Raw genomic sequence first — 72,089 nt, forward strand, 5'->3', positions numbered from 1 at the left:
TATTTGTTGTTCATTTATTGGCCAAGGAGAAATAAAGGTATAATTGTCATTTGACTGGGTTAACTACTTTTTGAGAGCCACAAAAGGAAGCTTCTTTATTTTATTTTTCCATTAGTTATTGGGGTACAGGTGGCATTTGGTTACATGAGTAAGTTCTTTAGTGGTGATTTGTGAGACCATGGTGTACCCATCACCTGAGCAGTATACACTGCACCGTATGTGTAGCTTTTTATCCCTTACCCCATTGTATCATTCTTATGCCTTTGTATCCTTATAGCTTAGCTCCCATGTATCAGTGAGAACATATGGTGTTTAGTTTTCCATTCCTGAGTTACTTCACTTAGAATAATAGTCTCTAATCTCATCCAGGTCACTGGAAGTGCTGTTAATTCATTCCTTTTATGGCTGAGTAGTATTCCATTTTATATATACATATCTATCGATCGATCGATCGATCTATGTGTATATATATGTCACAGTTTCTTTATCCTCTTATTGATTGATGGGCATTTGGGTTGGTTCCATGATTGTGCAATTGCGAATTGTGCTGCTATAAACAGCATGTGCAAGTATCTTTTTCGAATAATGACCTCTTTTCCTCTGGGTAGACACCCAGTAGTGGGATTGCTGGATTAAATGGTAGTTCTATTTTTAGTTCTTTAAGGAATCTCCACACTGTTTTCGATAGTGGCTGTAGTAGTTTACATTCCCACCAGCAGTGTAGAAGTGTGCCCTGATCGCTGCATCCACGGCAACATCTACGGTCATTTGATTCTTTGATTGTGGCCATTCTTGCAGGAGTAAGGTGGTATTGCATTGTGGTTAAAAGGAAGCTTTTAAAACCTTATATCCACCTGCACCATTTCCTCTTTATTCTGAGGAAGGTGATAACAACATATGTGTTCCACAAAGTCTTTAAGCTGTACAACTAGATCTTTAAGGAATACCTCATAGAGTAGGTTGCTTTAGAATCTGAGAGGCTTGCATCTGAATTCTTCTAAGCTGTGTGACTTGGGCCAAATGTAAACCTCTCTGGGTCTGAACCCTAAGCTGAAAGTGAGGATAAGCACATTGACTATATAACATTGGTTCAGACCAGGCATAGTGGCTCATGCCTGTAATCCCAGCACTTTGGGAGACCGAGGTGGGCAGATCATGAGGTCAAGAGATGGAGAGCATCCTGACCAATATGGTGAAACCTCATCTCTACTAAAAATACAAAAATTAGCTGGGCATGATGGCACGTGCCCGTAGTCCCATCTACTTGGGAGGCTGAGGCAAGAGAATCACTTGAACCTGGGAGGCGGAGGTTGCAGTGAGCCGAGATTGCGCCACTGCACTCCAACCTGGTGACAGAGCGAGACTCTGTCTCAAAAAAACAAAAAACGACAACAACAACAAAATTGGTTCAAAGCCATCAATAAATGGGAGCCCTTAGGAAGATTCTTGGAGAAGCACCAGGAACAATGGAAATAGATGACTAACTGGATGGACTACATGAAGGGTGAAAGCAAGGATGTGGAAACTGTCACCATTGGCTCTACAAAGAAATGTGATGAAAGTCTGGTCGTCTTTTAGAAAGCACCATGAGAACAGGTTCTGCACCTTGTTTTGCTTACCACATTTCCAGTGCCTGGAACATTGGGGTGCGTAGGGTGTGACTATTTGGTGAATGAGTGAATGAATGAATGAACACTAAGTCCAAGTTCACGTCCCCATTTGTATTAGTTCGTTCTCACGCTGCTAATAAGGACATACCCAAGACTGAGTAGTTTATAAAAGAAAGAGGTTTGACTGACTCACAGTTTAGCATGGCTGGGGAGGCCTCAGGAAACTTACAATCATGGTGAAAGGGCGAAGCCATCACGTCCTTCTTCTCATGGCTGCAGCAAGAAGTGCAGAGCGAAGTTGGGGAAAAGCCCTTTATAAAACCATCAGATCTTTTGAGAACTCACTCACGATCACAAGAAAAGCATGGAGGTAACTGCCCTCATGATTCAGTTACCTCCCACTAGGTCTCTCCCATGACACGTGGGGATTATGGGAACTACAATTCACATGAGATTTGGGTGGGGACACAGCCAAACCATATCACCATTCTCCATGGAGATTTCTCTAATCCATTCTGATTCCTCTCTTTGTGTGTGTATGTGAAGTGTGTGTGTGTTGGGGGTGTGTGGGTGTGGGTGTGTGCAGTTTACTATCTGTAGATAGTGAACTCTGGGAGGCAGGAGTTATGGCTTACACCTCTCTGGAGTCTTTCCCTGGCCTCCCCTCACCACTTCTGACACTTCAAACAAACACCATCCGTAGACACACATTAGTGACTAAACACATACACATTGAATTGGAATTGAAAACACTGCAGTGCCTTCATGGAGCGGAGTAAGCAAATGGAGTTATAGATTTGTGGAAATTCACCCTGTCCACAGTTCGGCTGAATTTTCTATGCTCCCCTAATCATTTCAGGAGTCTCAGGGCTTGGCAGAGGCTGGCTTGTCCTCTTCTGTAGAATGTCTGCACCAACCTAAGCAGGGTTGTCACGTGGTTAAATTTCCCTTATTGCCTTCCATGAGACATATATTCTCAGAAAGTCCCCAGTTTAACTTTGGTTGAACGAGTTTACAAATCTGTGCCAAGAGAGAAAATCCTTGGGCTTTCTCCATTTTTTGAATGGGCAACCTGAGGATAAATTCAGTTGTTTCTCCAGACTTTGTTTTCAAAGTTGAACAGGTATCAGAAATATGACTCCAGCCTGATCATATTTCATGGCCACCACAAGTGGCTGCTAAGAGATTTTGCTTAAGGCTGCAGCTGGGGCTAGTTGGGTGCTTGCCAAGAGCAAGGGCATGATATATATGTGTGGCGTATATGAAAGTCTGTTTTTATAGGTATAATATTCATATATATTGCTTTGGGATTAAGGGAAGGGTGTAAATACCTTGTGGATTTATTCTCCTTTCTGTCTGCTTGGCCTCCAGCTGGGTCCTAGAGATGACATATCCTCAGAAAAAGCCAGAACTTGATAGCGATGCCTTCAAAGAGGGAAATTCTGATGCCATTCATAAGGCTAGATTAGGTATTAGGCATAGTGATATTAAGATTTGTCGATGCACAGTTAAGTCACTAATAACCATCAATGTTCCTACATCTTTGTTGGGAGCTTCAGGTACTATTTTCACTCCTGTCCTCACTCATCATATGGCCTAATGTCTTAGTCTGGGTATCTCCCCTAAGGGAATGGCTCATGGAAGATTTCCAGCAGCACTCCCTCCCCTTCTTATTTAGCAAACTTTCTCTAAAGAAGATAGAATTTCAGGAACTGTTTGAAAAAGAAAGAGAGGCCTTTGTGACTTAAGTTTTCTATCTACCTCCATTTCCCAATTCTTTGACACAATTTTGCAGCCACCTTTAAAGCGCCTGACATGGTGTCTAGCTCAGCACGTTGCATATAGAGAGCACTCATTAAATATTTTTGAGCCTTCCTAGGTTTTAGGAATAAAAAATATCTTATATTGCTAGAATTTGTACTGTGTGTGTGTGTGTGTGTGTGTGTGTGTGTGCGCGTGCGCACGCGATGGAGTCTCACTTTGTTGCCCAGGCTGGAGTGCAGTGGCGTGAACTTAGCTCACTGCAACCTCCGCCTCCTGGGTTTAAGCAATTCTTCTGGCTCAGCATTTGGAGTAGCTGGGACTACAGACAGCTGCCACCATTCCTGGCTAACTTTTGTATTTTTGTAGAGACTGATTTTTCCCTGTTGGTCAGGTTGGTCTCAAACTCCTGACCTTAGGTGATCCACCTGCTTCGGCCTCCCAAAGTGCTGGGACTACACATGTAAGCCACCATGCTTGGCCAGAATTTCTACTTTTCGGAGAACTAGAGGTTAGAGGACAGTGGAAGGAGACTGAGTATGTGTATGTGTGTGTGTTTCTGTGTGTGACTTAGATGCTGAGAAAACTGTGTGGCTGAAGGGGACAATAATAACCATGGTGCCCTGAGCTCTTACTCTGTGACAGGCACTGTCCCATGCATGGGCTTTGCCAGCATTATCTAATCTATTGCTCAAAAGTTTACAATGACCACAAGGTAGGCACTATTTTGCAGATGAGGAATTGATGTTTTAAAAGGTGAGGTAACTTGTTCAAGGTCAAACAGCTAGTAAGTTGGGATCAGAACTCAGGTTTTTCCTGCCTCTGGAGCTGGAGTTCTTTGTAACATTACTCTTCTTGGAGTCTCTGAGAGGTTAAACACACAAACAACAACACCTCTGAGGACTCGGGACTTTTCTCAGCTGTGGAAATGTTCAGTGAACACCAGCTCCTTGAAAGCCTGAGTGAAACATGACTGTGGGCTGGACTCAGAGGTTCAGGCTTTGTCAGTGGAGTGAACTTGTGAACCTCATCAGAGCTGGCCAGCGTGCTGCTCCTCAGGAGGCTGGGAATGACTTACGAAGAGGTCTGTGAGCCCAAAAGATGTGGTTTTTCTGGTGCTGCTCTCCTGACACATCTGCAGGAACCAGTCCCATATCAGATTCTTGGACCCGGCCTGGGGGGCTCCCCGCTGTGAGCTTGGGCTTTCAGGACATCCCCTTGTCTATGGATCTGCCTCCTCCTGAAGCTGCTCTAATTCCTTGTTGATGGAGTGGCTGTTAGATATTGAACACCCTGTTGGCAGGATGTCGCCTGAGTGTTTTGGAAAGAGGTATCTCATCTATTGTGGATGAAGGGCTATTTGTCATTTGCCCAACAATGTCTGTTCTCTTTCTCATCCTCTTTCACTTTCCCCTCCCAGTGTCTACAGAGCATCTTGATCTGTTTTTGAGGATTAGGTCTGTAGCCCTTGGACTACTAACTCAACTACCCCTGGCCCTAATCATCTTAGAAACGAACCTGGGATCTGGATATTCAGCCCAGGGGCAGGAAGCCAGTTTAAATACCTCAAAGAACAGCCAATCAAGTGATTAAAGAAACATTTTGCAAACTGAGATCGATATCCTAAGCTCAGCCCTCACTTAAAGTCGCAACACCAATATAATCAATTTCAGGAGGCATTCGCTTGCTCCATCAAGGAGAATCAAGCCATGTTATCTTCATGTGGGCTGCATACATGATGCGTAATAGGAATTTAAGTGAGTGAAATCTCAAAGAGGAGAGGAATTCCATGAATAGCTCATCAGTCAAAGATGACAATAAAATATCTACCGGCTTAATGGAAAGGGTCACCTGCTGCTTCCAGGAAGCCGGTTAATTCAATTTGTCAGGCCAGGCAGACGCTAGGGACCCAGGCTCCTTTCTAGAACTCATAAGGAACTATATTGAATTCTGATGCCTTTAGATTCTCACTTCCTTTCAGCAGCATATACAACAGGATCCATTGGCCCCAAAAGCGGTATTAAGAGGAGGCTGCTCTGAACTGGCAAAGAATAAACTTAGTGCTGAAGAAATTTGGCTAAACTATGACCTCACATGTAATCACCCTCCTACCATCCTGGAACACCTTGCTTGCTTCTAGGAGACCTTTGAGATATCCTCGTATGATGAAGCCACCAAGGAGCGATATCTGACTCTGACTCTGATGGTTACTTTCTTTTTTTTCTTCTTTTTGTCTTTGTTTTTTCTTTTTTCTTTTTCTTTTTGAAATGGAGTCTCGCTCTGTCACCAGGCTGGAGTGCAGTGGCGTGATCTCGGCTCACTGCAAGATGATTACTTTCTTATATAGAATTAAGATTCATTTTGCCTCAAATTGAAACACATTTTCTTCTGTGTGCACATAAATTCCTTACTAAGTCTTCCTTGATTGTGGAAGAAAAGGTAGTAAATTTCCCGTAAACCTACCCATTCTCAACAAAAAAAGACTCCGCTCGCTCTTCATGAATACTTTATCCCACGATAATATTTACTTAGATATTTGCCTCTGCAGGATGTTGAGGTTGAGTGGATATTGCTCAGAGACATTTAGAAGATGCAGATATAAAAAATCAGGCAATATCACTTGGTTTGGCATGTAGACATAAGAAATGTAGTATAATCATGGTGCTTTTTAGGGGGCAGACATATGCAGGCATAGCCTGAGTTTCTGACCAAAAAAAGTAAAAGTTCAGGACAGCAGGATGACTTTTGGGAATGCTCAGATCATTTGAGAGCATCTGTGTTTTGTGAATGACCTAGTTAGTATTCTTGGGGCTGCACAGCTACAGGCAATGGTCTCCAAAAGGTAGCTTTGAGTGCTTACAACAAGCAGGGTTATTTAAGAACTTTCCTGGGGCCCTGGGGCACTATTGAATATCAATAGCCGGTTCCAGGTTGGGAGTGAGAGCAGTGTACAGTTACCGGAGTGAGTGCCGACGTTTTTCATGCCTGGGCTGCCATCCTAGCAAGCTGCTTGGGTAAACAACATCTAAATTTTACAGGCTTTGAACATATGGCACTCCACTTATATGGCAGGACATTTGAATTGACTGGTAATTTTGAATAAGCAAGATTTCTTGTTGAGTTCACTAGAATTTCTTTGTCATATGTTTTAGATTTTCAAAGCAGTGAACCAGGAGGTTTAGAGCTTCCAGTATTAGGGGAACCAAATCTGAACAATGCCAAAGACCAATATATTAGAAAATTAAATAATCTTTGTAACATGGGTAATGCTTATCACTTCAGAAGACGGAAGTCTTGCTGGGGGACTTTTGTGCAAAGTTAATTGAATCCAGCTGCTGACCTCCTCTGTCTGGATTGGACATGATCTTGCTAGTGGTTTCATTTCTTACCATTTTGCTGCAAGTTTTTTTTTTTTTTTTTTGTAATTAAAAAAATTTTTTTTATTATTTTAGAAAATCCTGTGTTGCTGTTGTCTTGTTCCTATCCTCATGCTCTCCATTTGCAAGTGGAAGGAAGGAAGGAAGGAAGGAAGGAAGGAAGGAAGGAAGGAAGAAAGATAGGAAAGAAAGAATCTCCAGTCCCTTCTAGATTAGCGATAATGGGACCCCTGTAGGTTTGACTTTATTTAGAGTTGGCGTTACTCCAAACTAGAAGGCAAATCCCAAGGTCTGGAGATGAGGTCAATGGAAATGTGGAGAATTTAGAATTTTCCCATAGTAAATGAAATGAGCAATCAGCTTAGACAACTCCCAAAGGCACTATAGAATATGTGCTGTACCAGTGAATCTACACATCTTTGTACACAAAACACATCCTAGGATGCCTGTTGAGTGCTGTTCACAACCTCCCCTTTCCTTACACAAACTTATTTTACCCAGCGATTCCAGTCCCCTCCTCTGGATTCAAGTCATGCTTCTGTAATCCATGCAGTTTAGAACTCATGCCATCCCTGCATTGTCTTACGCATGTCTCTCTTCTTCATCACCATCAGAAGCTCATCTCTGGGGCTAATTGTCTAGAATGAGACGGGCACCATATTTTAGCCTACTTTTCTAAACCCCATGAATCAAACACTGCTGGGCACATAATCGTGTACGATAAATACTTATGATTAATTTAATTTCTATAGTACATAGTGGAAAGGGACTAGAACCAAAAGAGCCAAGAGTTCTGGTCCTCATGCTTCAGTTTTCTCACCAATAGGCTGAGGGAGATGGATAAGATTCAGTGGTTTTCAAACTTTTTTTTTAACCATGGAATTTTTTTTCAAGTGAAGTCTTATTTTATCTAAAGCACCAGTAGGCAAGAATTTATTTTAAATGTTCTCTTTTGAAAGTTTACATTTATCCTGGTTACCGATTAGTCAATCAGTGTGTGTAAAGAGGTTTTCTTTATAAACAAAACATTGGAAATCAGGGGTTATGGTGGCAGCTGGTGTCTTACATCAGCCTCAGCACCTGATGTGTTTGGTTTAGGTTATACAATCCTAAGAAAACCCTGATTCACACAGAGGCTATTTGCAAATAAAGTTTTTCTTTTTTAAACAGGTCATCCTGTTATTTCAAGAAACCCACCAGTTAATCCTTTCAAGACATTACAAGAAGGAGAGGAGGACATTTTCAATTAATGTTTTAATTGCTATTGACTTCTAACACCAGACAATATTTATTATCTCATGAACATTAGATGAAAAAGTACCTGTTTTATTATGTGAAAATGATAAGATGTTTTTAACACATCGCGCTGTGCTATCTGCTTATTTCTTGTTACACAGCTGACAAAAACACTGCGGCAAGACACACACTTAGGACATGCCAAATCATTAATGTGAGTTTTATTAAAATATAAATATAAGCCTAAGGTGATTGGAAACTCATAGAATGGTACATTTAAGATTTGCACATTTTATTCAGTGTAAATTTAACCTAAAAAAGGAACAATATTGAACTCTAGTTTAAAATGTTCATTTCAATGTGTTTAGGGGTGAAGTATACTGATGTTTGCAACTTTGAATATATCAAAGAAATTAAATGGACTGAAGGGTGGATAGAGCTGGGTAGTTGGACAGATATATGGTAAAGCAATATAGCAAAATGTTCTTGTTCACTGTACAATTCTTTCAACTTTTCTGTATTTGACAATTTTTATAATAAACTATTGAGGAAAATGTAACTCAAAAGGCAAATCTTTATCTGAAGTGTATTTCAAACATATGTCATCTTGCATGATTTTAATTTTGCATCCAACATGGAAGTCTTCCTAGTAAATGGAATTTCTCAAAACCGGGATGATTTTAAGCCATTCTTTGAGAGTGACAACCAACCAGCTGGTTCTAATGATGGCAGTGGGAGAGATTTCATATCACTGATGTGATATCAGCCAAGAGAAAAAGCTGTAAGTTATGTTTTGTGATGCCTGGCACTTCAGGCTGTGTGACCGCCAGCACAAAAACCACAACCTGTGAGCAGGCAGAGAATTCTGCACTATTGCAGTTATTTCTGGTCCAGCTTGGGAAACAGCACTCACAGCAGGCAGGATCTCCCCGACCATGAACCTGATTCCTCCTCTCTTTATTTCCTAGAGAATGACTTACCTCATCCTCATCACCATAAGGGAATCGGTGGGGCTTTGCATTGCTGGAAACTAACACTCCAGTGAAGAGACACTGGGTGGAAGCTCAGGCACCTGGGAGAGTGGAGGTTGAAGCAGCTTTTCTGAGTCCCACTTCTAAGCAGGATTAGGCCCAGTGTCTACTTGATGAAGCTTCCTATTCCTCAGCATCACAGAGAATATTTCAGATGCTGAGGAAGGACACCAGAATGTATGTGCAGTCTCCAAATTGGTCTCCCTGCACCTTCCTTCTCCTTTCCCCTCAATCTACCCAATTTACACATCCAGTTTAATCATCTAAAATATCATCTAAAATATCACTTTTGCTCTTTTCCCCCTTAAAACTGTTCTCTTTCAAATGCTTTAGTGGCTTGCCATTACTTACAGGATAATGCATTATTAATATATTTAACCTCTCACTTAAGGTCCTAATGAATATAGCTCTAATTTGTGTTTTTAGATGTGGTTTTCTGAACTATTTAGAAACTTCTTCTGCTGCCACTAGATTGGCATCCCACTGCCCCCCTCCATCCCTCCCACTTCCTACATATACTGTAAAAATTCTATTCTATATGAGAGGTTTGCATGCTTTGCTCCCTTCCACCTCATCCATCCAAATCCTGTCAGCTGAGGTCATTCTTTTTCCCTCCGGGTTTCTGCATCAGTTAGGATGCTTTGGACTGCAAGGAACAGAAAACAAGGAGCCAAGTATTTTCAATCAGTGGTTTTTAAGCTGTAGCATGCATTAAAATACCAGGAGGACTTGTGAAACCACAAATTGCTGCTCCCAACCCCCAAATTTTCTGATTAGGCAGGGCAGGGGAAAAGCCCAAAAATTTGCATTTCAAACGAGTTCCCAGGTAAGGCTAATGCTGTTGGTCAGGGGGAACACACTTTGTGAACCACTGGCTTACAAATGGGAAATTGTCTCACTCAACAAGACATCTAGAGCGGTGGTTCTCAAACTTGGCTGCACAACATAACCACCTGGGGGTATTTTTAAAATCCTGATGATAACACTTCACCACTTACCAATGAAATGAGATCCTCTAGGGGTGAGGCCCATGCATCCATATTTTAAAAAACACATCAGGTGTTTACAGAATGCAACCAAGTTTTAGGTCCACTGGTCTAGAGGCAGGGAGGTTGCAGTTCTAGTTACTTCATTGGTCCAGCAGTGTCATCATGGACCCATTTCCTTCCATCTTTCTCTTCTGCCTTCCTCTGGATATTAGCCCTTGTTGACTTTTCCTTTCACCATCACAATTGCTTGCACCTGTTCAAACCTTCCTTCTTTAGAAACGCTGTCCAAAGCTTGGAAAACGGGAAAGCACATACAGCTTCCTTTTGTCTTTTTAAACCATAGAAAATATTCCTGGAATCCTCCCGACACGTCCACATATCTTTGACCTGAACTGAATCACATGAGAAGCCAATCACTGAGAAGGGAATGAAATGTTGATTTAGACCATTGATCCCCAGCATTGGCAGTACATTACAATCACCCAGAGAAGTTTGAAAACGATTGGATTTTGGATTTTATGTCCAACCCATTAAATCAGAGTCTAGAGGTGGGGCCCAGTTATGGAAGTTTTAAACTACTCTCTTGGTGACTATAATGTGCAGGCAGAATTTAGAACCGGAGGCAGAGCTTGCAGTGAGCCGAGATCGCTCCACTGCACTCCAGCCTGGGCGACAAAGAGAGACTCCATCTCAAATAAAAAAAGAACCATTGGTTTTGACCAATCAAGATTCATCCCTGACTGGGCGTGGTGGCTCATGCCTGGTAATCCCAGCACTTTGGGAGGCCCAGGCAGGCAGATCACTTGAGGTCACAGTTTGAGACCAGCCTGGCCAACATGGCAAAACCCCCTCTTTACTAAAAATACAAAAATTAGCTAGATGTGGTGGCTCATACCTATAATCGCAGCTACTTAGGAGGCTGAGGCACAATAATTGCTTGAACCTGGGAGATGAAGATTGCAGTGAGCTGAGAGGGCACCATTGCACTCCAGCCTAAGTGTCTTAAAAAAATAATAATTAAAAAAAATAAATTCATCCCCTAGACCCGTGAAGCAGCTCAGCCCCTTAGGAAAACACATAGCCACTTGGTGCTTGAACAAAATCAAAGTTCTCTTAGCCAGGGAGAAGGGGTAATGGCTATTGGAGAGACACCTGTCACTCATGGGACATCCACATGCTGTCATGTATGGCTAATCAGCAGTGTCTGGGCTTTCACCCCCATTGAGAGCAGAACTCTGCTCCATTTCTCTATGCTCCTAACAAGTTCTTATCTTAGTACCTTGCACAGAATATGTATTCAGTGCATATTTGTTTATTATTTATCACTTTGTGGATCTGCTGGCAGGTTCACTGGCGGACTGAAGTTACTTTGCTTGGACATTTCATTCCATCGAAACCTGCCAGAAGGACTGCTTCGTCTCCCCCATCTTTGAAGCTAGAGAGGAGACACTGAAAGTTCCTGCTCTGCTCCTTGATTCGTGTATCTGCCTCTTGACCCTGCTGTGGTTTTATGTGACAGGGAAATTCCACACTCTTGGCATGAATATGTGGCCTGACCGGGGCCATGCCAGGAGCTGTCGCGGCATTTATGTGTGCCTGCTTTTGTCCTCAGGGTGGCGAGGGCCAAAGTTTGTCCCTCAAAGCAGTTTGGCAAATCAGCACCGGGGCTCTTTTGTGCAACAAGTACATTTAGATGCATAATTGAAGCACTTCTTCCTCTGCAGCGAACTTGATATTTCCCTATCATGGTTAGAGGAAAAGGAAAAGTATTTGAAACTTGACAAGGTGAAGAGACAAGCCGCCAACTTTAAATTAAAGGGGTTGATGGGGAGAGGGGAAGGCTGGTTGTGACTTTAGAAGCACAAACTCTCTTTTATTCAGCAAAATCCCATGCACAGCTCCTTATTTACAACCCCTACAGCAGGGACTGCTAAGGAGGGCCTGGCCGGTGGAGGTTTAACGGGCGCATTAACCTGCAAAACTGTTTTATGTTGGGCTGAACAGAAAGGAGGCTCTAGGAGCAAGACCTGTGAGATAGACATTTGGAAATTTTTATTTCAAGATCGGGGAGATGTTGTTTGATTATTAGTCATTCCCTTCCCTGTCATAAAGTCTGCAATAAAGACTTTATATTCTGTTACACAAAACCCTACTCGCAAGGAATGTTGCTCCTACTCATTTCTTTCCTTTCCAATCTCATAATTAGTCTGGCCACCCCCTATTAATGACTTGGTTCTAGGTAACCCAAGCCATACGTGAAGAGCTTCCTTGTGTATGCTTATTGTGTGGCTGTCTTTGCCCAATAGGCATTGGTATCATATTCACCTTCTGACACACAGAAAATGACCATTTCTTTCCTATCATTTTGCCCTGATTTGAAAATCCTCGTGTCACTACCATCTTGTAGGTAAGAGATTTTACAAGCCTTTTATTTCAGGGGCAAAACTCTTTTCTTTTGGGAAGCAAGTGAACCCCAGTTGATAAAACTTTAGAGGTCCCTGGCTAGCAGTGGACTGAATGGTATTGATTTCACTTTTGTTTTGAATCTCATTTTTTAGAGAGCTTTACAAAGCCAATAGCATAGCTTTATGGGGCCGGAGCAGGAGCTAACGTTTTCTCTGCCAATGCCGTCTCCTATAAATCTTGCAAAGCCCCTTGCCACACTGTTTACAAAGATGCAGCATCAGAGCGCCAGAGCAAGGCTCAGATTTCTTTCCTGAAACTTCATTAAGTTGTAAGAAAAGCTCAGTGCAATTTTCGTCCTTCTCCCATGAAGAGTTGTTGTAAAAAGTGAAAACTACCACGTGTGGCTAAGGAAAGGAGTGGTGGAGAGTGTGTGTGTTCCTGAGCCCGACACAAATGCCTTTAGTTTGCCAAGTGACAGTCATCCAAGCTCCCAAATAATATTTCAGCCCCCAATTATCATCATTTATTCCCTAAAAAATTCTATTCAAGTGTAAAATGAGTATAAATCTGTCTCAACTATTAAAAAACAACAACAAACAGCTTCAGTTGCTCTTCCCCCAGCAAATGTTCCACTGGCACCTGGGGAGAGGTGGGGACAGTCTCCAGAATGGAGAATTTTCTGGTTCTTGGCCATACCTGCCTGCTGGCTGGGGTGGCAAAGAGGAGAGAGTTGTGTTACTACTCTGTTACTTCTTGGGAGGCAAGAGGAAGAGGAAGCGACCAAGTGACTCTTCCATCCCTGAGCCAAACAGCTTCCCTGCCTACCTGTCCAATTCTTCAGGCTTTAAGGGATGGAGGAGGTGGTTAAAATAGTACCTTGAAAATTTAAGGAACTCTTGGAGGATTTGCAAGCGCTTCAATCCTTGCCATTCTCTTAGAGATGGGAGTAGAAGAGACCTTCCTGGTGAGTCTCCTAGTGTGGGGCAGGAGGAAGCAGGGACAGATGGTGGAGGTGAGTCTACGTCGAGTGAAGCCGGAGTAGTTTCTGGAATCTTGAGCGAGTGTCTAGGAGCCTTGACAGGGAGCAGGCTGGTGGGAGTGGTTGTGGGAGACAACGCTGAGGCCCGATTCCGGCACTCCCTGATACTGCAGGTGATGGTTGGATACCTTCCTTAGTCAACTTCTATCCTCACCTCTTGGTCTGGAAAATAGGGATGACACCATCAAACTACTCAGGATTTCCACCACTAACGACTACCTAGGAACTTGCAATAGGAAACTTTGACTGTTTTGACCATTCATAAGCCTGACTTCCCAGATCTGGGGGCTCGCCCAAATGTCTCCATTTACTAAGCTTTTTGCAGGCCCTTCCAGGGCCTGACAATGTTCTGACAAGACTTTCTGAAGGCTCGGCTAGTTCTTGTGGGACTATGAGCATGCAAAGTGAAGGCCAATTGTACATTTGCAGTTTTGCTCCTTATAGAGAAGCCTGAGGTATTAACTAGGCGAGAAATGGAAGAAATGTCTTAATTTTTAGAAACTTGGCTTTCTCCCTGGTTGTTTCTTCCCTTTGGGTGTCAGTTGCCTTTTGGCTTTGTCAGCCAAAAGAAAAGATTCAATGTGTCAATTTGAAAAAAATCTTTGATAAGAAAAAAAGACAATTTTTATACGTCGTTATTTGCCTGTGAGTCAGATATCGTCTCTTGGCTGACTGCAATATTTACTGTTTCTACAGCAAATGTTCTGCCGCCTTGTGTGATTTAGCTAGCAACCGCCTTCCAATCTATTTGAGCATATTCTTTGCTGTTCTTTAACCATTGTCCTAAGAACCAAGCCCTTTGTTTGTCATTTGCGTTTTTTTTTCTTTTTTGGAGATGGAGTTTCGCTCTTGTTGCCCAGGCTGGAGTGCAATGGGGCTATTTCGGCTCACTGCAACCTCCAGTTCCTGAGTTCAAGTGATTCTCCTGCCTCAGCCTCCCTAGTAGCTGGGATTACAGGCACCCACCACTACGTCTGGCTAATTTTTGTATTTTCAGTAGAGACAGGGTTTCACCATGTTAGCCTGGCTGGTCACGAACTCCTGACCTCAAGTGATCTGCCCGCCTTGGTCTCCCGAAGTGCTTGGATTACAGGCGTGAGCCATGGCGCCTGGCCAGTCATTTGCATTTTGGAGTACATTCTCTGTGAATATGGGCTCCACTCCTCTTTTGCTCTCATAATTTCTGCTGGTCCTGCCTTACTTGACCTGTTGGGCAGAAACCAACCTCATAAAGGAAATCAACAGCAGACATTTAATGCAACCTTTTTATGATGCTTGGAGCAGGATTCACATCTCGCATAGATGGCTGAAGAGTGATTTTGCAAAACTGTGCTTTGTGTAGCTGCTGTTTGAATGTGCATGCCTTCCCATGCAGTGAGGGACACATGCACCAAGATGGGCTCCTGCTGCATTTGTGGATGTGTCCTCTCTTTCTAATGCTCAGTCCACTCCTAGCAGTGTGACCTTTGCTGCCTCTGCCATTCCACCCCCAACTCTGTTGGGGGAGCTAGATGAGGGTTCAGAATAAGAAAATGTCTTATTGTGGCACCTTCCTATCTTGTGTCCCTCCAAATAACAGGGTGCTAAAAATGTGGCAGTTCCCAGAAGTCAGAGTGTGGGAATGATGCTAACGGTGGAAATGCTCGAGACTCCTTTATTTCTCTCATTCTATCCAACCCTGCCTCCCTACTCCCATCCATCCCCGCATCCTGGTATAGCAAGGCTGAATTACAACATGGCAAGACAGGTCCTTCTGGGACTGTTTATAAGGCTGCACTACCAGGAGGATACTCAACATAGATCTAACCCAAGTGAGTACTCATTTTAATGAGTAATTTTACAGAGGAGGGAATGGGCTCTGAAGGGGTTAAATGGCTTGTCCAGGGTAGACACTGTCAGTTGTAGGCAGAACTGGGCCCATTTGACTCCCGGGCTTGTGTTCCTTTTTCACAAAAAGTGTTCTTTTATTCTACCTCCTAACAAGTTAGGCTCTGTGCAACAGTTACCATGAGGCAAATTCAATTCCACTTGAGGGAAGTTCATTTCGTTTGGGTATCAGCAAAACTTGCAATATTAAGAGAAGCCTAGAAATGTAAGTCTGCATTAATTTAAAATGTTAAGCACTTTGGAAGGCCGAGGCAGGCAGATCACTTGAGGTCAGGAGTTGGAGACCAGCCTGGCCAACATGGCGATACCCTGTCTCTACTAAAAATTCAAAAATTAGCTGGGCATGGTGGTGCACACCTGTAATCCCAGCTCTCAGGAGGCTGAGGCAGGAGAATCGCTTGAGCCTGGGAGGCAGAGGTTGCAATGAGCCTAGATGGTGCTACTGCACTCCAGCCTGGGTGGCAGAGTGAGACTGTCTCGAAAATAAATAAATAAATAATAAATAAAATGTTAAGCAACACTAACACTTCTAAGGAGCTCTGTGGTGCTCTTTGTGTTCATTACCATTTCTGCAAGCCTTGTATTTGAGTGGGATGGTTGTTTCATGCCTGAAGGGTGGTGTAACTTTGTGCGTCTATACCTCTAAAAAGAATGTACTGAGAGTTTGAAGCCTTTCTGGAATAAAAATTGAAGCCTTTCTACCCCATACATTATTTTCCTTCAGATACTATGGCCAATGATGCCCATTCACCCTTTGTTTCTCCCTCCCTCCCTCCCTCCTCCCTTCCCTTCCTTCTCTCCTCCCTTCCTTCCTTCTTTCCTACCTTTTTCCTTTCCCTTCTTCCTTTCTATTCTCCTTCCCCCTCCTTCTCCTCTATCTCTTCTACTTCTTATCTTTCCTTTCTTTGATAAAGGAATGGTTGAGAGTGAATTGTCAAGACAAAGCCATAGAGTATGGTTCAATCAATGCTAACCACCCTCAAATAAAACACTATCTACTAATCTCCTAGATTAAACGAATGAACAAACAAACAAACAAACAAACCCAACCTTGGAAAAGGAAGGTATGTAGCAAAGATATAAATAGGCATCTACCTAAGATTATAATGTTCTGAGTTCTTAAAGGCATTCTTGTGAAGAATACATGAGCTTGGATGACATGATGATGAAGTAGACAAGATTTATATCTACCGTATTCCCATATCCCCTCAATTTTGAGTCCAGATCTGAGACTCCCACGGGTATAAAAATGTGCAGGGGAGTGATCTAGCTTCCCAAAATTCAAAAAACACAATAGCCAATCTAGGATGACATCTTTCCTAACTTTCCCTAAAAGTCTAGACATGGTCTCATAGGAGTGACACCAGTTGTTGTAGGCCCGAGGGCAAAACCACATTTGGATTTTATTGCTGAGATGCTTCAGGACAGAATTTGTTCTGGTCAGGCTGAAATAAGAAAAGGAATTAATACTAAGGAGTTGGAAGAGTGTAACTGAGCTTGCGTCTAAGGAAAACAAATACATTCCGGAGAGACTAAAAGATGCTAATTTTCTTGATGAAATGAGGCGTGGGACCTAATCCCCTTTTCAGCCAGGTTTATCACATAGAGGTAGGTGTGTGTGTGTGGCGGGGGGGTGTATGTGTTGTCTTTTCTAGAAACCTCTTTTTTTTTTTTTCTTGAGGTTAATTAAAACCACATTTGATAATATGAAAATAGCTCTAACTATGATGGTTTTCATCAATGTAGGGCCTTTCAAGTATTCTCCTGGCACTCTGAGACTAAAGGTGCCATGATCGCACTAAGCCATTTGGAAATTGTGTGGCAAATTGTGCAGTAAGTACTTCCTTGTGAATTTATGAATCTCATCAGATTTTGGAACACGCTGATCTGAGAGGTGAGGGCAGGGCTCCGAGCCTGACTGCTTCACTGCTCATCCGTGGCTTCCTTTTATCTTCCTTTCCAGTGCAGAGCTCCAAATAGTTTTTCAAACCCCATTAGACTTCCCAATGGCATTCTTAAGAGAAGAAGGAAGAGTGTTTGTTTAGTTGAATTAGGGGAAGTCTCCTGTGGCCAGTGAAGTTTTATTGAGCCATTTCTAGAAGAACTAAAAAAATCAACTGGACTTCTTTGTTTTGTGCTTTATTGTTTATTTACATTTGCTTGAAAAGGTAATCTGCACAGGTTTGATGTCAGCGGAAGTGGGACACCATTCATAAGACAGAGAGAAGGACTCTGGGGGAGAAAATATTTGGATAGACAGACCACTTGGTTGAAATGAAAAGAGGGAGTCAGAGAATTTCATTATGTGAGTTATGGGCTTTGGTGGCACTTTCTGAGTGTATAACGTGTCAGGTAGTGAAGGCTTGCTGGGGGGTCGAAGAAGGGATTGCCAGCAAAAGGAAGATGTGCCAGATGGAAAAAAACCACTGGGAGAAGATTAGTTAGCTTTATCAATAAGAAAAAGTTGGGATAGAACAAAAGCATAATAGTACTGTATCACATAGCCAAAATTATCATAGAGGTATAGATGTGTGTGTGCATGTGAGTGTGTGTGCATGAGTGCATGTATGCATGTGTGCAAATGCGTATTCACTATATATATGTGTGTGCGTGTGTGTGTGTGTGTGTGTGTGTGTTGAACCTAATTTCCTGAATACTTGCCATGCGCTGGGCACTGTTCTGGAGTGGTTCAAATCTCATGACTCTTTGTCCTCCGAGTGGCACTTTGCTTTAGGTAAGCACGTTTGAGCCTCAGGTGCAGGATTTCCCTTGCTTGCCTACAAGGGAATTCAAAGAAACAATAAAGCAGAAAGTCTACAACTCCACCTGGTATGGGATTTAAGGAAACCACTCTTATCAATCTCATTTTATAGAAACACAAATAAGTTAAGTTTGTCCAAAGTCACATGGTTAGTAAGTGGAATCGGCAGGATCTGCCCCAGAAAGTGCAGCGCCAGACAGAACAGGGCTGTTTCGCCGCCGTAGTAGCACTTGCCCTCTCGACAGGCACTCCTTAGTTTTCTCTGTTTGTCAATATGCCAAAAGTGCACATAAAATGATGGTTGTGGGAGTATAATTTATATAGCACATTATTGGAAAATACCTGAATGTTCCACTACAGGGAATTGGTTAAATAAACTTTGGTATGTTCGTGTAAGAGGGCACTATACAGATGTTAAAAATAATATTCTCCAAGAATATATGTGACTACTAGGCTTAGGTTTTGTTACATGAAAAAAGCAGGCAGCAAATCTGTATGTATAATTTGAGGCTAATTTTGTTTTTTAAAACTACCGTGAAGGGAAAAATGGAGACAAGCTAACTATATATGAGAAGAATGAGTAATAAACCATGGCTTAGTCATTCAATGGAATACTACATCTAGTTCAACTGAATGAAAATAATCTCCATGGATCAACATGGGTAAGTCTTAAAACATAATGCTGACTAAAAAAAGCAAGGTACAAAAGGATATACATGGCATTGTATCACTTATGCAAAAATCTAAAATGTACAAAAGTAATATACATTTTATGAATCTAATTGTATAGTAAAGGCCAGGTGCGGTGGCTCATGCCTGTACTCCCAGCACTTTGGGAGGCCGAGGTGGGCAGATCACTTGAGGCCAGGAGTTTGAGACCAGCCTGGCCAACATGGCAAAACCCCGTCTCTACTAAAAATACAAAAAAAGTAGCCAGGCAGGGTGGCCCACGCCTGTAAGCCCAGCTACTCAGGTGACTGAGACAGGAGAATCTCTGCAACCCAGGAGGTGGGGGTTGCAGTGAGCCAAGATTACGCCACTGCACTCCAGCCTGAGCAACAGAGTGAGACTGTCTCTCTCTCTCTCTCCTCTCTCTCTCTCTCTCTCTCTCTCTCTCTCTATATATATATATAGATATAGTAAAAGTACAAAAACATTTCTTTCTCTCTCTATATATCATATTATATATATAATATGATAAACCCATCTAATTCTTCTCATTCCTAAAGGAAATGAAGAAGTGCTATCCTAAAGCTGGTGTGTATAGATCCTGTGAATGTTTCTGTACTTTTACTATATGTATATATATTTCTTCATTTCCTTTAGGAATGAGAAAGAACTAGATGGGTTTCAGCTGGATCCATTTTATTTCTATAGGAGAGAACTAAGCAAATGTGGTAAAATGTTAACATTTGTTAAATCTGAGTGGTGCATCCCTAGGTTTCTTTTATACTGCTTTCTGTATGTTTGCAACATTTTATATTTAAAAATTGTCTGTGTGATATATAATAAGGATACACACGTGGAAGAGGCTAGCGGGCACCAAAATATAAACAGCAACTATATTGGAAAAGTATAGCACAAACTTATTTTCTTAAGCTTTTCTGTATTTTTAAAATTTATATAGTAAGTATGATATAAGAAATAAAAACAGGACATGCCTTTTTAGGAAGCAACAATGTTGTAGGCAAAGAGTGCTGCAGTGGAGTATGGAATCTGCTCCTATGTGACACTGGTTGATTCACGTAGGCACTTTGTGGCAGTTTCCTCACCTGCACGGTGGTTTTATGGGCCACAGGCTCACTAAACCGACTTATTCTTCCTGGTAACCTGCATACAGACCTCCCAGGCCCTGGTGTGAAGGTGGCTCTGTGACTAACTCTTGCTGATGGAATGGGAGGAGACAGTTAGAAGTAAGTGAGCCTGCTCTGAAGTTTCTCTCTGCCTTCTGTCTGCTGTATGGATGCAGTCTGGGGCATCCTGAAACCCTTTGTTGAGATGGTGGAGCCACAGCAGGGGAGGAGCCTGGATCCCCATGTGTCACCACTGGCGTGAGAGAGGCCCAGCCAGAAACATACTCCTTGAATTTTGTGAGAGCAAGAAGTAAACTTTTGGGCTTGTTTGTTACAGCAGTTAGACTACTCTGACTGATACAGGCTCCATCTGTCAGATCCCTTCAAGTTCTGATATTCTATGAATGCCAGAGGCCCTTGGTTTAAAGCTGTCTCTCCATTCATTTATCTCTTGATGAAGTTCACTAGTCTCAGGGACAAACTTATCTAAACCAGCAATTTGGACATGTCCGAAAGAAAGAAACTGGTGTAATAACAAGTGAGTGGAAAAGATAAAGGACAGTGGCCAGAAGACCAGGGGAAAATCCAGAACTTAGTAAGTCTGGGCTGTGCATGTCTTGAGGCTAAGGACAAGAACTTGAACATTTTTGATCTCTTTATAACCCTTCAGTTTTACAGATTGTAATCTCTTAATCAATACCTGTTGGATAAATGAATACATGTGTAGGAAGCTGCGATCAGTGATAGCCACATACCTTGAAAAGCCACTGCTGCTTAATTTCTAGAGTTATTGACCTTTTAGTTTCATGAAGTGAGTAAGAGCACATGATCTGGAGTCGGAGGGGTCAGGCAGGCTGGGTGAGAATCTTGGCTCTGCCTCTTCCTTAGCCTTTCCAAGCCTGTTTTCTTAGACATAAAATAGGGATAAAAATGCTATAAAACCCATAGTCATTTTGAGGATTAAAGGAGCTAGGTAATGCAGGTGAAGCACAGGCCTGCTCCACAGTTGAGTAAGTTGGATTTATGACATGGATTCAAGGTGACCCTAAGTTAAATCAAGATAAGACTCCCGCTGGGCTCAGTGGCTCATACCTGTAAACCCAGCACTTTGGGAGACTGAGACAGGAGGATTGCCTGAAGCCAGGAGTTTGAGACCATTCTGGGCAACATAGCAAGACCCTGTCTGTAAAAAAAAAAAATGTAAAAATTAATCAGGCATTGTGGTGTGCACTGTAATCCCAGCTACTTGGGAGGCTGAGGTGGGAGGATCACTTGAGCTCAGGAGTTTGAGGCTGCAGTGAGCTATGATCGTGCCACTGCCCTCCAGCCTGGGTAACAAAGCAAGACCTCTGTCTCTAAAACAAAACAAAACAAAAACAAAAACAAAAAATATGACAACTGTCTACCTCTCCTTATCTAGTTCTCCCACAGGCACTAGCTAAGTCAGCACAGGTGTTGGCCTTGACAAGATTAGCATTGCATTGGTAGAATGCTCCAAAATGGCCTTCTTAAAGTACCGTTACATCATCCTTGCTGAAGTAATCAATGATTCTCATGGAACAAGAGCACAGGAGGTGAGACAGCACTGTTTCCTAATGCAGATGCCCTTCAGGGTCACTCCCTGGCTGAATGACCTAGAGAAGGGGACTCAAATGCATTTTCTCATCTCTGAAGTCGGGGGAGAACACCTGCCTGCCATGCCGTTTACTGTGAGGGTGAAACCAGTGTTCCTGAAGCTCATGGCCTGGCACAGAAGGGAGCTCCTGGGTGTCAGTTCTCCCTCTTCATGTCACCTCTTTGAAACCCAGCCCTAGTTGAAGTTCACATGATATTTCTCTAGTTTTTATGCAGAACACCGTCATTTTTGGTAAAATTCACCTACATTTTGGGAAGCATTCCCACCACCTCCCCATCCCCAACCTCCATTTACTTGAAGGGAAATGGAATCTATCTGGTTTTGATTCCACTCGTTAGCATTAGTTTGTAAGCATCAACTAACATCCAAGTAACCCTTGGAACCTTGTTCTAAAGGCTGCATTTTCAAGTTTAGAAAGTTTATTTTTCTTTCTTTCTTTCTTCTTTTTTAAAAAAATGCTAAAAGGAAGCTGGACTTCAGTACTAGTTTGAGTTTGGGTTTATTTTCTGTGTATGACTGGCTTCCAACAAATTTGGCTAAAAAAAAAAATACACTTTGCCATTCCAGGTTTTACAATTTCAGCTCAATTGAATTTACTCTCGAAAAGTTTTCCTATTCTAACCCAAGGGAAAGTTTTTGTGTTCTGTTGCTGTTTTGCTGGATCATGGAATTGTTACCTTTTCAAGATCTTTGGTTTGCCACTCAAATGAAAAAAAAAATGAAGACCTTTACTGCATATTTGCATGATATTGGCTTTCTGTTGACCTTATCTTTATTTGATTTGGTAGAGGGTTTTGGTAGAAATTGGTAAGAAGTTTCATTCATGAAGACAGACTTGGGAAATTACATACAATTATCCAAGCCTATAGTCAACAAGAGGAAAAACAGAAAGAAGCTGGATGCTTCCCTTGGAGTGGAGGGTTTCTCAGAGGTTTCTATTGAGCAGGACACTCACTCTCTACCGTATCATTTTACCCACCAGGCCTGTATAATAAACACAACCTTAAGACAGTGCAGTCTACTTTCCGTTGTGTAGTAATAGGCTTCATCTGCTATTTCTAGCTAACAATTGTTCATTGTTCATGCTGCCTCAAGGTTTAGAAACCAGAATTTCTCCCTGGTTCCCAGGAAACTGAAAACAAAGAAGGAGGTAATTTCCACGTGTGTAGCAGGCACTCCATTTGTTAAAGGTCTCAAGTCGTGTATCCGTGTTTTTTAGATGAGTCTGTAACAGATTTGATTTTTGTGTAAATCTCAGACAGGAGATAAAGTCTTCTCCTGGATTTCCATTTAGGTTGTTTGAGGCTCAAACGAGCTTTCTGGACAGACTTGGTAAGTATTGTTAAGTTTGACTAAAGTACTCATTTCCGGATGAAGAAGATGCATTTGTGATTTCATAAGGGGATCAGTACGTCGTAATCTTCTAGTCCTCTACCTTGCTACTGTCCAGAGCCAGTGCATAAAATGTCACAGTGATAATTTTTATCTCCATCTTAATTATGAACATTTTAAGCTAAGGGAGACGACTCATAAGTATCAAATTGGTTTTCTTTGTTCATATACCTAGATTTTCATATGGTCAAAATACCCACGGAATATATGAGTGGCAGCAGTAAACAGTCCTTGAAGTTCTTGGTTGTTTAACTTGACTGTTGGTGATGCCCAGTGAGGCCCTGTCTGCTCCAAGCAAATTACATAAAAAAGATGTGAATAAAAACTCATCAAATACTAACAGAGGTGAGATCTGGGAGGAGTGGAATTACATTTATGATCTGTTTGTTTTCTTTTTCTTACTTTTCTGAATTTTTATGCAGTGAGTGTATGTGTGTATATGTGTGTGTATTTTAAGTTTTTGTTTACAAAAAAGATGAGTACATATTTGTTTTTTTAAAAAATCAAACTATATAGAAGTATATAGAGTAAAATGCATAAGTTCTTTTTATTCATCCTCTAACCACATTTTGCTTTCTAGAGGCCATAATTGGTTTGCATGTAAATTTCCAGACCTTTTCTCTGTTTTATCTGTATAATTGTTAACATTATATTGAAAGACTGAGACTCCATACAGTACAGGTAGAAAACAGTTTCCCTTGCTGTCTCTATAAATATAATATGCAGATTCGTTCTCACTCTCTTGGACAATCATGTAGAATAACAACTCCTCCAGTCCCTTCAAGTCCCACCCATCACCCCAGGCACTCTTACTCTTGGTGCACCTAGTGAGTTCCAGCAGTTCGTGGGCAGCCGCTGACAGATGCAGGTGCTGGCTGGGGAGAGGAAAAGCTGGCCCTCCACCCAGTAGGTGTGTGTGTGTGAATGTGATCAAGAGATAGGAAGGTTGTGGGTGGAGTGTTGTCAACCTCTCTACAGGGGGGGGCCCTTTTAAATTAGACCACCCTGGCTGGCTCCCTTGCATATGGCCTAAGGGCAAGACTGATGCACTCTGGCTACTGCTGCTGGGAGGCATGCAGTCTGCTGCACTGCAGCTCTCTCAGTGCCTGGGCCTCCGCACGCAATTTGCAGCCTCTTGCTAGTAGACGATCTTTGGTCTTGAATTAAGTGCCAGTCTATACTCGGCAGACTCCAGCATTCAGGGATATCTCCTTGAAACTTCTTTTACTTAGAAAGAGGTAAATGTGGAAACAACACCACACCCCGAAAAATCATTCCAAAGAAATTCTCTCAGCATTTCCAGTTTCAGTCCTTTTACAGCCTTGAGGCGAGTGATAGGCTAATGGTTGCAGCTGTCTCCTTTTCAAGTCCTGTCTAGGTGGTCTAGAAACTCATTTTAGAATGCGAGACCACTAATTGCCTCTTGCTTTGTTCTGGGTCTTCTGGGGCCTTAGACAAAGCTGAAAAAGAGTCTCCTTTTCACATTTTGTTATAGACCTAGGTAAGTCCTTGTTTTTCCATAAGTTAGAACATATTAATATTCTGCAAGTTGTTATCTTAATTGTCAATATATCAGTCTTTTCATATCGGAAGATGTTGAATTGTCTCATTCTTTTTAATGGCAGTGTAATAGTCCATTGGGTAGATAAACCAGAGTTTATGTAACCATTTCTCTTTTGATAGGCTAATTCTAATTTTTTGCTTTTACAGGTAATGCTGCTATAAATAATTTTTAAATTCACGTGCGTGTGTGTGTGTGTGTGTGTGTGTGTACATGAAGTGTAGCCAAAGGTAGGTACTAGAAAAATTTTGCAAGATACTACCAAAGTGACTCCAGGAGAGTTGTATGAATTTCTGCTTTCTCCAGCAGTGCTTAAGAGTGAACATTTCCCCACACCTTCACTACATATTTTCATTGTTTTTAGTCTTTGCCATTTTAGAGGCTAACAGTGATCTCATTATTTTATTCCATTATTTTCTTGATTATTAATGAGGCGAGACTTTTTTCTCGCCTTTGTCCATTTGTATCTGTGCTCTGTGAATTGCCTATCACATATCCTTAATCCAGTTTGGGGTTCTGGGTCTTTCTCAGCCCCTTGTAGTTTAAATAAGGAGAAGATGGCAAAATAATGAAACAGAGACAAATTGTAGTGACTTGCTGAGAACCCTGGTCCCACTCCACGGGGACAAGAAATGGCGGAAGTTCTACAGCTCAGACTATATCACTTGTTCCCCTCAAAACTGTTCATAAGTCTGAATCTGAAACATAGGCTAAATCTTCTCTTCCTTCAAACTGACACATATACTTTTATTAATAACATTTTAGCCAATTCCTTGTATTTGACTGAGAGTGTGTGTGCAAACTTATTTTGAATCTGAAGCCTAATAGGTTGCATTTATGCCTCTTTGTCTCTTCTTAATTCTACACATATTAAAAATTACTAAAGGCATATCGTATTTCAAGAAAAAAAACAAAGGAGATTTTTCAGAGCACCTAGCAGCCATGGCAACATGCCTTTACAAGGGGCATGTACTCTGCTAAAAAATATTCCATTTACAGGTAATGACAGACATTTGCCAAACAGCCCCAAGCTAACCCAAGAAAGAATGGGCAGATGGTTTGAGGTGTGTCAGGAATAGGATTTACAAAATAAGATTATGGTTATGCTGGAAAGTAACAGCAATGGTTATAAACAAATGGAACAGACTTACTTTTTGCCACGGGGCAGAGGAAGAAAGGGGTTCTGCATTGCTGCTTGTGAACTAGAGTTGGCTTGCTTAGATACACAGCTCTCTGGGATTTTATGTATGTTGTTAGGCACTTGTATAAGCCACATGACTGGGCCTCCAATTGAGTTTCTTCTAATCTGAAGCAGGGAAACTTCATTCTCGTTCTAGAAGCCCCTGCTGGTGTTGGCCCTGTCTTGGTTGTGTCTGGCAAATGAATCTGCATCCTTCTCCACGTGGATTTAACTATCATACCAGTTACAGACTATCAGTTGAGAAGACACTGGAGAGAACCAGCCTGTTTATTCCTGAATGTATATTTTTGGCTGCGGGAATTAGTCATAACAGAGGAAGGTACAGAACACCTCCCAATATGATAGATCTATTTGCTCATCAGCCCAAATCCTGGACCTTGAAGTGGTAATGAATGAGTCTGCCTCTGCCCTGAATTTAAAAATCTCAGCTCTCTCTTTTCCAATTAAATTAAGATTTAGAAAGATAATGCTTCCTCCCTTGGGAGCATTTGGGCATTTTCCAAGGAAACAGAGAGAGGGTTGTCAAAGGGGATTTGCTGACAATGACATGAGAAGAAGGCGATGACAAAGAAAGACTGAAGGTCTCAGACTTCGGGATGGGGTCGAAGCTGTCTCACCTGGTTAGGAACTGTCACCATGCAAGTGAAGGGTGGAATTTGGCTTTTAGAATACATTTCCATTAGCCCTGGAGTTTGACAGCTAGCTCCTGATGGCAGCAAAGCATGTGAGGCCTCCCAGTCAGCAAGGCTGATCTCTGACTAATGGGGAAAAATTACCCAATAAGAATTAGCAATCTTACATCACTGATCAGAATCCTTACATTGCCCTTCATGTGGGGAAAAGAATGAGACTTTCAAAAGGAGTTGGACTGGTTTTAACGTGGCCTGTTGGTCACTGAGACAGGAAACATTTAACATGAATTAGATGCATTTGGAATTTGTTTGACTTATCTTGAGCCTAAGGTTTCCAGGTATTAGTGGTATTGAGCACTCATTTAGTACTTTTACGTATTTTTTAGAAAGTGCCCTCTCATTATTTCTAGGTAGATACAATTGGCCGTTTGATCTTGTTCTTTATTTGTACCAGATTTTTTCAACTTAACACTTTTGGAGAAGTGGAAGCTCTTGAGTGTTAAACTAAGAAAACCAGTGCTGGATGAGTGTCCCAAAAGAGAACAGTGTTGTTATCATAGGCTGAATTGATCCCAGATGGATTCTGGAATGAAAGGATTAACAATGATGTAAAAATGGCCTGAGCACGTGATAGTATACAATACTGAGTCTTTGAAAGTAAGCTTGGCCACAGCCACATGTGTCTTCAGAGTTGGAGGTTAGATACCATTTACTTTGGACTTTGGATAGCATATAGTGGTCAGAATGATTTAAAAATGTTAAGTTAGGCTGGTGTTGAAAGATGGCATAATTTGAGAACAGATACAGCAAAACAAGGCAATGAACTTGCCTTCCTCATAAATGATGTCAGCAGTGAGAAGCTGAGGGCCATGGGCCAGGACAGAGGAGACTTAGCTTCTTTTTCTTGTCTTCTTAGATTGTGTTGAGAAATCCTGCTCTTGAGCATGTGCTACTGTGTCTTTTGGAAGACAATAATAGCTGGGCAGAGGAAAATGTTGTTGTGGCTTTTTGACCCCTCTCTGACCAGGACAACAAATATAATGACGATAATAAAAATACCCAGAGCACATCCTTATTTATCTCTTCATGGGAAGTCATAAGACTGAAAGGGGCTTTTATTTAGTGGGTTCTACCAGTGGGAAGATATTCAGACAACACTGAACCCACACGTTTGACTCTGGACCAGAGGCTGCATGTCTGACCCCAGGTAGGTATCCTGAGCAGACTGCATGGTTAGATGGAATGATCTCTTCTCTATTGTCTTTTAAGGGGTATGTGATCTGTATACTTACAATGAACTTTTCAAGACACAGGCTACAAAATGCACTGGCTAAGAAATGACTAGGAACCAAGGGCAGAATGGGGATAAAGTGAATTCCAGCAAAATGCTGTCCCTTCAATAAGTCTTACTGGAAGGCCCAAGTGGCCAACTGGAACACCTCCATGGGATACAGCAAGTATGGGGCTTTGGGAAAACACACACACACGCACACACACACACACACACACGGCCTACTTTAGCACAGACCCAGCCATTTGTGAATCAAGATTTCTTGGGGGAGATTTCTGAGTCTGAGACTAGTGGTTCATTATGCTAACCAGGTTGCACACTAGAATAATCTGGGAATATTTTGGCAAAAAAAAAAAAAAAAAAAAAAAAAACCCAAAAAACAAAAAACCATTTTCCCAGACCCTATCCCAGACCAATTCAATCATAATCTCAGGATTTCAGGGCACTGATAATTTTTTTTTTTTTTTTTTTTTTTTTTAATACAGAGTCTCACTCTGTCACCCAGGCTGGAGAGCAGTGGCATGATCTCAACTCACTGCAACCTCCACCACCTGGGCTCAAGTGATTCTCTTGCCTCAGTGTCCCGAGTAGCTGGGATTACAGGTGCATGACACCATGTGTGGCTGATTTTTTTGTATTTTCAGTAGAGATGGGGTTTCACCATGTTAGCCAGCCTCAAGTGATCCCCCTGCCCAGGCCTCCCAAAGTGATGAGATTACAGGCGTGAGCCACTGTTCCAGGCACTGATAATTATTTTTAAAGCTCCCAAAGTGATTTTAATGTGTGACCAGGAGAGAGAACCATTTTCTTGGTTAGCAGTTTGCTAAGATGGTTACAGACAGTCTCTCTTCTCTTCCAGATTCACTAGAAATTGCCATTAGACTCTAGGCTTCCTGAGGGAAGGGTTCACCTTATATAGCATTTGGTTTTCCACAGCATCTAATTTTCAAGGGATAATTGTGAATGCATTTGCATCAGAAAGGGGAATCTATTCATTGCTAGTAGTTTTCCAGGCTGTTGGTCAGGGCATCGGGTTCTGTCATCAGCTTTCCCATTCATTAGGTGGAGGACCTAGGGGTAGGTCCAGATAAAATACAGAATGCCTAGCTAAATTTGAATTTTAGATAAACAATCAATAATTGTTTTGTATGCATATGTCTCATACATGATTTGAATATGTATTTTTATTTGCTCAATCTGGCAACCCTATCCCGGGATATCTTCTTAGTCTCAGATTATTCACTTGTAAACTAAGGAATGAAGTTGTCAGAGATTAAACAATTTCATTTGAAAAGAAAAAAAATTAAAGAAATTAGAATCACTTTTATAAACTTAAATTGAAGTTTGACAAATTCCTTGTTTGCACGCCATTTAGGATTTCCAAAAGCAGGTTTTTCAGTGGAGTGTCTAGGTATTCATAATGGTGACCAGACAGGCATACACTAGAGTTATTATAAAAACACTTATTTTTCTCCATTGAATGCTGTTTGTTTAGATTTCAAGGCAGTCTTTCAGGTTATTTGTTTAACACTGAAATGTGGTCTTTTCAGTTTCTTTAGCAGTTGGAGACATTTGATTTTGAAAAACCCCTCTCTCATCAATTAGTATCTTCATTTCTAAGCATACAAGAGGGTCTCTAGTTAGCTAAAGGTATCTTTTTTTCAGAAGCAAATGGAAATTTTTTGTCTTTCAGACCAAACTTAATGTGTATGTGTGTCTGCACTTGTGTGTGCGAAATTTGTCCCACTTTATTGAATGCCCCCATATGCAGCAGTTCTAGAGTTCTAATATCTTATCACACACTTATGTGTGTCCAGAATTCGTGGGTTCTTGGTCTTGCTGACTCCAAAAATGAAGCCACAGACTGTGGAGGTGAGTGTTACAGCTCTTAAAGGTGGCGCATCTGGAGTTGTTCCTTCTGATGTTTGGATGTGTTCAGAGTTTATTCCTTCTGGTGGGTTCGTGGTCTTGCTGGCTTCAGGAGTGAAGCTGCAGACCTTTGCGGTGAGTGTTACAGCTCATGAAGATGACGTGGACCCAAAGAGTAAGCAGCAGAAAGATTTATTGTAAGGAGCAAAAGAACAAAGCTTCCACAGTGTGGAAGGGGACCTGAGCAAGTTGCCACTGCTGGGTTGGGCAGCCTGCTTTTGTTCCCTTATCTGACCCCACCCACATCCTGCTGATTGGTCCATTTTACAGAGAGCTGATTGGTCCGTTTTGACAGAGTGCTGATTGGTGCGTTTACAATCCCTGAGCTAGACACTGAATTATGATTGGTGTGTTTACAATCCTTTAGCTAGACACAGAGTGCTAGACAGAAAAGTTCTCCAAGTCCCCACTAGATTAGCTAGATACAGAGTACTGATTGGTGTATTTACAAACCTTGAGCTAGACACAGGGTGCTGTTTGGTGTATTTACAATCCCTAGGCTAGACATAAAGGTCTCCAAGTCCCCACTAGACTCAGAAGCCGGGCTGGCTTCACCTAATGGATCCCGCACCAGGGCCGTGGGCAGAGTTGCCTGCCAGTCCGGACACCTGCACTCCTCAGCCCTTGGGCGGTCAATGGGACCGGGCACCACGGAGCAGAGGGCGGCGCCTGTCGGGGAGGCTCGGGTGGGCACGGGAGCCCACAGCCGGGATAAGGGGGCTCGGGCATGGCGGGCTGCAGGTCCTGCCCCGCCAGGAGGTGGCTGAGGCCCAGCGAGAATTCGAGGGCGGTGCGGGCGGGCCAGCAGTCCTGGGGAACCCGGCGCACCCTCCGCAGCTGCTGGTCCGGGTGCTAAGCCCCTCACTGCCCGGGGCCGGCAGCGCCCGCCGGCCCCTCAGAGTGCGGGGCCCGCCGCAGGGCCTACCCGGAACTCGCGCTAGCGCGCGAGCGTCATGCGCAGCCCTGGTTGCTGCCTGCGCCTCTCCCTACACACCTCCCCGCAAGCAGAGGGAGCCGGCTCAGGCCACAGCCAGCCGGGAGAGGTGCTCCCACAGTGCAGCGGCGGGCTGAAGGGGTCCTCAAGCGTGGCCAGAGCGGACGCGGAGGTGGAGGAGGCGCTGAGAGCGAGCGACGGCTGCCAGTACGTTGTCACCTCTCATATGCATATATACAATTGTCCAGTGCTAAGATGAAGGGAATAAGGTCTCTGCAAATTAGAGAATCATTAAAATTGGAATTTCCACGTGAGCTTTACCGTGTCTTAAATTTTGGGGAACGGAATGAGACAGATGTCCAAGGAAGGTAATTAGCAGTTTACCTATTCTTTTAAAAACAATCTCACAACTTTTGTAAGACAAAGACATTCCTAGTTTCACTCAACATTTAATAACCTGGAGTTGGGAAAGCTTTCAAGGACTGATGAGGGTATGTTTTATATGGCGACCAGAGGGAAATCTGGGGAGTTTTTAGATCAAAAAACGCAGTTGCTATGGTTTGAATATGATTTGCTTCTACCAAAAACTGTATTGAGGCTTGGTTCCCAATGTGGCAGTGTTGGGAGGTGGTGCCTTAAAGAGGTGATTAGGTCTTTAAGATACATTAATGTCTTTCTCTGGAGATGGGGGGTTAGTTGTCCTGGGAATGGATTACTTCCCTCAAGAGCACGTTGTTATAAATTGAGGTTGCCACATGTGTCTTGCTCTTTTTTCCGTGCACCTGGTTCCCCTTCCATTTCTCTGCCATGTTTGAGGCAGCATGAGGCCCTCATCAGAAGCCACCAGATGTGGCTGCTAAATCTTGAACTTCTCAGCTTCTAGAACTGTGGGCTAAATAAACCTATTTTTTTAAAAAAATTACCCTATCTCAGATCTTCTTTTAGAACAACACAAAATGAACTAAAACAATGTCAACGTTACAAATGAGAGAAATGTTAAAATATGTTTTAAAAATGACTTCTATAATACCTATGAGAATCTGCCATTTTCTGTTATTTTAAGAGCCAGGCCAAAGGAAGAATAAAGGTCACTGAATCCACTGGATTGGAATGCCTTTACTGTCCTCCAGTCTCTCTTCCCTCCCATATGGAGAAACATTTAGGGATTGTGCACTTTCTGATTACTCTCTTCTTCCCAATTAGGGCGCTCAATGGACAATGTTATCTATCCCAACCTCTTCCTTGCCGTTTCCCCTCCCTGATGTTTCTTGGGACCAGATACCACAATCTGGCATAGCCTACTTTTGTGGCTGGTTAACAAGTCTCTCAAAATATTCTACTCCTTGCTGTTTGTTTCTACTTTAATACCTCCACTTCTAGCAAATTCTACTTCAAAAACGTTATACAATACTATGTGCTAAACCTTATGCCAAACATTTTATATGCATGATCTCATTTAATCTGCACAATAATCCTATGAAGTAGATATAACTCTCTTCAATTAATGGATGGGAATTATGTGGCCTATAGAAGTTAAATACTTTTCTCAAGACCACAGAGGTCCTAAAAGGCACCAGTAGAATTTGAACCCAGGGCTCTGAAGCTTTTGATCACTATGTTATACTAAGATAAGCTAGGGGCAGTGGCTCCTGCCTGTAGTATCAGTAATTTGGGAGACTGAGGCAGGGGGATTACTTGAGGCCAGGAGTTCGAGACCAGCCTGGACAACATAGTAAGACCTTGGTCTCTACAACAGTAACAACAAAATGAGCCAGATATGGTGATGTGTGCCTGTAATACCAGCTACTTGGTAGGCTGAGGTGGGAGGATCGCTCGAGCCCAGGAGTTTGAGGCTGCAGTGAGCTGTAATTGTGCCACTGCACTCCAGCCTGGGCAACAGGTGAAACCCTGTCTACAAAAAATCCAAAACAAAACAAAACAAAACCCAAACTAAGATACTAGTTCTTTAATGAAAGTAACATCAATTTTTAATGACTCGTGATTATTATTTTTATGCAACATTTTTTGAGTACTTACTATGTGTCAGTCATTGTGATGGGTGCTTTATTGATTATCTCATTTGTACCAGGGTTAAGCAGAATTATAATATACTCTAAAGATAAGGGATGAGACTCAACATGTAACTTTTTCAAAGTCATACAGTTGAAAAAAAGCAGACCTAGGAGCCCAGACCATAAGTATTTATCTCAGACTCTCGTGCTGTTCTCTTTCTAACCCTCTTCTTTGAGAGTCTTCAAGTTACTTCCAGTTACAGTGCAGAAGAATTTGAATCCAAGAGGCTGTTCTTCCACCAATGGCTTTCTGTCTGCCTTTCTTCTCTTTCAGGGCTGGAGTAGAATCATTGCAGAGGTATCTGCTCATGCTGTTGAGTGTGGCACTAATGCTGCCTGTCCTGAAATAAACTTGGATTAGCTATCCAAGATGGCATTAACTACCCTTGAAATGAAATGACCTTTCCCTTGGGCTCATTGAGTGAGGCCGTTGTTATCAATGAAGACATGCTTGAGGCTGTGCTAAGGGAAGAATGCTCCACCTTCTTGGAGCCTGATGTGACCAACATGGTTCTACAAAAATATCAAGTCAAATATTTGATCTTGAAGAGAAGGAATCTGATCTTAGCAAAACGAAAATGGTTCAGTAGGTGACATCTAAAGATACTGTGAAACTTGTGAACTTGGTTGTTAAACGGGACATTTAGAAGGTGATATGGTGTATGGTGATCATATGTCCTGTTTGATGCCTGTTTTATTTCAATATAATTAACAGTGGTTATTCACTTTCATCCTCAATAGTGTCCTGGTTTGGATGATAAGCTATATGTTTCCCTGTCTAACAGAAGCAAAAAACTAAATGCTATAGTTTTTTCATCCATTCATTTATTCATTCAACAAATATTTATTGCGTTTCTACCTACTCTGTACTAGACACTGCTATGAAAGTTAAACAGATGAGGTGCCTGTCTTCACTGGAGATTAAAATTCAGTAGTGGAGATTGAAAAGTAACATGTAAACGAAGGAATAAATCGATTATTAGAAGCCGTGATAGGAATTATGATGGAAATATCTGTGAAGGAGAAAAGAGTGGCAGAGGTGGCCCCTCTCGACCTGGGGAACTTGGAGGATGAGGAGGAGCCAGCCATGGGATATGTGGGTGGGGTTAGACTGAACAGCCTGCTTGACAGTCTGGAGTGAGATAGAGCTAGGCATATTCCCAGGATGGAAAGGATTGAGAATCTAGATCCATTTCAGGGAGTAAGGGAAGGCTTCAAGGAGAAGGCAGAAGGAAGCTTATCCACACACTCTTGAAAGATGACCTCAGGGCAGGCATTTCACTGAGCAGGGGCAGCATGAGAGAGGTGCAGGGTGGGTGGTTGAGCAGCAGATGTTCTAGCCAGACTGCTCTGTGTGATCCCGTGGAAAGCAGTGGGAGAACATGCTAGAAGCTGATTGAGCTGGCTTGGGTAGTTGCAATGTATAGTTTCCAGTTAGATGCTTCTAAGAAGATGGCCTGGATTCAAAGTTATACCTATGCTAAATCTTAAATTCTGCTGCTTGGTTTCTATGTCAATGTTCTAGTTGGTTAGTTAACAAAGTAAACAATCTGCTAGTTTTGTGATAGATGAGTCTTCCAGATGAAAGAAATGTCTTTGTTTCATTTTAGACTTAAGGTCAGACTTGGGCATTATGGAGGGACTTAAAAGGCACAGTCTATTTTAATGACCATAATTCTAGTTTGGGCATACTTTAAGATATGCGAAAAATATTACTTGAATTGCAGGTGCTCAATTCTGACACTCCTTCTCCCTCCATCTCCTCCCTTATCCCCCAGCTCTCATACTCAAATTTCATAGGGAATCTCTGAACCAATTCAATAGGCTCTAACAGGGCTTTAGAACTGCATTTCAGATATATCATGACTTCATGTAAAGTTAGGTTAAGGCTCAGAGATCTGCATTAAAATACCAATTTATTCCATGGTTGATATTTAGGAATAATTCACAGTGATTTGCAATTTATCTGAACCGTTATAGAGCTATTGACTATTTCATTCCCTCTCTTGCCATTCAAAGTGGCCCTTGTTCACTAACCCATATGATGCCTTGGTTCAATCTTCAAAAGGCATCTCTGCTTCCAACCCCACATACACTGCACATTGGGCAAGAGGAATGTGGACTGGATCTCAGCCTCCAGTCATCTTCCTGGCTGGGTGCCCTTGTGCAGTGAATAACCTGTACAGCAATATATAGCAGCCCTGACCATCTACTGTTGTAATTCCAAACATTTGGAAGATCTCAGCTTCTAGCAGAGGGTGGCAGTGGGCCTGAATATACTTCCCCAAGGCAATATTTTAAAAAACACACGCTAACTTGAAAAAATATCGAGTAAACTTTGTTCTGCTTATAACAACTCGATTTGTGTTTTATTAGTGTGTATAGAGCCACTGGAGAAAGTTCACTTCTAAGAAACTCTTTAGAAAACCCCAAGTTTCCCATTACTATGTGTAGGGTCCAGCCCTGCGGGTCTTAGTGGGTGTTCTCCCTGTGTGCGGAGTTGAGAGATTGTAATAAATAAAGACACGAGATAAAGAGAAAACAGCTGGGCCTGGCGGACCACTACCATCAAGACGTGGAGACTGATAGTGGCCCCGAAAGGCTGGGTGCACTGATGTTTATTGTATACAAGACAAGGGGGCACAGTAAAGAGGATGAATCTTCTAAGTGATTGACAAGGTGAAGCAAGTCACGTGATCACAGGACAGGGGGCCCTTCCCTTTTAGGTAGCCGAAGCAGAGAGAGAGAAGGCAGCGTACGTCAGCGTTTTCTTCTATGCACTTACAAGAAAGATCAAAGACTTCAAGATTTTCACTATTCCTTCTACTGCTATCTACTACGAACTTCAAAGAGGAACCAGGAGTACAGGAGGAACATGAAAGTGGACAAGGAGCATGACCATTGAAGCACAGCACCACAGGGAGGGGTTTAGGCCTCTGGATGACTGTGGGCAGGCCTGGATAATATCCAGCCTTCCACAAGAAGCTGGTGGAGCAAAGTGTTCCCTGACTCCTCCAAGGAAAGGAGACTCCCTTTCATGGTCTGCTGAGTAACGGGTGTCTTCCTAGACACTGGCATTACCACTTTACCAAGGAGCCCTCAAGTGGCCCTTATGCGGGCGTGACAGAAGGCTCATCTCTTGCCTTCTAGGTCACTTCTCCCAAAGTCCCTTCAGCACCTGACTCTATACCCACCGGTTATTCCTAGGTTGTGTTAGTAATGCAACAAAGAGTAATATTAAAAGCTAATGATTAATAATGTTTACGCTAATGATTGATAATGTCCATGATCATCTCTATATCTAATTTGTATTATAACTATGCTTATTCTAACTATTTTCTTTATTATACTGAAACAGTTTGTGCCTTCAGTCTCTTGCCTTGGCACCTAGGTAATCCTCTGCCCACAACTATGTTTTGGTGGGTAATTCTTGACCAGTCCTCATTCTACGGAACTCACAAAATCAAAGAGCTCTTCAATATGTTCAGTGACAAAATGTTTAACTTGTTCGTAATTCCAGTAGAAACTTTTTCAGTGATCTGTATGATTCAATTCATATCTCCCTTGAAAGACACTTCGTGCATAGCAAAGTACTCAAGCAATGTGCAACTAAAGAGCCACACATCTTATTCCTCCCTGGGCTCTCAGGTGAATGACAGATTCAACTCTAAAAGATGAGGAAAACTGTCCCACCAACGTAGCATTCTGATTGGCTATGCTGTTTGGATCTGTAGAGACTTGCAAAACAAAAGTCAGGGTATTTTCCCTCTTAAACCAGGTTTATAAATAGTTGCCTAACGCCCTGGGCAGGGTTATTGCAGGGAAGGATTATTGCACTTTTTGTAGAGGCTTTTGGTCACTCTAATTTTGGATACATACCTTACTACATACAGGAGGCATGCAGGAATCAGCTCTCAGAAATGCCCCGGTAGACATGTCTCATAGCTTAATTATAGCAAAGTGCATCTACAGCACTAATGGCTTAAATATCAGCAATATCTATAATACATGCTGATGAGCCTTAGGTTTCTAGGCAATTCAGCCCAGAGATATGTACTGATATACTGCACAGTAATTACCACTTGGGTTCAGTTGTCCTACTAGTAGAGTTAGTCAAACTCTTTGGGTTCTCAGTAAAATTATCTAGAAGTCTTATACCTTATCTGTTAACCCAGTGTTTTTCAGAGTATGGGTTGCAACCCACTAGTAGATTATGCAGTCAATTTAACAGGTCATGGCCAGTGTTTGGGGGAGCTATGACATTAAATAGAAGAGAGGCAATAGAATAATGTAGAGTACCAAATATCAAAATGGATTATTCATAATAAAGGTTAGTATTGATGCTTGAAATTTTATTCCATATTTTATCCACTCTAAGGTGTACATTTTTTTAACTACAAATCTCTTATAATTGTATAAGATGTCTTATAATTGTAATAGGTAGTTTTTTTTTCTTTCTCAGTCAGTGATAAAATAATGGTATCTCTTGCGATCAATGTCTACTTAGATTTGGTATATGAACGCATTGGGTTTTGATGTAAAATATATCTCTTTTTGTGGTCACGGCCAAAAGAGCTTGAAGAAGACAGATTTGATTCAGTCTTTCCAGGCTTCCCTCTCCACTGGAAGTTGGATGGTTGGTCTCTTGCTGCCTGGAATCTTTGTGCAGAGTTTCTGATCCTCAATGTCACCCCATCTCCCGATGAGGAATGGCTGGGCTCCCTCAACAGGGAATTACACATTCAAAAACTGTCATCTCTCTGTGGTCTCTCTTGGATGTTGAAGATGATTCAACCAGGATGGCAATAATGTTAGGGGTCTCAGGTAATGGGTTTTTCTTGTGTGACCCTCCAGTTTGTTGTTCATACCAGTGCCTCCTGGAAGAGATTTCTTGGTGATACAGAGCTTGGGAGGTGGCAGAGAGGGCTGCTTTTAGATTTTGGTTTTATGGGCACTATCTCATAAGCCTTCTTGTGGTTTTTCCCATTAGCCAGGGCTTCCTGTGGCTACTATCAACAGTGAGGTTCACCAAAACAGTGGTCTTTTAAGGATCTTGATATTTTTAATGTCTCAGTTGGCTCCTGCTTCTTTTTTAAGGCTGACCACTCAGTGGGACTCCCAGCACCCTCCACCCGCAGAAGGTAAGTCATGGGTCTCTGCTGAACCCTTGCACTTGTATGCCTTTATATAAATATATAAGGGAAACAGGTCTGTATTACGCCAGGGTGTCATACTCCTGCTTTTCTTCTGCTCTGTTCAGAAAAGGAAAGTTATTAACCCAAAGGAATGAGCCACTTATTGGAAATTTTAGATTCTGTGGCAATTGAGAAGAGGAGATATATTTCCCTGCCATTCATTGGGCCCTGTTCCTACCTTAAATCTTCTTTAAACACTCATCTTATTAATTCCCCAAATACTACAAGCTAGCAACTTAAATGCTGCATAAAACCTTAAAAACATCTTGTATCAGACTCAGAATTTAAATGTATTTTGTCTGTAAATCCTGCCTGCTTTCCTTGAGTTAAATGGTTACCCTTCCTAAGAGTAAATTCTATCCTGACTTCCAAGAACATAGATTAATTTTGCATGGTTTTGTACTTTATATAAGTGGAATTGTACAAAATGTACTCTTTTGTGTCTGGCTTCTTCTACACATCATCACGTTTATGAGATTCAGCTACATTTTTCTTGCTTTTATAAATTATTTATTCTCTTTGCTTATGAGTATATCACAATTTATTCCTCATCCCAACTATTGAGAGTACTTGGGTACTTTCTAGTGTTTGGCTATTACAAATAGTGTTATTATGAACATTGTAGTACCTCCTGGGATGTATACCTAGGAGCAGAATTCGTGAGTCAGAGGGAATGTATATTCAGTTTTAGTACACTGTGCAAATGAACTTTTTTATTTCAGCCATTCTGGTAGGTGTGTAGTAGTATTTCACATGGTGTTATCTTGTGTTTCCCTGATGAGTAATAAAGTTGAGAGCCTTTTCATATGCTCATTGGTTATTTGGAAAGCTTATTTTGTGAATTGTCTGTACATCTTTTTGTTGGGTTGTCTGTAATTTTCTTATTGATTTATGAGTTTTTCTGGATATGAGTCCTTTATTAGATGCATGCATTGCAAGTATCATCATTGTATAGAATGCCTTAATGACGTCTGTTGATGAAAAGTTGTTTTTAATTTTAGTATTGTTTAATTTATCAACATTATATAATTAATGTTTTTGTATACTCTTGATAAAATCTTTGTCTGTTCCAAAATCATGAAAATATTCTCCTATATTTTAGCAGTTTTTTTAAAGGATCCATCCTTCTCTTCCTTCTCTTCTTTCTTTACTTGTCTTGCTTTTCATTGACTCCCCTTTTTCTGTTTCTCCCTTCCTTACTTTGTTTTTCCTTTTGGTTCTGTCGAAATAAGCAGCATAAGAAAATCTTTCATTTTTTCATTATGAAAATCACATTACTCCTCTGTTTGAAATACGTCTGTGGACTTCCAAAGTTTTCTGAATAAAACTCAAATTTCTTGACTTGGGAAGCAAGGTCTCTAATGATCCCTCCCCGCCCACCTATCTCTCTAGGCTTCCCTATTTTCAGTTTCCCTTACAAACATGCTATTTATTCCAATCATACGGCAGTACTGAACTTTCTAAAGGTGTCTGCTTTTATATGAATCCATGCCTCCGCACATGCTGTTCTGTCTGCCTGGAATTCCCTTCCTCCTTTTCCATTTAACTAATTCCCATTCATCTTTCAAAACTCAGCTCAATCAACTTTTCTCTGGCAATCTTTCAGCTCCACATATCTGAGTGAGCTGTGTTTTCATTGCTCCCAGGGCACTTTGGGTACATCTAGATTATGGCACTCCTCACACTCAACTGTAATTGTTGATTTACTTGTTTTTCTTCCCCACTAGAGTTGCAAGATGCTTGAGAGCTAGGCATGTGTCTTATTTGACTTTATGTGTCCAGTGTCTACCAGGCGTATAGAAGGTGTTCAACACATTGAATAAGTACATTAAGGAGCAATGCTTCCCCATTTTTATGGATGAGGAAAAAGAGGCTATGAAGTAATAAGCTCACCAAAATATACGAAGACATGCCACTTACTGAGGATACAATGCACTAGCATTTTCTGTTATTAGGACCCCTTAATTGTGAGTTCTGTGTAAAGCTTTCCCATAGCATATTTTTTTTTGCTAGTAAGCTTTGCACTAGTCCTTTTTTTAATCTCTTCTTCCTGGAAGTTTGTGGCTTCTTTTAAAGACAGCTGACAAATGTTTGAATGCCTTGGAAACATTGTTGTGTTGGTTCGCTTTCTGTACTCAATATTTGGAGAGTCTCCTAGCCATTCATCTATATTCAGGAAAGATAAATGAAATAACTCATGCCAGCTTGTGATTTTCATTCTGGTTACACTTTCATATAATATTTTTATGTATTTGATTATGAATATGCAATATATATATATACAATTTAAAATCAAAAGATACAGCAGGATACATAGTGAAAAGATTCTTGCTAAAAGTCTTCCTTTGACAATACCAAATGTTTGCAAAGATGTTGGGCAACTAACTGGAGCTCTCATACACACGAGGGGAGTGTAAATTGGTACAAACACTTGGAAAAACTGCTCGGAAATATCTACTAAAACTAAACATACCTTTACCTTATGATCTAGTAATTTCTCAGAAGTGACTACTTGTAGTTCTATCAAGACTTCTTCTGGGAAACCACCAGAGTACTCCTTGCGCTTTTATTCATGACATCCCCAACCCGAAAACAACTCAATGTCCTTCAACAGTAGGTATGTACACAAACTGTGGTACATTCATACAATGTAATAACACATGGTAATAGAAAAGAACTGCCATTGCAATAACATGGATGAATCTCATAGGGAAAGAAGCCAGATGTGCAAAATTAAACACTGTATGAATCCGTTTATATAAAGTACAGAACAGAAAAAAAAAAATCGATTGCAATCTAGGTTAAAAGGAAGGTTATCTTTGGGATTTGGGTACTTGACTGAGTGAGAGTAGTGGGGAATCTTCCGGGGTTCTGGCAATGTTCTGCATTTTGATCAGAGTGGTGGTTACGTGGGTGAATGTGTACGTAAAAATTCATTGAGCTGCTCACTTAAGACTTGAGTACTTTACCTCAATAGTATACTAAATAATAAGAAAAAAAAACCTACGCAAAATAATTTTTTTTTTTTTGAGACGGAGTCTCGCTCTGTCCCCCAGGCTGGAGTGCAGTGGCACAATTTCGGCTCACGGCAAGATCGGCCTCCCGGGTTTACGCCATTCTCCTGCCTCAGCCTCCCGAGTAGCTGGGACTACAGGCGCCTGCCACCGTGCCCGGCTAATTTTTTGTATTTTTAGTACAGACGGGGTTTCACCATGTTAGCCCGGGTGGTCTCGATCTCCTGACCTCGTGATCCGCCTGCCTCGGCCTCCCAACGTGCTGGGATTACAGGCGTGAGCCACCACGCCCGGCCAGAACATTTTTTAAAGTTTCTCTCCTCTTCTTCTCCTCAGTCTGTAAGTTATTCTTCCTAGAGAAAATCAATGTTACCAGGTTTTTTGGTGAATCCTTCAAGGATATTTTATGCTTATACAGGTAAATACATACATTTATACGTGTGTAAATACAAACACATATGTGTAGCTTTTTCCATTTATTAATACATTACATGGTAACTTTTCATACACATTATTTTGTACCTTTCCTTCCCGCTCCGCCGCACCCCGCCCCCCCACCGCCAATCTTGGAGATTGTTGTCTTAGGTACATAAACATTGTGTATTATCACATAAATCACAGCCCGACTTATTATTTACCCTGACCAAAGGAGAATGTGATAAAAATAAATTGAATGATTATAGAAGTTATAAACCAGTGAAGTCTGCTTTTTGTTCATTTTCTCAGTGTTAATGGCAGTATCACCCTGGAACTAAAATTAGAGAAAGTTTAGACTTAAAATCAATTGACAATTTAAAAAATAACCGTTTCAGAAAGTTGTAATTTTTCAGTGCTAGTTAAATGATTTATACTGTCATTCTTCAAATTGAAGTATGGAGTGATGTCTTTCTTAAGTAACAGGAGTAACAGGAGATTAAAAACAATTTCCACACTTCCTAAGCCCAGAGACCAGAGGTTCGAGTTCACTCTGTAGGTCCAAATGAAAGTCATGAACCCATCAGACAAACAAATTTCTTGAGCACGTGCTATGCTAGGTGCTGCCTCATTATGAAGAGCTTGTTTCAAATTTCCCTATTGGAACTGCTGGAGTTTTAGTGTGGGGAGGCTGTGTGGCTCTACACAGTGGTCTCCCGACCTTTGAAAAATATGCAAATTTCCAGACCCCGTCCACAGAGATTTTGATTTTGAGAGCGTCTGAGGTGTGGTCTGGGAGTCTGTATTTTTAAGGAGCACTTCCAGGTAATTATGATAGAAGCGATTTGATACAAGGACCGGCTTAGGAAGCAGGAATAACAGAAATAACAGAACCAGTAGAGGTTCCAGTTGGATCTACCTCTATCTGCCCTACAGTGTGATTTGGAGTTCATTTCTGTCTTTGTCATCTAGGGCTGCCATAACAAAGTATCGTAGACTGGGTGGCTTAAACAACAGACATTTATTTCTCACAGTTCTAGAGAAGTCCCAGACCAAGGTGCCAGCCAGTTTGGTTTCTGGTGAGGCCTCTTTTCTTGGTTTGTAGATGGTCGCCTTCTCACTATATCCTCACATGGCCTTCCTTCTGTGCACATGTGGGGAAAGAGAGAGAGAGAGAGAGCACGAGCTCACTTCCTCTTCTTGTAAGGTTACTATTCCTATTGGATTAGGGCCTCACCCTTATAGCCTTATTTAACCTTAATTACCTCCTAAAGATCTTATGTCTAAAAAGTCACATTAGGGCTTAGGGAGTCAATATATGCATTACAGGGGAAGACGGTTCAGTTCATAGCAGTTACTAAACCTCTCTGAAACCTTGTTTCCTCACCTGTAAAATGAGGATAATAACACTTGGGTTAGTGGGAGAAGGACTGAATGATTATACTGGCATATGAAAGGTATCTGATGTTTGTTTTGTCTTTTAAACTTCTTTTGGAGAGAAATAATGAAAGTGAGGGATGTCATGACCCCGTGGCAATGTGTTGGTCCTATTGATAGAATCCTAAAGCCAGAAGGTTTCACAGAATTAAAATGACTTGTCCAAGATTGCCTAGTAAGTGAGAAAGTTAATAGGTTTACCCGTTAAGTAAGAAACTGGACTGAACACTCGGCCTCAGGGCTGTGAGGCCTGTGTTATTCTACACTGTACGACTTATTTTACTTGGAGTTGACAAGAGTGGGTGTACTGCTCAGCAGGCTTAGATTTGTCTTGGGTATTTAAGAGCAATGCCGCCCCCAGACACATGCAGGCATTATGGGCTGAGTGGAACACTATGTGCCCTGTGTAAAGCTATCCTTTCTTTGGATTAGGGAGCTGGGGCGACCTCCTTTGCTATGCACTAGTCTGGCCTCACAGTATCTAGTTTCAGAAGAGCATGATTGGCCAGCACGCAGGTCAGGGAGAAAAGGTTCTGTGGGGGTCACTGATGTCCTTGGGGAGAGGGGATCGTGCCTCTCACTGGGCAGGAGGCTCTGCACCAACTGCACTGTAAAGTGCACCAGCTCAAGCAGCTGAAATAATTTGCCCTCTCAGGGATTTGAGTTTTGAGGGGCAATATCTTCAATTGAATGACTGTCTCCAGCTGAACTCTGAGAGGATCCAGTTACCCCAATCATTCCAGCCTGCATAAACATTCTCTCTCTAGCTGTGGGTGACTGGGTTCATAATGCCAGGCTGGCTGGTGAGAGGGTGGAGAATGTGCTGTTTCCCAATTGATAGGATTTCAGGGGCAATGGCTGGGGCCCATCTTCCTTAAAGATCTCTCCGGCGGAATAGCTCTATACCTGAACTCCCATTAGCAATGAATTCCTTTGTTTGCTGAACGCTTTGGAGTCATTATAGTTCTTCTTTAAGACTTCAGAACCCACACTTGGGATGAAAGAAAGCCCCTCTGTAGTCTTGGTTGTTAGGAAGCTGACAAGGAGGCCGGTGGAGGAGTGACATAGAATAGCTAACGAATGTTATAATTGAAAGTCAACCCACCAGGAGCTCATCGGACCCCTTGATTTACAGTCAAGGATATCAAAGGAACAAAGCTTGTCTGAGGTCACACAGCTGGTTATGGCAGAACCAAGTCAGACGCCAGACTATTGGCTTCTACTTCTTTCCTATTTGTTTAGTATAAGCAATGAAGAAAGCAGATCGGCTACAGAAGGGCGAGCCTTGGAGCACAGGGAACAGGAAGGAGACCAAAGACAAACTCTGCCTCCCAGCTGTGCCTAAGACAGGCGCTGGTGTCAGCACTTGTGCAGGAAATCCCCTCTTATAAACAGAGGCATATTCCAAAGTTCTTTCATATGTTTATTTCTTGAATCATGGAACTTGTTTTCTCATAGAAATAATATTTTAAATCTCTTAAATGGTGAGTTAAGTTTCCTGAGATCCATCCACAAAAAACCTATGTAACTGATGGAAGCCAGAAGGAGTAGTCCCCATAGGTGTATTTCAATGAATCTTACCCAATGCTCATCACATTTATGATTTCTATGGGAGTGTAATATACAGTGAGTTTTAAATCAGGTTGGAAGAAAGACTTCTCCTGCACAGGGCAGAGCAACTCTGCTAGTTCGGAGTCCAGAGGATGGGACAGGGTAGGGATTGGAGGGCTGGTGGGGAGGGCAGGCACCCTCTCTGAACCTCAGCTCTAAAATGAGAATGGGGGGAATAATTCTGCCCTGCCCACTTCATAGAGTTGTGAGGACTGAGTGAGGTACTAGGTGGGAAAATGCTTTGAATATAAATAAAAGTAAGAAAGCCCTTTATACATTAATCACTCCCTAGATGCTTTGATGGGGTGGCTACGACAGACGCATGTATTGTGGCAGTGCTATGGTACTGTGTCAAGGCCTCAGTTAGTACTAGTGGTGATGATAACAATAGTGACAATAAACCAATATTTACGGAGAGCTTTGTAGGTGTCAGGCATGGACCTCGATGCTTTATAATACCAATTTATCATACCCATTGTGACGATTATTGTGTCAGCTTGGCTAGGCCACAGTTCTCAGATAATTGGTAAAAACACTAGTCTAGATGTTCTGTGAAGGTATTTTTTAGATGAGGTTAGCATTAAAATCAGTAGACTTCGAGTAAAGCAGATTACCCTCCATGGTGTGCATGGGCCTCATTCAATCAGCTGAAAGTCTTAAGAGAAAAAACTGAAGTCCCTTGAGGAGGAAGAAAGTCTGCCTTTAAAGCCAAGCTGCAACATCACCTCTTCCCTGAGTCTCCAGTTTTCTGGTCTGCAGTGCAGGTTTCAAACTTGCCAACCTCAATAATTATGTGAACCAATTCCTTAAGAGCTCTTCTCTCTCTCTCTCTCTCTCTCTCTCTCTCTCTCTCTCTCTCTCTCTCTCTCTCTCTCTCTCCCCACACACACACACACAGACACACACACACACAGAAAGAGAGAGAGAGAGAGAGAGAGAGAGAGAGATACTATTTGTTCTGTTTCTTTGGAGAACTCTGAAAAGTATACAGGGGAAGAAGCTAAAATACAGGTTGGGTAAGTAACTTTTTCAAGTAAGCAGCTATGGCAGAAAGAGACTGGTTAGGTTTTCACCAAACTGTTTGCCTTTACCCTGTGTGCTTTGGGCATACAGCTGGACTACATTTCCCAGCCTCCCTTGCAGATAGGTGTGACTGTGTAACTGAGGGCTCGTCCCTAGGATAGTGGGTAAAAGTGATACACGTACCTCCAAATCATGCTTACTCTCCCCTGTCCTGCTGACTCCAGGTCTTTGGGGATTGACAGGACCATGAGATGGGAGGAGCTTGAGCTCCTGAATGACCTTGTGGAGCAGAGCCTCTCAGCCTCAAGCACACTGTATAATGACATGAGTGAGCAGAAAACCTGTATTATATTCAGTCTTTGAGATTTGGAGGTTTGTGCTTTTAATTATAGCACTTTCCCTGACAAATACAGTGACACAGCTAGATTCAAATCCAGGCCACCAGCCTCCAGAGTCTGAATGCTTCATCTCTATACTGCTCGTATGTCCCTTGCATTCACTAGTTAAGAGCTCAAACTAGGAAATGTCTCCTTCACCTTTCCCTGCCTGCTCCTGAAAACCAAGGATACAAAGCACCCCATCTTAGAGCAGCATCGTAAACATCATATTCTAGGATGCCCAAAGCTATGCAGAGGGGCATGAGCCTTGGGTATGCAGGGGAGTGGGAGAGGAGTGAGTAGAAGAGGATGAAGATAGGTCCAAGTAGGTACTCAGTCTGTTTCCCCATTTCCCTGGATGTGGCCTTTGTCTTCCCCAAGCAGAGGAGTTCCTGGCTCTTTACTAAATAGCAAGTGTGGTCTGTTTATGCTGGAGCAGACTGTGGAAATACACAGCCCGTTCTGCCCAGTGCCAACCATTCCTCACTCAGCAGTGCTTTCCCCAAGCTAAGTTCAACAAAGGAGGAAAGTGTGGCTGCAGCTCTGCTGGAGGAGGCTGGCGCAAAGGCAGCTTTCCACATAAAGGTTGCTATCTATAAACAAAATCAAGGTTCAGGGGAGAGGGGGCTGCTTCGTTTTCTTTTTCTGTGCATTTTGGATTGCTCAGCCACCTTAACCTATGCCAAATACTCTGTCCAGTCCAGGGCAGTGATACGCCCGGATTTGCCTATGGTCGGAAAAGCCTAGTTGGAAGGTGACAGATGGGCTGTTGTGACCAGATTCAAAGGAGATGACCAAGTCTCTCTACCCTGCAGAACAAAGGAATTCGTGGGAGGAAGTTTTGGATGAGAAAGGGATATGTTGATGTGTGTATGTGTCTATCACGGCCAGTGCAGAAACTCTGCCCATGTTAGCTTGTATTGAAAGGTGACCGTGTATGCAAAGTCAGATACAAAATTTGAAACTTGAGGCATGTGTAGTCTAGCTGAGTGTGCAGGAAAAATTGGTTTGGTTTAGGAAAACATGAAGTTAAATACAGTATTACAACTATATGAAGTCAAAAGACTGTTTTGATAGTTTTTTTTTTTTTTTTTTGCTTTTAAACTAGTGTTTAACTTGAGCTTCTGTCTAGTCCATTAGTTTGAAATAAAAAAATTAACATGCATTTTTATTTAGATTGGTTAATTTTTATCATATAGAACACTGACTACCTTTGTTAAAATAAAGCAATGGTTGATTTTTCATGAGAAAAAACAAAGGTAAAGATCAGAAGCGCTTGGGAAGCTCTGTCAAGCCACATACCCCCATCCCAAAAATTCTAACATGCTGGCTGAAACACTTCAGTTCATGTCATATCCTCAGTTTTGCCTTTGGGCCCACAATGCCTCACATATTTGCTCTCCGACTCTTTAATAAAACGTTGGTCAACCCTGATCTACATCAGTGGCTCTGAAACTTTAGGGCGCATCTGTCACTTAGAGAGCCTGCCTTCCAGGATTGGAAGAATTTGAGTCACACTAAAGCTGTGATCTAGATAGTGGTTCCCAAATTCCGGTCCTTGGGTGTAGGACATGCCCAAGGGAGCTTGTTAATGGTACCGATGTCTGGTGCCCTGGACTTGCTCAGAATCTCCAGGGATAAGGCCACTATTTCCCACATGCAGTCAGATGTAGGAAATATTGGTCTAGTTTAATTATTTCAGTCAGTAATATCAAATGATTAGATGACTCCTCAGGATTGGATTGATTTCTTGGGCCTCACCTGTCTGTGGGCGAAATCAAGGTAATTGGGGAATCCTGTTTTTCTTGTCACGACTTGCACTGGAGGAAAACACCCTCAAAAAATGTATGGTCTGAATTCATCCAAGGCCAGAGATCTTTGTTTAGGCTGTTCCATAATATTATGATCATTAAGTGGCTTGTCAGCAGCTCACAGGAAGAAAAGACATATTGACTACAAACTCAATTGAAGCCAACAACGAGAAACATCTGCCGAGAGACCTCAGGCCCTGTGGGCTGCCTGGAGAGCCGTTTAATATCCAGACCCCAGAAGGTCACAGTCCCTGGTAGTCTGGGCCCCATGTTCTGTGACTGCTGGCCAATTAAGCAGACTTTAAGAGAGACATTGAGAAACTGGAATGTTTCCAGGGTAGAGGGATGAGGACCTGGAAATGATGTTCAAGGAAGAAGGATTGAGGGAGGGCTTATAAAATGGTGGACTGCAGGCCCTACCCAGCCACACGTGTTATGTTCAACAATCCTAATGGTCAAAACCATGCTGAATTTAAGTGCCGTTGGGCAAAGCTTTTACTCTCTCCAGTTCTACAACCTTTCCACTTCCTATCTATTGCTTCTCGGTATCCATAAGGGATTAGTTCCAGGACCCCTGAGGACACCAAAATCCAAGGACACTCAACTCCCTTATATAAAATGTGTAGCATTTGTATATAACCTATGCACATCCTCCTTTATGCTTTACAACATCTCTAGGTTACTTATAATACCTAATACAATGTAAATGCTATTAGATAGTTATTATACTGTGTTCTTTTAATTTGCATTTTTAAACTGTTGCATTGTTACTTTCCATTTTTATTTTTTGAATATTTTCGATCATGGTTGGTTGAATCTGAGGTTGTAGAACCTGCGGATACAGAGGGCTGACTGTCTTTGTACCAGCCCAGTTCAAAGAGATTTGTTATCTGCTTGTTCTCTGGGACTTTACAATCTGAAACTCTCAGAAGGAATAAAGTTATATAATCAGGTCACAGAAGGCTAAGAAGAGAATACTGGTTATTTTTAAATATCTAAAGGCATGCATTCCTGTATTAACTGGTTACATTTTTAACCACTAGGGTTGTTGAGTGTGAAATAATTAGAAATATATCGATTGGTCTCTGCATTCAATTCCGGACACAGAGCTCCTAAAACCCTTGTAGACAGGCATGCCAGAAGAATCTTTTGTTCTAATATTTGGTTTTTGATGCTGGTTCTTGACACAGAGCTCCTAAGACCTTTGTAACTTCCCATGTGGTGGGAGCACCTGACACAGAGTGGCTATATTCCTTGGGATTTTCTGGGTGATGGAGGCATCTTTTTTTCTAATGAGGTGACTCTTGGTGGGCTCCTGGATGGCTTCAGGATGGGCAGTGGATACCACCAGATAGACCAAGCCATGGTTTGAAGCTTGGAACCCTCAACTCCACCCCCCATCCTCTGGGGAGGGAAGAAATGGAATTAGTAAATTGTACCTATGGGATGAAGCCTCCATAAAAATCCCAGTACTATGGAGTTCGGAGAACTTCCATTTGGTGAACACATTCATGGGCCCAGAGGGTGGTGCACCCCAGCTCCATGGGGCAGAAGCTCCTGCACTCGGGATCCTTCCAGACCTCACTCTAGGTGTCCTTTCATCCGGCTGTTGATTTATACCCTTTAAAACATCCTTTGGAAGAAATCAGCAATAGTAAGTAAACTGTTTTCCTAGGTTCTATGAGCTACTCTAGCAAATTATCAAACCTGAAAAAGGGCTCATGGGAACTTTTGATTTGTAGCCAAACAGGAAAAAAGTTGTGGATCACCTAGAGACTTCCTGCTTGTGATTGGTGTCTGAAGTAGAGGGCAGTCTTATAGGACTGAGCCTTTAACCTATAGGATCTGCGGTAACTCCAGATGGTATCAGAATTGAATTGAATTGAAGCTGGTGTCTGTCAGAGAATTGGTCAGTGTGGGAAAAAATCCCATGCATCTGGTGTCAGAAGTGAAGTATTGAGAGTGGTGGGAATATAGAGGACAATGTTTGCTTTTGCTTTTCCTACCTCACACTTGTAGAACACTTCTGTGGCTGGATTGGGCCTGCAGTGGCTACTGCGTACCCAGAATGTGCCAGGGGCTGAGGCCACAGGCATAAATAAGACCACTCGACGTGACCCTTCTTACAACTAACATTCTTTTATGAAAAAGACATACATAAAACAATTCCAAATTGTGGTAAGCACTTTGAAGGAAACAGCAATGGCTTCAGCAGAGGACAATGAGGAGCGTCTCTGTTTGGATGGTGTCGTCAGGGAAGTTGCTGGCAATGCTCAAGGTTGGGGAAGACCTGTCACATGAGGGGGAGATGTGTTAATTCTGGCTTTCTTCAAAAGGTAGATAAGGAATCTTGAATGGATATTTGAAAAGAAGATTTTAGTTCAGTATAAGAAAGAGCTTTTCAGTTTATATTCACCAGCTATGTGTTAAGGGGGCTTGGTGAGATTCAAGACAGTGAAAGTGACAGAGCTAAGCAGAGATTTTCAGTTGATAGAGTTGTGAAGGTGGCGTGAGAGAATTCTGTCATCTCCAGAGAGATCACTTGCAATTCTGAGATTCTCTGAAGTGATATGTTGATAGCAGTGTAAAACCAGAAAAATCTTATTTGGGGCCCAGATTAAAGGTAATCTCTAATGGGATTATCTTCAAACTTCACAAGCAAACCAAATGCAAACAAAAGGAAAGAAATACATCTGTTGGACACAGAACAGAGTATGCAGAGGATACAAATAGGACCTTGATGTGGAAAATCCCTGAGGTACTAAACCAGTCTTTAGAAAAGTGATCAGCAGTTCCATATATCCATTGTTACAGTCATTGTGGTTCTTCTGAAGGAATGGAAAAGGAAGGGATCAGGTGGTACAGTTTCTCTCACCCTTAAAAAAAGCCACATAGGCTTTTTTAAACCATGTCCAGATTATGGAAAATCCAGGTAGTCATTCCTAGTTGTTGTTTGCTTGTTTGTTTGTGTTGTGGATGTGAAGGGGCATCTTAGAATGAGACCTCTGAGGCCATCCCGTAAAAAAGGATATGGTGGTTTCGTTAATAGAAAAAAATCCCCTGAGGCTAAAACTTTTAGCAAAGGTGACCCTGGGACTGGTTGTCGGCCTCCTAATCACCTCAGCTCATGCCTCCTTCCACTGCTTCCCCTCAGGTGGTCGCCTCTCCATTAAGAAAAACTACAACAACTAATTTTTGAGAGTTGCTTATGTGCCAGACACTGCTTCCCACATGTTATCTTCTTTGATGTTTTTTAACAAACCTTTCTCAGTTTTACTGATAAGAAAATTGAGGCCAATAGAGGTAGGGATTACAGCCCAAGTTAAGGAGCAACTCACAGGCACAGATAGGCCTTTTTAAAACTGCTTTTTTTTTTTGGAATAGAGACAGGGTCTCACAACATTGCTCAGCTGGGTCTCACTACATTGCCCAGGCTGGTCTCAAATTCCTGGGCTCAAGCCATCCTCCTGCCTTGGTCTCCCAAAGTGCTAGGATTACAGATAGCTTAGAATGTAAGCTTGTTCGACTCTTTCCATCAAGCTGCCCCTAATTATCTTTGGGGAAGATCACTGAAAACAGTTTTCACTAGGATGAAAATGTTAAGAAATTTCACTTAGGTTGGTTCTACCAGTCAACAAACATACTCCATTGCTAGAGAGGGAATCTCTTAGGTCGTGTAAAGATTTATGTCTGGAGGAATCCTGTTCTGTGTCTGTTTTTAAAGTAAAACTTTGATAGTTTGCTTAATTTCAGGTTACTTTTTGTACTCTTCCCTTGTATTGTGAAGTCGTGTTTTTATAATAAATTCCATATTCTGCACAGAAAATAGAATCTACAGTTGACTGTGTATGTTTATTCATGTGGTTAAGTATATTTGCTTTTTTGATTTTTTTCCTGTTTCCTTTATTGAGGTATAATTTACATACAGCAAAATACATAGATCTAAGTATACAGTTGAATGGGTTTTGACAAATGTGTAGGTACTTCTGTGTTGCCATTAATTTCCATTAACCAGAAAGATCCTTGGTGCCACTTTCTAGTACATTCTCTTGTTCCCCCAGGAGCAACCCCGTTCTCATTTCTATCACCATGTATTAGTTTTGCTTATCCTTGACCTTAATGTAAATGGAATCATATAGTATGTACTCTTTCGTGTCTAGGTTTTGTCTCTTAGCATTGTTGCACATATCTCTGATTCTTTTTTATTGCTGACTAGAATTCCATTATATGAATATATCACAATTGATGTATTCATTCTCCTTTTGGTGGACATGTGGTTTTATAATTTTTGGCTGTTATGAATAAAACTGCTATGAACATTTGTACACAAGCCTTTTTGTAGGCATATGCTTTCGTTCCTCTTAAGTATATTCCGAGGAGGGAATCGCTGTGTTGTAAGGGAAGGTATTCTAACTTTATAAAAATCTGTTAGACTGTTTTCCGAAGTGATATACCTTTCTACATTCTCAACAGTGATGTCTGGCAGTTCCAGTTGCTCCATATCCTCCTTAACACTTGATATGGTCAGTCTTTAATTTCAACCAGATCTCATTATGGTTTTAATTTATATCTATCTTCCTGATAACCTATAATGTTAACCACCTTTTCATGGGCTTATTGGATAATCCTTTAGTCTTGAGAAAAATCTGTTCAAATCTTTTCTCCCTTTTTAATTGAGATATTTTCTAAATGTATTTATTAATTATAAAACTTTATATATTCTGGAAATGAAGCTATCTATCTATCTATCTGGTCAATATTTTCTCATGGTCTGTAGCTTGTTTTTTTCACCTTCTTAGTGGTATGTTTAATGAGTAGAAGCTTTTAATTTTGATGAAAGTAAACATTATTTTTCTCTCAGTTAGTGCTTTTGGTATTCTGACTAAAAAATATCTGACTATCCCAGTCATGATGATATTCTTTTGTTTTTTTTTCTAGAAGTTTTAGACTTATTTTTGGCATTTAGATCTATAATCATCCCAAAATAATTTCTTGCATGCTATAATGTAGGATAGTAACATCAGTTTTTTCTATACAGATGTACATTTGTTCCAGCACCATTTGCTGTTGTAGCACTATTGCTATTTTTGCAATGAATTACATTGAATTTTGTTGAAAATCAATTGATTATATGCAGATGAGTCTATTCACGGATGCTATTTTTTTTTCATTGATCTATTCGCTTTTCCTTGTGCCAACACATTATCTTAATTGATGCAACTTTACAAGTTTTAAAATCTGCAAAGAAACCTGCTAGGAGTTTGATTGATATTACATATAATCTATAGAGTAATTCAGAAATACAAATATCTTACCAATAATGAATTCTCCAATCTTTGCATGTGGTATAGTTCTCCACTTATTTAGGTCTTTTAAAATTTCTCTCAGCAATGATTTTGTAGTTTACAAGCATAGAGGACTTGCATATATTTTTAAAATTTTATTCTTAGATGTCTGAAGCATTTTGAGCTATTATAAATGACTTAAAAACTTTTTCATTTTCCAATTTATTTTTGTTGCTAGGGTACAGAAGAAGCACAATGGGGCAGGTGTGGTGGTTCATACCTGTGATTCCCATGCTTTGGGAGACTGAGGAGGGAGGATCATTTGAGGCAGGAGTTTGAGATCAGACTGGGCAACACGGCTAGACCCCATCTCTACAGAAAAATGTCCAGTTGATTTTCATATATTCCCATCGTATCCCATGACCTGGCTAAATTCACTCAGTAATCCTGGTAGTCCTAGTAGTTTGTCGTTTCCTTTAGATTTTTTCCATATATAGTTATACTGTTTGCAAAAAGCTACTTTTATTTCTCCCTCATCAATCTTGATACCTTTTATTCTTGGTTTTACATAATTCTTCTTTCCTGGTATATGCATTTAAAGCTATCACTTTTCCTCTAAGTACTGCTTCAGCTATATCCCACAAATTCTGATATGCTCTGGTTTCATTATTACTCAGTACAAATTATTTTATAAATTCTATTGTCATTGCTTCTTTGACCCAAGGCTTATTTAGAAGTATATGGCTTAATTTCTAAATAATTGAGGATTTTCTACTCATCATTTTATTATTAATTTCTAATTGAATTCCATGTTGAAGAGAAAATATATGCTGAGAGTTTCAGTTACATATTTATGTTAGTTCTTTTGCTATTAACTCATGTGTCGTTGACACTATGTTCAATATTTTAATTCTTTTTTCCTTTTGTACTTAACTTTGAGTATTTTTTATTGAGTTCCTGATCCTTCATATTTCTAATCCTTCTTTTGCTTCCAGTCTGTTCTCAAGTTTATTCATTGCATTCTTTGTTCCAGAAAAATTTTTCTATTCTCTAATTTCTCTTTGGGTCTTCTTTAGAGCTTCAGTTTCTCTAATAAAATTCTTCTCTGTTCACCTGTTATGTCCAACTTTACTTCTAAATTCTTTAACATATTTAAGATATTTATTTTAGAGACCTACTGACTGCAATATCCAGTCATCAGTGGGTCTGCCTCTATTGACTGTTTTCTTTTTTTGATTATGGGTCATATTTTCATTCTTCTTTACATGTCTCATCGTGTGTGTGTGTGTGTGTGTGTGTGTGTCAGACATTTTAAATGAGAGACCAATAGGGACTAGATTCTATATTTTTGTTTTATTTTTCCTAGACAGAACCTTCCCTTTCCTCAGTCCAAAAGCTTGGGAAAGAGATTTTTATCCATATCATATCATGGAGTTTAGCATAGCTGAGACTGGGACAAAATATTAATTAATTTCAGTTTACTTCTTGCCAGTGAGATTAGGAAGATTTCTCTTGGCCTTTCAGCCTAACCCCCAACTTCTTGTTTCCCATCTGTCTAGAGGGCTAATCTATTTGGTCCTTTCAAGATTAGAACTAGAAGGGTATTTGGTATAGCGCTAGTGAGTTTAATTTCACCTCTGGATTCAACTTCAGAAACGCTCTGGAATGTAAACAGCACAAGGGTTGGGGCAGCTCTTTCAACTTTCCAGCTCTGCCTCAACTGCCACTGATTCCGCAAAATTCCCATGGGGGAGAATTGTTGTTCTAAGAGATTTATTTTTGTGTTTGGGAGTCTTTCAGATTCCAGTATTTCACATTAGCCCACACTATTGTTGAAAGTTTAGCTGATTTCTCCTCATTCTAGCAAACTTTCTCCCATGTCAGGGCTGCTCTTCCTCCTGTCCATACTCAAGCAAGGCAACTTGCCCCGAGTATGAAAAGAGTGACCACTTTTTGCTCTTCTTTGAAGGGTTTTACTCATTGCTGGAATTCGTTTATTTAAACTTCGTGTGTGTGTGTGTCTATTGCTGTTTGATTACTTTAAAGACATACATAAATTTTAGCTTATTGTTTTCTTTTTTTTATGATGAAAGTGACAATGTTTATGTCTTTCTCTATCTTAACCAGAAAGAGGACTTCCATAGTTTCTTAGAATTTTGTCTTAGATTAGCTCTGGGAGGCAAGTGTGAGGCCTCAGAGCAACATAAAATATTCACAATTCTGTCTTTAGACTTATTTACACTTAGAATGCCAGTTGCCTGAGTCATGAGCAGTATTTGGCCTTGTGGAGTATTGCGGTTGTTTTAACCCCCCAACCCCAACAAGCAGTTACTTTTATTGCATAAGCCTATTCCATATACCCTTTTCTTTCTTCAAATCCAGTTCAAGTCATCATCATTTTTCCTTTGATCCATCTCCACTGGCACCATCCTGATCTAAACTCCCATCATTGCCAAGTAAAAGCAGTAGCTTATTCCTGATATACTGTTGAGTTTCTCCATAACCCCTCTTGGCTCTATCTAATCCAGTCCCCACACTACATCCAGAATGATGGTTACAAAACTATAATTCTGATCATTTCACCCTCCTGCTTACAAACTCAGTGACTTCCCATTGCTTGTAAGGTGCAGACAAAACTCAACAAGCGTATGCTCTCCAGCCCTGTCTTGCATCTAACTCCTGTTAATAATGGGCTGTTAGTTTTCTTTTAATCTCTACGCTCTTTGCTTTCTCTTGCCATATAGTCTTTGTACATGCAGTTCCCTCTGCCTGGAATATCATTTCTCCTCTTTACCTAGTTAATGCCTGTCCTATTCCCCTTTCAAACCTAACCTATGCATCACTTCTTAGAGAAGACTTTCCTGATCTCCGTAGCTATTTCAGATACTCCTATCTGGTTTTATACCATTTGTAGCCACTGGACCCAGTGATGAATTTTGTATTGTTTATAAGATTATCTAATTATTGGCAATCTCTTCCGTGAGACTAGAAGCTCCAATGACAGCACAGAAAAAGCTACGTTTTCTGGATCATCACTTCATTCCAAATGCCTACAACAGTGACTGGCATTTAATAAAATGTATGGGATGACTTAATAAACAAATTAATCAATTTGGAAAAAGACAAATGTATTTCATTTCTTTGACCTGGGATCTAGTCTTTAGATAGTTGCTTCATGCATGCATTTATTCTAACTATCTGTGTATCTATCTTTATCATCATTTATTTATTTGATTTTCTAAAATCTTTAGAAGAAGGCTCTTCAACCTTAAATCTTATCTAAGGAGTTTGTCTTAAATCAGATTTAACACATAAGGCTACATACTAAGTAGGAAATTTGACTACTTTTAAACTCTGGGAGTTGACTGTGATAAGTATGCTATTTAGTTCACCATAGCACAGGAATATGTTTCATAGAGCAATAAAAGACTTCTCTAATTCTTTCTCTGATGGTTGCATTGACATGTTTATTTCTCGTGACCTAGATAACTGGATTGGATGGGAACTGAACATTTGCCAATTAATTAGCAACTTAAATCACTTGTGAAAATGGCTGTAAAAAAAATCAATTCAAGCTGACATAGTTGACTTTTCAGATGTCATGTAAACATAAGTGGTGTTTTCCTTTTTAGTGGTGGTGTCCAAGGACTTAAGATTATTAAAGACCTTTCCCACAGAGTTCTTCTTCAAAGACTGGGTCTAGTTACCTAAGCTATTCTTAAATTATCTCCAGGTTTCCAATTCCATTTCTTATCGGTCTTTTGATCTAGTGTGCAATTACTGGCATTGAAAATGGTGGAATTGTAAAAGAAGCATCTCTCCTTCAAAAGTCAAGAAGATTGAATTTCACGCTCACATGGAATCGATTTTAATATTTTGGTTCCTAATAATTCTTTGGCACAACATCTCAAATGCTACTGGCATCCCCTAGATGATTCAGGGTTGAGAGACTCACAAGTGTCTCGATCAGTGGCCTTGTCCTAGCACTTTAAATCTCAGGGATAGCACACATGGCCACACCTTCTCACCATAGGTTTGAGATCCTATGCTGACCCCTATTCTTACTCATGGTAAAGGTATTGCTTGAACAAAAGCAAGAAGACATAATTACACTGTCTGCTGACAGGAAGGAAGAGTCAGCTACACCCTGCCATATCTTCCTCTTCTTTTTTTTTTTTTTTTTAAGAACAAGTAAGTAAGTTCAAGAAAGACTGGATTGTATCTTTAATACTTAATTTTCTTGGCATCTTATGATTAACTGGAATTGAGCCAATCTGGAATGATTTAAAATGTCAAGAAATGTCATTTGTGGTTTGTATAAGTGTGTGTGTGCACACGTGAATCCATGTTACATATGTTGTAAAAGAGAATAATTACTCTGTGCTAGAACATGTTTCCAGAGAACACAGGTCTTAAGAAAATGGAATTATTTTTCTGATGGTCTACTAATTCCTAAGCATTTCCCCGCTTTTTAACATCTCTCTCTTCTACATTTGTGTAAACATGTGTGTTCTAGAATATGTTTCTTGCTCAAGAAACCACGAACAAAAATTTTAACACTATTTTGTTAATTATATTCTTAAGGAATATGGTTAGTGAGGTTTTTATTCACTGCCTATGAAATCCTCAGCCCTGTATGGACAGAAAGACAATATAATTTCTCAATATTCACTAGTTCAACAATTTCTTGAGCACCTAATATGTTCAAGGTATTATATTAGGTGCTATTAATTTTTCATTAACATGGAGAAAAAATTATAATTTTCGTTGAAAAATACCACTGGCCTCCTTTTCTCTGGGTCCCTCATATCTTGATTTCTTACGTTAGGCCCCTCAATGAAGGAGAGATTTTTGTGCCTTAAGATATTACAAAGGTAATAATAAAAATAAAGTGTTAACAGTTATTTGGGATTATGTTCACTGTACTAAGTGCTATATATATATATATAAAATTTAATCCTCACAGCAGCTTTATGAGGATATAGCTATTATTATTCCCACTTTACAAATGAAGCAACTGAGGCAGAGAGATCAGGTAACTTGCCCAAGGTTCTATACCTAGTAAATGGCTGAGCTGAGACTGGACAGGCTGAAGAACCACCAGGTGATATCTCTAGAGCTTGGTGATAAGACCTAATGTGTGCAACATTGACATGAGATACATAGGAAAGAAATGACTCCTAGTACCTTTAAGGTCAAGGAACCAAGGGAATTTATGAAGTCACAATTTCATTCTGCTTATTCCAGAAATATTTATATGAACCCTTAAAAAGCAGAGAAGTTAAAGCAAACAGACTGATCAACAGAAGAAATAAAAAGTTCTGGGAACAGACCCACATATAGATCTTTATTTAGTACTTCACAAAGGTAATATCTGAAGAAGAGAAATGATAGGTCAATCAGTAAATAGTAGTTACACCATGCCTAACATCTACTATACTCTGGACAATATTTTATTTAAAATTTTTTTTTTAACTTTTAAGTTCAGGGGTACATGTGCAGGTTTGTTATATAAGTAAACTTGTGTCACAGGGGTTTGTTGTACAGATTATTTTGTCACCCAGGTATTAAGCATAGTACCCATTTGTTATTTTTCCTGATTCTCTCCCTCCTCCCACCCTCCACCCTCAAGTAGGCCCCAGTGTGTGTTGTTCCCTTCTATGTGTCCGTATGTTCTCATCATTTAGCTCCCACTTGTATGTGACAACATGCAGTATTTGAGTTTCTGTTACTGTGTTAGTTTGCCAAGGATAATGGCTTCTGGGTTTCTGTTACTGTGTTAGTTTGCCAAGGATAATGGCTTCTAGCTCTATCAGTGTTCCTGCAAGGGATATGATCGCATTCTTTTTTGTGGCTGCATAGTATTTCATGGTGTATATGTACCACAGTCCAGTCTATCATTGATGGGTATTTAGATTGATTTCATGTCTTTGCTGTTGTGAATAATACTGCAATGGACATATGTGTGGATGTGTCTTTATAATAGAACCGTTTATATTCCTTTGGGTATATACCCAGTAATGAGATTGCTGGGTCAAATGGTATTTCTGTTTTTAGGTCTTTGAGAAATCACCACACTGCCTCCCACAATGGTTGAACTAATTTACTCTCCCACCAACAGTGTAAAAGCATTCCTTTTTATCCATAAACTCACCAGCATCTGTTATTTTTGACTTTTAGTAATAGCCATTCTGACTGGTGTGAGGTGGTATCTCATTGTGGTTTGATTTGTATTTCTCTAATGATCAGTGATGTTGAGCTTTTTTTCATATGATTGTTGGCCACATATATGTTTTCTTTTGAAAAGTGTCTGTCCATGTCCTTTGCCCACTTTTTGATGTTTTTCTTTTCCTGTAAATTTGTTTCATTCCTTATAGTGCTGAATATTAGACCTTTGTCAGATGTATAGTTTGCAAAAATTTTATCTCATTCTGTAGGTTGTCTATTCACTCTGTTGATAGTTTCTTTTGCTGTACAGAACTGCTTTAGTTTATTTATGTCTCATTTGTCAATTTTCACTTTTGTTGTGATTGCTTTTGGCATCTTTGTCATGAAATCTTTGCCTGTTTCTATGTCCAGGATGGTATTGCCTAGGTTGTCTTCCAGGGTTTTTAGTTTTAGTTTTTACATTCAAGTCTTTAATTCATCTTGAGTTAATTTTTGTATATGGTATAAGGAAGGGGTCCAATTTCAGTCTTCTACATATGACTAGCCAGTTATCCCAGCACCATTTATTGGATAGGAAATACTTGCCTCATTCCTTGTTTTTGTCAGGTTTGTTGAAGATCAGATAGTTGTAGCTGTGTGGCCTTATTTCTGGGTTCTCTATTCTGTTCCATTGTTCTATGTGTCTGTTCTTATACCAGTACCATGCTGTTTTGGTTACGGTAGCCAGGTAGTATACTTTGAAGTCAGGTAATTTTTTTTTTTTTTTTTTTTTTTTTTTGTGAGAAGGAGTCTCGCTCTGTCACCCAGGCTGGAGTGCAGTGGCACAATCTTGGCTAACTGCAACGTCTGCCCCCTGGTTTCAAGCGATTCTCCTGCCTCAGCCCCCTGAGTAGCTGGGATTACAGGCACCTGCCACCCTGCCCAGCTAATTTTTGTATTTTTAGTAGAGATGGGGTTTCACCATTTTGGCCAGGCTGGTCTTGAACTCCTGACCTCGTGATCCACCTGCCTTGGCCTCCCAAAGTACTGGGATTACAGGCGTGAGCCACTGTGCCCAGCCGAAGTCAGGTAATTTTTGTATGTGTATATTAACAAAGCTGTGATGCCTCCAGCTTTGTTCTTTTTGCCTAGGATTGTCTTGCCTATTTGGGCTTTTTGTTGTTGTTGTTCCAGATGAACTTTAAAATAGTTTTTTCTAGTTCTGTGAAGAATGTTAGTGGTAGTTTAATAGGAATAGCACTGAATAAATTGCTTTAGGCTGTATGGCCATTTTAATGATATTGATTCTTCCTATCCACGAGCATGGAATGTTTTTCCATTTGCTTGTGTCATCTCCGATTTCTTTGAGCAGTGTTTTGTAATTCACCTTGTAGAGATCTTTCACCTTCCTGGTTAGCTGTATTCCTAGATATTTTATTCTTTTTGTGGCAGTTGTGAATGGGATTGCATTCCTGATTTGACTCTTGGCTTGACTGCTGTTGGTATATAGGAATGTTAGTGATTTTTGCACATGGACTTTGTATCCTGAGACTTTGCTGAAGTTGTTTATCAGCTTAAGAAGCTTTTGGTTTGAGAGTATGGGGTGTTCTAGATACAGGACAATGTCATCTGCAAACAGGGATAGTTTGACCTCTTCTCTTCCTATGTGGATGTCCTTTATTTCTTTCTCCTGCATCCTTATCTTGTGCCAGTTTTCAAGGAGAATGCTTTATTCTTTATGTGTTTTAACACATTTCACCTTCAATGTCACCCTACAGGGTAGGTACCCCTTATTTTCATCCCTAGTTTTTCAGATGAGACTTGAAAAAGAGGCCTAACTTTCAAAGGTACAAACCAACGAGTTCTGGCTCCAGAGCAAGGGATCTTAACCACCAGGATATATGAAATCTATATTAGACATCTTACTTAGCCATTTAGTAAAAGTTATAGCCTAACCTCATATCTTATTTTAAAATTCTAGATAACTCGAGGGTTTAAAACTAAAATATGAAACAATAAATATACTAAAAGAAAACTATTGAAATTGAAATAATTGAGATGGGAAGGTTATTACTAAAAAGAACATTTAAGATAGCAATCCAAAAGAAATACTTTATAATTTTGATAAAATTTAGAATGTCTGTATAGAAAAACAACAACTAAAGGACAAATGAAATCAAAGGGAAAATGACAAATGAGAAAAAAATGATGACACATGACAAACAAAATTTTACTATCTTTAATATGTAAAAATGTACAATTAAGAAATGAGCCAGGGATAGAAACAGATGACTAAATAGTAAAAGATTTAAAAGTTAAATATCAGCTGGGTGTGGTGGCTTAGGCTTGTAATTCCAGCAGTTTGGGAGACTGAGGTGCATGGATTGTTTGAGCTCAAGAGTTCAAGACCAGCCTGGGCATATGGCTAAACTCTGTCTCTACTAAAAAATACAAAAATTAGCTGAATATGGTGATGTGTATGTGTAGTTGCAGCTACTCCAGAGGCTGAGGTGGGAGGATTGCATGAGCCCAGGAGGTGGAGGTTGCAGTGAGTCGAGATCATGCCACTGCACTCCAGCCTGGGTGATAGACTGAGACCCTGTCTCAAAAAAGTAAAAAAATTTAAATATCAGTGGATAACTGATGTGAAAATAATTTTACCTTTACTAGTGCTCAAAAAGATATATATTTAAACAACGAGAAATTATTTTTGCCTGTTGAACTGGTGAATTATGTTATTTGTTGGTGAGATAGGTTATGAGACACTGACATTACTATATACTGCTGCTGAAAGTATAACTTCTTACGAGGGCAATTTGGCAAGATGTGTAAAAACCTTAAATTGTGTATATTTTTCAGCTCAACAATTCAATTTTTAGGAATTTATTCTAAGATCATCTTACATACAAGAATCTATGTACAATTGTGCCAGTTGAAGTATTGTTTCTAATAGTGGAATTGTGCAAACAACCAAAAAAAAAAAAAAACAGTAAAAAGGAGATAGTTAAATAAATGAAGTCAAAAGATATTTGCACTGAAATCTATGCATCACAATTTGGATATGCTCATTTCATAGTCATATTTTCTTTAACAATGATAAACATGGTTCCATGTTATGGTGAACATCTATTTTTGGGCAACCACATCTTGGCAATGACATCTTACAGCTCCTTTGGGAAATCACCACTTCTTTGTATGGTTTAGGTGGAATTGACATTTACCCACCTCCAGTGACAGAAGCTGTTTGATTTAGGCAAATATCCTATAATATCCTCCCAGCCACAGTGATAGGTGCAGAGGCGGACACATCATGTGAGAATCCTCCTATCAGGGTGTACTTCATGGCTTGCTGGGAACTGCTGGGACAAAGACTATCTTGCTTGTTTTATGAATGTTAATGTAGGAGCAATTGGTTTCAAAACCATTGGCAGACATATTCATAAGAAGAGAGCCTGAGAATGAAGCTAATGGTGCTAAGCGGTAGAGCTGGAAAACAGAGAAATCTCTTTACACCATTGAGCCCTCATAAAGCCTTGTCTGAAGCAAATATTATGCACCATCTCAGACTCTTCAGTATATGAACCAATAAATGCTCTTCTCATTCCCACTTTTCAAAGGCCAGTTTCGATAGGATGTCTGTTTCATGCAATTGAAAGCATCCTCACATATACACATTTCTCTGTCTTGACATATAATACATATACATTGGGAACACACCGATTCAATTCTGACTAAAAAGCAAATGGCTTAGGATTAAAATATGCATTCTGCTGAAGCAGAGGCTATAGCCAGAGATCACAATCATTTAAAGAACTGCTGGAGTATATGAATAAATCTGAAATTCTATGCAAGTGTTTATTATTATGGTTTCATTGTTAATATTTAATAGTCAAATTTTAAAATGTTGTCATTACAACCTAGGAACAAAACTGTAGTTTCTCAGAGCTGTCAACTGCTAGACAGCTTTTGCAGCCACTCTTCCGCACATCTCAGTACTAAAGAGAGGGTCACTTTCAACTGGCACATTTAATAATGTCACCAACCATTTGTGTACAAGAAACTATAATTCAGAAAAAGGTTTCAACAGTGTGTTTTCTAAAAGGAACTTCATACTTAAGATTCATAGTTCTACCAAATCTCAAAATTCCTTTATCTTTGACTGCCAAAAATGAGTGGTAGCTATAGCAATAATTTCAATGAGCTTTTCATTTAAAATGATAGCTTCTATAAAGAATTGTCTTTGTAGAGAGTTCTTACAAAGTCTGTAATTTTGAAATTATATTAGTAAAAACAAATTGTGTCACATGTGCCCATTTTTATCTAACAATTCAATCTATGATTTATACTCTTTATATTTCTTATTACTTCTGGATAAAAGATGGTTTATTGTGAATGTAATGGTCCATAATTTGGTAAATTTTTTCTCTTGTGAGATTTTAAGGTAGCAAAGTTTACATGATAATTTAAATTTACCCTCAAAAAGTGTAAAAAATTCCCAAAAAAGCATTTTTTCTTAAAAACCTCATGGCTAAAGAAAATTAAATAACTAAATATGAGTTTTATATTATTATTTAACTTTTTTATAAGTCCATTTTGGTTCAAAAAGACATGATCTTCTAAAGTTATCTAGCTAATTCATTCTCTATTAATATTTGCATTAGTTCATTATTAATATAGTATTAATAATTTAATGTTGGTAAATGATTCCCTTTTTATTTAACCTTTTGAAAACTTAAAGCATTATAGTACATGAAATGAATAACTTTGGTAATCATTTAAAATTATTGTAGCATTTTACTCTCAAATATATATACTTGGAATATTTCTACTAAAACTGTTAGAATTTAAATATAAAAAGCACATAAAGAGATTTTCACTTCAGGTTACATCTAAATGCTTATGTATATTTTTAGATGAGTATTCAGATTATGTCTTGTTCATATTACTGACATTATTGCTGGTTGGATGTGATGGGGATCTGTTCCACCAGCACAATCACTGGACAAGTTCAAGGTTGCCAGATGGTGAGGAAGTTGGCATTCAGCTATTCAGCTCTTATGCTTGCCAAGGCCAAGGCCAGAGATGAAACCTAAGAGCAGATTTTGGACAAACACAGAGGCCAAGGCCCAAAGTCTGTGTGTCACATATGTATCATTCTTAGCAGCTAAATCTTATGACTGGAGCAGCAGTTAATTAACCGATCTCCCAGAGAAAAATGTCTGAAAACACATGCCTGGCATGACTCACCTCCAGGTGGTGAAATTACAGATAATTTTCCTCATTGCTTATCAGTATTTTCCATGTTTTTCTATAATAAACATGCACTACTTGGGCAATGAAGAAAAAACAGGAAAGTTTAAATCATCTATAATTTACGATAAATAACAGCAACAACAAAAAGCAAATTTACAAAAACATCACATTAAAAAATAAAAATCCTCAGAGAGGTACACTGGGCAATCCCCTTTGGTGAGACGTTGCCAGGCCTTATGCGAGTCAGGAAGTTTTCCCCAAGATGTATCCTCAATTCCTCTTGCTGTTAGTTAAGCCCTTTCATCAAAGGAGATGGGACAGCTGCTAATCCTCATCTAAATGTAACTTCAGGTCAGTATTGACTTCCTTCCCTCCGTCTTCTCATTTTTAGGCCAAACTTTTCTTGTAGTGTCTGTTCACCACACCCTCATTCTGAACAATTATAGAATTAAGAGGAAAGGAGCAAATTTCTCCTTTAAGAATGTGCCCCTATGCTGTTTGATTGCTTCAAGTCTCGTTGGCAGAATAATTTTTTTAAAAAAAGCTTATTAGTTGGAGATAGGCCCTGAAACCCCAATTTATAGGGAAATCCTAGAACCTAGCAAATAAAGAGCACCGGAATGGTTAGTACTACTCAATCCTACTCTATACTGGAAAGCTCAGAGGTAGAAAAATTACAGGAGGAAAAAAGACTACTACATGCACACACACACCCACACACACATGCACACACACACACACACATGCACACACACCCACACACATGCACACATACACACACACATACACACACATACATGCACACACACAACCACACACATGCACACACACACACACGCACACATACATGCACACACACACCCACACACACATGCGCGCGCACACACACACGCACACACACCCACACACATGCACACATACACACACATGCAAACACACCCACACATGCACACACACACACACATGCACACATACATGCACACAAACCACACACATGCACACACACACACATACACACACACACGCACACATACATGCACACACACACCCACACACACATGCACACACACACACACACACACGCACACATACATGCACACACACACCCACACACACATGCACACACACACACATGCACACCCACACACATGCACACATACACACACACATACATGCACACACACACACATGCACACACACATGCACACATACATGCACACACAACCACACACATGCACACACACATATGCACACATACATGCACACACACCCACACACACACGCACACACACACACGCACACACACCCACACACATGCACACATACACACATACACACACATACATGCACACACACACCCACACACATGCACACACACCCACACACATGCACACACACACACATGCACACACCCCCACACACATGCACACACACACATAAACACATACATGCACACACATGCACACACACGCACACATACATGCACACACAACCACACACATGCACACACATACACACATGCACACACACACCCACACACATGCGTGCACACACACACACGCACACATACACACACGCACACACCCGCACACACACACACGCACACATACACACACATGCACACCCACCCACACACATGTACACACACACACGCACACATACACACACATACACATGCACACACACCCACACACACACGCACACATACACACACACATGCACACACACACCCACACACATGCACACACATACACACATGCACACACACACCCACACACATGCACACACATACACACACATACACACACACCCACACACATGCACACACACACACGCACACATACACACACACGCACACACCTGCACACACACACACACACGCACACATACACACATGCACACCCACCCACACACATGTACACACCCACCCACACACACGCACACATACACACACACATACACATGCACACACACACCCACACACACATATGCACACATACACACACACATACACACACACATACATTATTTTCCATATATGTTCTTTTCCATATACTCTGCCAAAAAATGCAGGAAAAGTCATTGCCAAATTGTGTCAGGCTGTTCATTGGAAGGAAGCACAGCCTTTCTTGGTGTGGAAGCAGACAGAGGATGAGGCTCTTGGGGTCTGGCGAATCTTTCCAGTTAAGGCAGTTAGTTATTCATGGTCTAATCCAGGCAGTGCAAGTTCAAATTCTGGCCATGTCTGTAGAGTTTAAAAAACAAAGCAAAGCAAAAATGGTGATCAACTCCTTGTTTTCCAAAATTGTTCCCAGTGAGTGTGGACCTGAGCTTTGAGTATGCAGTTGGGCTTCAGGAAATCATTGTTGAGATGTTGCTGGATCAGTTCTGCAAGCCAGTTGCCAGCAGAGGAGTCTTTGTGATGACCTCTCAGTACATACAGCTTGGAAGAAACTTAATAAATATCGTCTGTGTTTACTTGAAATTTACCCCTTAGTTTAGTCCCTAACAGTATGGAGACAGGTGAAAGTTTGGGCAGGACATAGAGGGCTGAACACAGACATGGTGTTGCTATGTTCCTGGCTTAACTCATAAATGGATATTTATGTAATATAAATTACATGTATAATCATGTAATTAATGAAGTGAACAACTAGTTGAATCAGTTACTCCGTAACTGTGAAAGTGCATTGAATTATGACAATATACAATATTATGCTTCTGCTGATGGGGTTATGGAATGTTTGTGGATTGAAATCAAAGTTATAACTTTATTTGAAGCATTAAGGGTAAATAATTTTAATTGGAAAAATTCAGAGCACAAATACTATTCAGTGAATTTGTTTGGCATACACACTCCGTAACTTTAGACTGAGATCCTTTCCTTCTTTGAAATCAGAATTAGAAACCTTTCGGCACAATTTAAAAGAACTCAGAAACCTTCTTTCCAGTTATTTGGTACATTGTTAGTTTTCTTAATTTATGTGGGGAGTATAGAGTATATTAATTTAAAGCTGTAATTGACTAGATCTAAGCCAGCTGTCAGATCTTGGGAAAAAATCACATCCAAAGCATTCTCCTTTGCTTTAAGCTTTAGACTCAATGCAGAAGCATGCAGGAGTGGGAAGGAAGATGAATCCATTCAAATCATCGAAGTTTGAGTAGCATTTTGATCAGAATGTTTTAGCCAAATGAATGCATCAGGTTGTCAATGGCCAGTGGGTTTGGTCCCAAGATAGGCTATACCCAAAGATGAGGCTGTGCCACCGATGGCTGTTATACCAAAACACGGTGGGATTGTGTCCAGGAACTGAGCTCCTGGTGCCCCTCAAGCCAGCTTTGAAATGGCTGTGTGGTAACTGCTGTTGTCTACAGCCCTTAGCTTATTAATGTTACCAGGGTGGAGCACAACAAAGTCTCTATGCCTTTGCCAAGAGCAGGACGGTTGCTATGGGAGAGGCAGTCTGAGGAGAGCTCCCAGCTCCTGCAGAATCTTCCAAGGGAAGGCTGATTAGAGTTGACATACCATTGTCCTCTAGAAACCTAACAAGATGCACATTTTTTTCCAGTAAGTGAGACAACTGTAGAATCCACATTTCATAGTTGTTCAAAAGGAGATCTCACACACACAAGAGAGTAAATTCATAACTAATAGCCCTTTGGGGGGAAAACTGTATTTTCAATTACCATACTCACATAATCTTTCATTTAATCTTGGACACTGTTGTTGGAACTGGGCTAGATGCCAGTTCTCAAAATAGCATAAATGGGAAATATTTAGGCAAGCCTTGTGATACACACTAGGTGTGTTTGGTTATTGTAACACATTTTCCTTTAGTGCTTTCAAAGTATGGATGATGGATTACAGGGGTTTGAGATTATTATAGTAGGTGTCACTTCCCTTATATGACATAGCTGGACTAGAGGTCACAGGAATCACAACTCACTACTAGCAAAATCAGGTTATATATGACTAATTTGGGGATTGTGCTAAAAAATAACAAAACCTTTAAGTGGCCTAGAATGCATAAACATTTACTTCATCTGTAAAATAGGGAGGGTTGATCTTTAAAGTTATTTGCAGCTCTAATATTGTATGACAGATAATTTTCAGCCTGTTAATTTCAGATTGTCCGTGAAACAGGGAAACTAATGATCACTACCTTGGGTATCAACCTCAGCATTGACATGAGGATTAAATGAATTAACATATAAAAATTACCTACACTGGTGCCTGGCTCAGGAAGTATTAGAGGCTGTGATTACTGTTTTTATTGGTATGTATTTTGAGACCTCCTTGAAACCGACACTACAGATCCTGCACTATGTATTCTATCTACAGTGCTTTACATACAGCCTGATAGAAAGCATGCATTTCTTCCAACAATGTTGCCATTGCTCAGTTATCTCTGATTTGTCTCTAAAATGAAGACAATTGCAGATAGAACTAAATCAATTGAGAAGGGGTGTATGAGATTCTTTGTAAATAAAACAGGACAATTCAAATACAACAAAAAGTTTTGGGTTGGCTTTTGCTAGCACAGGTGCCCCCACATTGAAATCTCCCCAATATTCACTTGTTTTAAAATGTAGGTTTTATTATTATTCAGGTATAGTGAGGCCAACAGATCAGGAGACAAATTGCCATTGAAAATATAGTTTGTGGCCAGGTGCGGTGGCTCACGCCTGTAATCCCAGCACTTTGGGAGGCCGAGGTGGGCAGATCACCTGAGATCAGGAGTTCGAGACCAGCCTGGCCAACATAGTGAAACCCCATCTCGACTAAAAATACAAAAATCAGCTGGGTGTGGTGGTGGACACCTGTAATTCCAGCTACTCAGGAGGCTGAGGCAAGAGAATTGCTTGAACCCAGGAGGCAGAGGTTTCAGTGAGCCGAGATCACGCTATTGCCCTCCAGCCTAGGCAACATGGGTCAGAGCCTCTTCTGTGATTTTTCTGGAAGGAATGGGCAAGGCAGGTTAAGCAGGCTAGGTGGGTTTAGGATTTGCTAGTTTGAATGATTTCTGTATGCTCTGAGGTATAGGGCCTGCCCCTGGCTGCCCAGTATCTGGCCTGGGGTGATTAGGGCAGAGGATAGGCTTAACATGCCAGAGCTCAGTAAACGAGGCAGTTGGTGGGTGTGGGCTCTGGATTGGTTGGTTTGTGTGTGAGAGATGCACTCACAGTGGAGTCATCTGCTTTCTCCAGGAATTAGGTACACCTGGGAGGAGCAGTCTCTCCAGGATTAGCAAGGCCCCAGATGCCGGGCACCAAGAATGCAAATAATAAGAAAAGAATACAGAAAATTAGAAAACACAGTTAATATGCTATTTCATATTCACAGCTTGTATAAATATAGAAATTTAATATATAATTTTTAATATAGAAATAGAATTTTGCCATGTTGCCCAGGCTGGACTCGAACTCTGAGGCTCAAGTGATCCTCTCACCTTGGCCTCCCAAAGTGCTGAGATTACGGGCATGAGCCACCATGCCCAGCCAGCTTCTTTGAATTTTTTTTTTTTTTTGGTTTGTTACCTAGAGAAGGCCAAAGGAGTTTGAGTAAGGTTGGAAACTGAGACATTTAGCTGGAGTAAAAGGCACCTGTCCTTACCAGTCCCCTGGGCTGATTTTAAGGTCCTTGTGCATAAAAGGGATAAGTAGCAGAATCAGACAAAACCTTCTTATCTAGTCACAAGAGATGCTTCCAGTTAGGTCGCAGTGAAAACTGTGGCATGGAGTTGGAGAGGAAACCACCCTCCTCCATCATGTCCCCTGGCCATGTGGCTTGGCCCCATTCAGCTTCAAGAAGAATTAGAAAATCTGGAGCATCTTCAAGTGGCCCCTGTGGCACACTTGGGTTTTGGTGTTCCCAGGACAGGCAGTGGGAGCCATAAGACTTCTTCAGTGGCCTTCCAGGCAGGTGTGAAGAAGTGGGAGCCAGGGTGAAGTGCAAACAAGACAGCCACATGTGAGGAATCTCTTTGCAGACTCCCAGGGACACTTAAAGGTGTACCTGAAGCCTCTGACCATGCCTCTGAACCAGTAGACGCTTAGGCCACACTGTAGGAGATGGCATTGTTTTATTTCAGGACCATTTTCACTCATTTGATAGTTACCTGATATTTGTCTATGGCCATACCACTTTGAAGGTGCCTGATTTCATCTGATAGTTAACCAATATTCACTGAGCTCTTTTTATCAGTTACACAAGAAAATTCATCATACTCATTTTACAGCCAGTTGTAGCTTTTTCCTTGAACATGTATTAGATTGACCAGTCCCCTCTTTCACCAGATCTGGTGCTGTTGTCTAGATCCGCTGAGACAGACACCAAGATGGGATTAGATGTGCCAGGAAAAGCAGGAAGGAAGAAAGGCGAGAAAAGACTATATCACAGGTCTGGCATCTGTGGAAGGAGAGAGGGAAGGAAGGAAGGGTGAGTGGGATGACTCTCAGACTGCAACGCAGTTCCAAGAAATGTTCAGCATCCTATGTCTTGCTGGAAGGGGGCTGTCTTCAGACCCCTCCGTGCTCAGTCATTGCTTGGAAGTCACACTGTGGAAGTGTGGTGGATCCCAGTGGGCAGCAGCTGTGGCCATCAGTTAATTATGCTCTAGCAGCAGGACATCTGTGTGGTACATTTTCATTCGGTAACATCTGGGATCAAAATAATTTTGGCTGTTTTGGACATCAAATTTAGGTTGAATATTTGAACGTTTGCTACAATTGAGAATAGTGAATAAATGCCTGGAAGAGGTCTTATGAAGGGAGTTAACTTTGAATTAAAATAAATCCAGTGGGGCCACTGAGGATGGTTGAGCAGGTTGTGCATTACACAAGGGCATCTGCTAGATGGGGCTAAGGTCTATCCCCAGTTTGCTCATTAGTCTGTGTGACCTGGGCAGGGCTGCCTGTGCCCAAAGAGGTTGTTTTTTCTTATTTGCACAAGTGTCAGCCCCAGGACCTGGTTGCATTGTGTTTATTCAATCACATGTACTATAGAGCGACTTGTAGAAAAAGGGGCATCTATGTCCACTTCATGGAAATCTATTAAAAAAAAAAACAACAAAATAAATTCTTCATTTACCCATAAGACCAAAGACCTAGGCACATCTATGAAATAACCACCAGCCTCCACCCACTTCTTACTTCAGAGCTTTCTCCAGCCTGATGGAACTTCTCCCCCACCCCACAACCCCCACTCCTACCTTAGAGTCCCTCTTCTATTGGTTCCACTTAGGGCTGCCCTGGTGTGCTACCCCTTCTGCACCAAGATTTACTTATGTGTGTCTCATCCTGCACCATCCTGCCAGCTAGCTCTCCAGTAGAAAAATTGTACCAAATAGCTCCACTTGGGGTGAAAGATTGACATCTCCCAAAGGAAGAGTAATAGATGATATTTATCCAACTTACTTTGTGCTACTGACTTCATCTGCAGAACAGTGGGGAAGGGGCATTTTCATCCTCATTTTTCAGGAGGAAACCAAGGCTCTAGGGGTTAAACAACTCTGCTGGGGTCACACAGTTACTGAGTGGCTTGAGCCAGATTTCGAATCCAGGCCTTTTTACTACAGACTCCTTGCTCTTTACCACTGTCCAAGATTACTTCAGCTACAGTCTTCTCACACGGCCCCCTCTGTAAATCTGGAAGTAGGGAAAGCTTCTGGAAAAGAGAAGGGATTTTGCTTGATGCTTCTTACATTATGCCACATAAGTCAGTGTTTTTCAAGACAGTTGTTCAAACAATATTTTTAAACCAACTTTATTGGTCATGAGCAGCATTTCAAACAATGAAAATATAATACAATGAAAAATGAAGGTTCTAAAATAAGAGGTAAAAAATACAATGCAATTGAAGAAGAAATACCAGAGGGCATTGAACATAGAAAATGTATTGTTTCATGAAATTTTTGCTTCAGTTTAACATATGTACATATTTATGCATATACTTATTAATGTACACACATATGTGTATTCATTT

The 72,089-nt window shown here is 40.8% G+C and overlaps 1 long non-coding RNA gene across 1 annotated transcript; it reads left to right on the top strand.

The window, feature by feature from the left end:
* Nucleotides 1-17,080: 17,080 nt before the first annotated feature.
* LOC126956285 (uncharacterized) lies at nucleotides 17,081-28,865 on the top strand. The gene is made up of 4 exons (XR_007726274.1): nucleotides 17,081-17,169; nucleotides 18,638-18,759; nucleotides 23,094-23,263; nucleotides 25,817-28,865. It is a non-coding gene; the product is annotated as an uncharacterized LOC126956285 (long non-coding RNA).
* The last annotated feature ends 43,224 nt before the right edge of the window (nucleotides 28,866-72,089 follow it).

The sequence above is a fragment of the Macaca thibetana genome, chromosome 6, assembly GCF_024542745.1.
Source record: "Macaca thibetana thibetana isolate TM-01 chromosome 6, ASM2454274v1, whole genome shotgun sequence".
In the NCBI taxonomy this organism is placed as follows: domain Eukaryota; kingdom Metazoa; phylum Chordata; class Mammalia; order Primates; family Cercopithecidae; genus Macaca; species Macaca thibetana.